At 36.9% G+C, this 72089-nt stretch overlaps 1 protein-coding gene across 3 annotated transcripts; it reads left to right on the top strand.

Moving 5' to 3' along the window:
• Positions 1–2249: 2249 nt before the first annotated feature.
• On the top strand, positions 2250–54005 carry LOC131155201 (cleavage and polyadenylation specificity factor subunit 3-I). 3 transcript variants are annotated; one of them, XM_058108158.1, is made up of 8 exons: positions 2264–2478; positions 2719–2785; positions 2972–3177; positions 3302–3399; positions 18158–18203; positions 18283–18432; positions 21761–23422; positions 53494–54005. In XM_058108158.1, the coding sequence occupies exons 3-7, from the start codon at positions 3022–3024 to the stop codon at positions 23399–23401; spliced, it is 2091 nt and encodes a 696-aa protein (XP_057964141.1). In that variant the 5' UTR covers positions 2264–2478; positions 2719–2785; positions 2972–3021; the 3' UTR covers positions 23402–23422; positions 53494–54005. The 3 variants fall into 3 exon arrangements, with proteins under 3 accessions (XP_057964142.1, XP_057964141.1, XP_057964140.1); XM_058108159.1 differs by lacking the exon at positions 53494–54005 and having other exon boundaries at positions 2250–2478; positions 21761–23610; XM_058108157.1 differs by lacking the exon at positions 53494–54005 and having other exon boundaries at positions 2985–3177; positions 21761–23610.
• Positions 54006–72089: the final 18084 nt, after the last annotated feature.

Genomic DNA, 72089 nt, shown 5'->3' on the forward strand with positions numbered 1-72089 from the left:
AGCCGATTGGGCTGTGGAGAGTTTTTTCTTGATTTATCTTTATTTTATAATAATATATTAAATAATACCTTGTTCGGGAAAATTATTCTCGAAATGATGCTCACGTAATCTCGCTACTTAGTCCAGCGAGATTTAAACAAATCTCGTTGGATCAAGTAGCGAGATTTGCTATGGGTCAAGATCAGGATTAGTATATTTTCCAGGAAAATCTAGCTGGACCATCCAGCCAGATTTGCATGGCACGTCCGTCCCCTACTAGTGTTTTCAGAATGTTGGTGTTCTGTACAGCTGTAACCAGTTTGCTTTTTTAAGTGTAATGAGAGAGAGAGAGAGAGTGGATTTGAGGTGCTCAGTGTAATAAAATGAAAAGCTAGATTTGTGATTACATATTACATATTGCAACAGATTATGGTTAGTCGTGTCATAATTCTTTAATTCCCACAACAAAGTCCAAACAATTATCCATTACTACTTCGTTAAGGAAAAAGAAGAAGAAACACGTAAAATGATTGAGAAGAAAGTCATCTTTAATTTTTTCTTTTCCCTTTTGTATTTTTTCCCGTCACATTCTATTTGAGAAACAAAATAGTTAAAAAAGAGGAATAAACCCATTTATACTCAAAAAACACTGCAAAAGCCTTCACGGAAGGAGCAAGATGAATGAAAATAAGGAAATAAATAAATGTGTCTCTCTCTCTCTTACACACACACACACACACACATAAAAAAGATACAAACCTGGGTGTCAAGATCTGAAGAAGAGCCATATGAGGAGGTGGGAGAAGTAGTGAGCAGAGTACTGAAGGAAACTAAACTAGGCAAATTTCTATTTCTGATGAACCCAACTCTCACATTCAGGGGCAGCAACCCTAGCAGCCATCCCTTTTCCTGCAATACTAACAAAGTCACCTTACTACCCCTAAAACAAAAGTTCACACTTGATCATCAAAATATACCAACTAAGTTTCACATTCAAAAAGAGAAAAGGGCACCTAAGATGATGCACCTAAGATAACACTATAAGTTCTCTGTTTTTATGTTTGAGAGAGAGAGAGAGAGAGAGAGAGAGAGAGAGGTACCTGGGGTTCATCCATGATCGAGTAGACTCTTGTGATTCCTCTTCACCGCTAGAACTATTTCGGAATCGCCATTTCGGATTTCGACTCTATACGCTACACCAGAGCTTCCTGTGCCGATCATGTTTGCCGATGTGAGATTTTAGACGACGTTGTTGACGGAGATCTCCATTTTTTGATAAAAATTCATTTCCCAAGTGTTCTCGAAATTGTTTTGCTTGTGATTATAGACGCGAAGCAACATGCAAATTAAGAGGAGCACTAGTACTGCGCTTGCGCAAAGGAGGAGAAAAATAATCGTTGCTAGTTTCGCCGCCGATTTGGGGTAGCCGACGGGAGGAAGAATGTCTTTTTCGGGAATGGAGAGGGCTGGGTTCCCGACGATGTCGTTGGTGGGAGGTTTCGGAAGAATGGGGTGTTGGGCAATTCATCAGAGAATTGCAGCCCTATTGTTCCCGAGGTCTAACAATGTTAGTTTATTGCAGGACACAATCTTCGTTGGGGTTTTGCTGAAAAGTTTATTCCCTCCAAGAATAAGTTTGGATAATTCAACCAAAAATCCAATATCAGCACCCTTCAACGGACCTAAAAGCCTATTTTTCGAAATGTCCAAAATCTAGACTCTAGCTGGCAGCATCTTTGGTAGAGGACCCGTGAACCCATTTGAGCAGAGAGCGAGAAACTCCAAGTTCTTACATCTGGATATTGACGGAGGAATTTCTCCAACGAAATGGTTGTTGTTCATATCAAGAAAATTCAAACTCTTCAAATTTCTAATTTTCGATGGAACATTCCTGACCAATCTGTTGTCGTTTAATTAGAGTCTGTACAAATTTGTGCAGTTCCCTATATCCGACGGTACAAAATTGGATAAATTGTTGGAAAGCAAGAGCAATTTGGTTAGATTTTGCAACCCAAAGTCTCCGAAATGGTTCCTGTCAAGAGATTGTCTAAAATAGACGTGCCATGCAAATCTCGCTGGATGGTCTAGCGAGATTTGCCTGAATCATAATCCTAATGCGTGACAAAGCTCATTACTTCGTTTAATGAGATTTATCCGGACGCGTGTAAATCTCGCTGGATTAAGTAGTGAGATTATGTAAGCATCATTTCGAGAATTATTTTTTTTGAATAGGGTATTATTTAATATATTATTATAAAATAAAGATAAACGGGAAAAAAGTCGGGCTGTGGGTTCGCATTCCCGTCCGGTTCTCCAAACATTTTTTGAAACCCTAAGCCCTTCCCTCCTCCTCGCTTCTTCTTCTCCGCTCAGCCAAGTAGCCGTAGGCGCCAAATTCACCATTGCAGCCGCTCCCGCTGCCTGGGCCTCCGACTAGCAGCCACCACGGCAGCGCCGGTGCTGCAGCTGCTGCTGCTGCTCTCTCTCTCTGATCTCCTGGTATGCTCTCTCTCTCTCGGCAGTGCAGGGCTGCCAAGGCATCCGTCGGGCGCCGTTGCCCCTTTCCCTTGTTCTAACCTTATTACACATGTTTTTCTTTATTATTTATCCTTGTTCTGCGGTTCAAACACGGCACTTCATTTTCTCCTAACTCTCTCTCTCTCTCTCTCTCTCTCTCTCTCTCTCTCTCTCTCACACACACACACACACACGCACACACACGCATATTAATTAAAACAGGTTAGTTCGCAGCCGTACTTCCAACATCGAATTCTCATCAATCAAAACAGGGCTGAATACTCTTAAGGTAGCAATTTTATTTATTTATTTTTTTGGAACTCTAGTTCTCGATTATCCCTCCATTTTCCTTCGTTGAGTTTCTCGGCAACAAAACAGACTGAATTTTTCCAAGTGCGAATTTAAGCTTTATGTTTCTTAAGATTAACTTTCAGTTCTAATCTAATTATTAACTTGAGAATTTGGACTTTCTAAGCGTTGCATTGTAGTCGAAGTACTTCTTGTGCTGCATTGTTGAGTGAAAGGATGACATCAATGGGACAGCCGCCACTATCTTCTTTGAAGAGACGGGATTCATCTGCAATAAGGGAAGGTGATCAGCTAATTATTACTCCTTTAGGGGCTGGCAATGAAGTTGGTCGTTCCTGTGTTTATATGTCTTACAAAGGGAAAACTGTATTGGTATGTTTCAAGATAAACTCCACTCTTTATTTATTTATTTTTAGCCAATTCTTGTTTTTTTTGACCCGGGTTATGGAGGTTTTGTCTTGACATTTATGTTTTCCCCACCTTTAATGGGCTATAGTTTGATTGTGGAATTCATCCCGCTTACTCTGGCATGGCTGCTTTACCATACTTTGATGAGATTGATCCTTCAACCATTGACGTGCTTCTAGTTACGCAGTATGTTCTTCTTTTTTCTTTGCTTGTGTTGTACATTTATTTTCATATCATTTTATTTTTAAATTATTGGATTGCGTTGCTTATAATATATCAGCCTTAGATTTTTAGTTTTAGAAACAACATCATGAGTTTTTATTGAGGTGTGATTGCTATTTGATATTAGGTTCCTATGGCGTTGGATAGCATGAAATTCAAGCCTTGAAATTGGAATTGTAGATTTGGAGAAAATACAACACAAATTTCATTGCCTTCTATTGAATTCCTCACAATTCCAAACCCAATGCATGCATCCCATGTTTCCAATCATAGTGTATACAAAATTGATTGCTAGCATTGCAATTTTTGATCAAGTGTGGCTAAGATTTCTCTAGTTGTCATATAGCTTAGTTTTGTAAGGAGAGAATAAGAAATGGCGTGCATTGGCTCTGCAGTGGTGGACATGAAATTGGACGATGCATAGTAATTCAGGTTTCCTGAAATTGTCTAAGAAGATTTGCATTGTAGTTGTCTATCAGAGTTGTGAATATACATTGTCCTCGTAGAGGATCAGTTGGATCTAATAATCATTGTTTGATTTTTATTTTTTAGATATGATCTGAATCGACTGATGTAAAAAAAGTGTCGGGATCTAATCTCAGTGATTTGTTGAGGGTAATGGAGAGTCTATATGCTAATTTGGCTTTCATGTGTGTCAATGCGACATTATTATTCTTTTCCTTGTTTTGGAGGGTGGGCATGCAGTTTGAAGAGGGAGAGAGGGAGGTACGGGTGGTGGTTGATATCAAAGTTCTTTGACCAACGAGCTTGTGCTTGTGTACAATAAGTTCTTTTAGGGGGTGGAGGAAGGTTGAATAGGGTGTTTTTATTGGTCATCAATCCATTTTAGAAAATGGACACAAGTTTTTGACAACACACTTGACTTTTTTTTTACTTATATATAATATATATTATAACGGAAGCTCATGCTGAGCAATTCATATGTCTACGTGGAATGTTTAATGTATATATTTTGTTCTCTGTCTAAAACGTACCTTTTTTCACCGCCTGCATTGGTTTATAGTCTCTTCCCAAGACACAGCCTTTTCATTTCCCAATCCTTTTGTTGACCGCTTGCATTGGAACCTTTATAGCTTCTTCCCAAGACTAAGTCTTCTCATTTCCCAACAAGTTGACGACTATTCCTTCTTTCATAGAGCTAATTCAATCGTTCCTTTTTAAATTACCTTCAAGGCAATTTTTAACAAGCAAAGTCTTTGATTTATGGTTCCTGATTTTGAAAATTGCGAGGAATGGAAAATGAATTTGTTGTTGTTGTTGTTGTTTTTGTTCTGCTAGCTCCCAAAGTGTTTAATTTAATTAGTCTTAAAGTTAGACTTGGCTATTGGAGATATGTCATGGGTGTTGGAGATGCAGCCTGGAGTGGACACAAGGATCTGAGCTTCAATCTCACCGTAGCACAGATGTTCTTTTCGACTACACAGTAGGTGATCTATGTCGGTGACAACACCTTATCCTCTCCTAAGTGTCAGATTTTCCTAAATTCTTTTTCCATAATCCCTTAACAATCATTCCTTCTGGAAGTTCTTCATCCCCCTCCTCTCTCTCTCTCTCTCTCCTTTTTTTTTTTTAATTCTTTATATGTTTTCTTATTTTTTTTTTAATTAACTTTCAATTTTCAATCCTTTTAATTTTTTTTTTGTTGTTTATATTTAAACCAAAATTTGGCGCATGTTCATCTGTACATGCATCCTCCACCATATCATTTATGCATTATCAAGTTAGGCAGTTTGAGCTAAAATAATAAAGGCAACCCAAAGGCAAATATAATGTATATATATTAAAAAATAAATAAATAGATTTGTCAAAAATATCAAAATAAAAATTTTATAAATTTAACTAATAATATACCATACCCAGCATCGTGCGGGTTAATGTCTAGTTAGTTTATAAGCTTGAGACAAATTGACCAAAAAATATGAAAAATTGTTTCCCTTGAGAAACATTGGCTTTGATGGACAATAAAAATAATTCCTTGTCTCATTGTTCCTTTGACTGTATCAGCTGGAATCAGAGTAGAAGATGATCCTCAAATCTGCTTCAAAATATTATGAAAAGGTTGAGAGAAATTGGGTTAAAATTGGAGCTGTTATTAGTATAATGATTTGGAAGTGTATATGGGACTCCACAAAGCATCTTTGAACCCTTGGACATATCAAAAGATGATTTTGAGAATGAAGCTTATGATTTAGAGGAACCAAAGCCTTTTGATGAATGTGCTTCACCATAGCTGGAGTGACCCACTTCTACTTGACCATGGAGATGGCTAATTTCCATATTTTTCTGGTCCAAGAGCGACTCAAAATAATGTGCTCAATTGTTTCAGCCTGCTGCAGGCATACCAAGCACCTATTAACAAGAGCTAAAGCCCTATTTCTGGAGGTTGTCCATGGTAAGGATTCTCCCAAGAGTTGCCTCCCATGTGAAAATGCAACCTTTGTGGGGGCTGCAGATTTCCAAATGAGTTTCCAAGGGAACTTGCTGTTGCACTCAGGTGGGGAGCTAAGGTGTTTATAATGTGATCTGACTGTAAAGTTTCCATTCTTGTTCAAAGCCCATTTGGGCTCATTGCAGGTGGCCTGGCATTGGATTTTGTAAATACTTATGTGGAAATCTGTTAAAATATTTAACTCTTAATCATTGGAATATATCAGAACAGCCCCTGGGGAAAACTCCAGGTGTTGGCTAATGAGAAATTGATTTTCTTTTTTGATAGAAAAAGAAGATATACACCAAGAAGAGGAAAGAATATACAAAGAAGAGAATATGATCCTGAAATGGAAAGTACAATAGGTGGAGGATAAGAAATTCTTCAAAAAAATAAAATCTATCAATAATTGGTAATTGATTGATCAATTACATATAAGTAATTGATTAAGCACTGCTTTATCTGTTGATTATGAGTTGTTGATAGTAACCAAACAATTGAAATCTTTCAATAATTGTTTACTTAATTAATTATCAAGAAAAAAAAAAAACAAGGAACACAACACCTCATTTTGCAAAAGACTATATGCACAGACATCAATGATTTATATTCACCTTGCAAACTACAAAGTATTGTTTTGTTAATTATTTAATTGTAAATATGGAGAAAATGACAAATAAACAGAGCGTCTTAGTGCACTGAAGACTATACCTAAACACATCAATAATTGATTGTCTCTAAACAAATTAGTGTTCAATGAATTACTTATTTGTAAATATTGAGAAAAAGACAAATAGTGCAGTGGCTCGCTGCTGTCTGCGCAGAAGACTATATCAAACGACATGAATAATTGGGAGTCATCAATTAAGGCAGTGTTTAATCAGTTATTTGTACTGAAAAAAGAAACACTATTAACATTGTTTGAGTGCGCAAAAAAACTATATCGAAAGACATCAATAGTTGATGATAGTCATCAAACTAAGTAGTGTTTAATGAATTATTTTAATTGTAAATATCAAGAAAAAAACAATTAACACAGCACCTCAGGGCACAAAAATTTGTAATTGATAGTCATCAAAACTCAAACAGAGTGTGTTTAATTAATTATTTAGTTGTAAAATGGGAAAAATACAATAAAACACCAGTTTGTCTGGTGGCTATTAATTATTGATGTTTTTGATGGAGTATTTTGTCCATTGAGGAGTTATGTATTGATTTTTTTTGTTGGTATTTTCAATTAAGTAATTGATTAAATACTATTTTGTTTGGTGACTATCAATTATTAATGCCTTCATATATATATATATTCTTGTGCATGAGAAGGTGCTGTTTCAATTGCCTTTTTCTTGGTATTTGCAATTAAGTAATTAATTAACCATTACTTTGTTTGGTCATGGTGACTATCAATTGATTAAGTCAAATATAGTCTTGTGTGCGCATTGAGGCTATGTGTTAATTGCTTTTTTCTTGGCATGTTTAATTAAGTAATTTATTAAATACTATAGTTGGTGACTATAAATATTGTTTTTGTGTGTGTGTGTACTAGCTTGCTTCTTTAGGTTTTTAAGGGGCTTTGAGTCTTTGATTTGTTTTATTTTTTTTAGCAACTATTACTCAAAAGCAAAAGGAGGTGATTTATTGATCATAGGGTTTTTAGGTCGTAATTGTATTATAAATATATGTTTTAGACTCATTGTATGCAGGTTGACTTCTATAGTTCTATTGTCAATAAAATTCTAGGCTTTGGCTTTACATTCCCTTACGAACATAGGAATTGCATGATTATAAGCCCAAGACGATATTCCTCCTTTGTTTTTTGTTGAAGAAACATTGGATTCAACTGACAATCAAAGAAAAATCCTGAGGTATTTTTTTTTGATCCGTAAACATAAATTATATTGATCAAAAGGATATGTACCGAAGTAACTCTGGGCATACCCCAAGCAAGGAGACCAAAGCTCCATTCAAACAAAGCAAGTAACAAAGTTATACAAAACCTGGGCATACCCAGGGGTTCAAAGATCAGTCCAAACAATTAGCATCAAACAAGGAAAACACCAAGTATCAAAAACAATCAAAGCTGGGCATACCCAGTGAAAACTCCAAACCGTCATCAGAAGAAATCAAAACTGTAGACGGAAACAGCAGCAAGTCAAGCCAGAAAATCAAGGAGGTCGAGACCCCTTTTTCCTTTTCTTACTCTTAGCAGGCTTAAAACCATCCCCCTGCACCTTGTCCTTCTCCCTCTCCTTGCCCGATTGGCCACCATCTTCTTGGTTCATGCCACTTTCTGTACCAGCAAGAGGAGCTTTTCCTTTATCTTTTGTCTTTGCAGCTTCATCCATACCATGCATGGATGAAGAAGGTTTGGCCTTGACAGTTTCCTTACTCCCTGTAGTGTTTGAACCACCACTAGAGCTTTTACTCTTTTTACTTTCTCCCACCACCTTCAAGGGGTTGTCAGTTTTCTTACTAGAATCCAATCCCTCATTTGTGACAGGCTGAGCACCATCCATTCCTTGCTTCTGATTGCCTTTCTTCAGTTCTTGGTCTTTCTTAATTTTACAGTTTCTCTGAACATGGCCAAGAGTTTTATGAAAACAAAAGAATTTAGGTACGTTCTCATAGGTAACCTCCTGAATGATTGACCGACAATTAGGAAGGCGAACCATCACACTATTCTTTAGTTCCTTTGCGACATCAATCTCAACCAAAGCTCTAGCGTAGGAAATTTGTTCTCTGTGGTAGTCAGTTTATCTGCATACACAGGTCTTCTCAAAGCAGAGCATGTCTTCCCTAGTGCATTCAAAGTCCAAAGCTCAAGAGGGAGATTTCTCATATGGATCCAAACTGGCAATATGCTCAGGTTCTCATTATTAAACTGAAACATGTCAGGCATCCTTTTAAGCAACAAGGGGTGGCCATAGGCAAGACCCCTTGCAGCACCTCGAACATGTCCTCTTCCTTATTAAACTTGAAGATAATCCATTCAGTCTCATGGTAGAAAATCTCAGCCTTAGCATACCAAGATTCATCAATCATATTAAGAGCAACTTTGCCTAGAAATTTACCTGCAAAATAGCCCGCCAAGCAATGTTTCCACTTCTCATCAGGATCAACAATGTCCTCCTCCACAACAATAGCAACTTCATCCTCAGAATCGAAGGTTGGAAGTGCACCACAACTCTGTTGGTGTCTATTTTTAGCAAACAGCTCAACCCACTTCACTTTCTTGTTCCCTTTCATGAAGAAACCATCTTCAAGATCCTTTGTGGCATTTTGTCGAACACTTGGATCACTAGCACCTGCTATGCCCTTTGCAGCATTTGTTTGAACACCTGGAGTGTCCTTTGCAGCATCCCCTGCTGTGCCTTTTGCAGATTGCACAACAGCAGTATCCTTTGCAACAAAAATTTCTTTTGAGACATTTGGTTGAACACCATCCCTACTGTTGTTGCCCTTTCCAACAGAAACAACACCATCCGAGCCAACTCCATCAGAATCATTTGCAGATTCAACAGTGTCCTTAGTGCCCAACGTTTCCAATGCGTCATCATCTCCGTCAGATTCACCATCACCGTTGTCTTCGCCTTCATCAGATTCCTCAGTCGACGTCTCATCATCCTCCTCCTGTTCTGAATCAACAGCAGTAGGTTCACATTTCTCTTCCTCCCTCCTCGAATCATTTAATGATTCAATTTGGGAATCATTATGCACTTTCGAAACTGGTTGGTGTTGGGTTTTCCGTGAGCTATCACCCACACCCGAAGCAAGGACTGTGAATCTGCCCTTGATTTCATCAGTGAACATGGAGGAAATTGTGGTTTATGGGCTAGGAAGAACGTTCAGCAGTTACGCACAGAGGTTGCAAGACTCACTGCTGGTGTTAATCGCTTCTCACCGCTGAAGGAGAAGGAGGATTGTGTGACATCCTCTGCAGATTTGGATCGAGATGGTAAAGATAACCCAGATTCTGATGCCATGAAAGCCCTAATTGAAAAAGGGGTTGATTGTGGTCAAGGTTCGAAGCAGCAGATTCCTTATTTGCTGTGTTCGAAGCCACAGATCTGTGATGAAAAGAATGGAATGGAGGTCCCTTCAACTGAAACGAAGGGTAATGTTTCGGAGCTGGTAGAAATTGCAGTTCAATATTTATGAACCCTATCTGGAACGAATGAGCTTGGAGTTGAAGGGAAGAGAGAGAAATAAGAGAGGAAGAGAAAGAACAAAAGGGAGGAAGAATAAGGAAGAAGGAAGAAGGGGAGGGAAATGACTGGGAGGGAAATATCAAATGTATTTATACTCTAGAGTTAACTAAATTGCTTAATTGCAAATATACCCTAATGTTACATAGAAAAATACACAATAACAAAGTCAAATGCATACATCCCAATCTGCAAAATCTATGCCTAAAACATTTTTGCTGAATAGTTGGCCTAAATGATGATGGTGATCCTTTGCTGTATGTCCCTTGCTGACAAGAGCTTGACTTTAAAGAGAGCGACTACAAGTATGACTAACAACTCAAGAGCTCTCTTATGAACATCATCATTGTTAAGCAATGTAGCATCCAATGCAAGGTGACCTCTCCGTTGAACCAAATGTTTTCAAAAACCACCCTAAGGTGAATAATTGGGATGGCTCTATATCGGTTGGCAAATGACTAGGTTGGGTAGATCATACTCAGTTGTAATGTAGCAACAACAACAACAACAAATCAAGGCTTAAGTCCCACTAGGTGAGGTCGGTTACATGAATCATTTTCCGCCAATTTATGCGATCATGGACAATTTCCTTTGACAAATTCAAGACTATTAAATCCTTACTATCTCATTCCAAGTTATTTTAGGTGTACCCCTACCCCTTCTATTACCTCTTGCAGTAACTCACTCTTCCTCATTGGTGCACTTTGTAGCCTATGTTGCAAGTGGCGAAACCATTTGAGTTGTCTCTCTCTTATTATCTACTACCAGTTATGCCTAACATTGCTAATATGTTCATTTCTTAATTTATCCTTTAACATTACACCGCTCATCCATCTAAGCATTCTCATCTTGACAACTTTTACTTTTTGGATATACTGTTTGTTACTCACCCAACATTCTAATCCATATAGCTTAGTTGGTCTTACAATTGTCCTATAAACTTCCCTTTTAATTTTAAGGATATTTTACGTTGACAAAACACACTTGAAGCACTTCTCCATTTTACCTAACCTGCTATAACTTTATGCATTACATCCTCCTCAATTTTTCTGTTAGCTTGCATAATAGATCCAAGGTATCGAAATCTACTAGTATTATTGATTTCTTTATCATCAAGTTTAACATTGTCTCCAATATTCCTCCTGCTATCACTAAAATTACATTTCATGTATTGTGTCTCATTTCGACTTATCCTAAAGCCTTCTAGATGCCAAAGCTTCTCCCCATATTTATAACTAGACTCTACTTCACCCCTAGTTTCATCAATCAAGACAATATCATCTACAAACAACATACGCCATGGAACCTCATCTTGGATACTCCTAGTCAGTTGATCCATCACTAGAGTAAAAAGATAAGGGTTCAAAGCATATCCTTGACGTACTCATATTGTGATTAGAAATTTGCTAATTGCTAGTCTCTACACCTATAGTCCTAACAGTAGTCATTACTCATACATATCCTTAATGACATCAATAGATGTACTACATTCATGCTTTTTTTCTAAAATCCACCATAGAACTTCTTAGGTATCATATCATATGCTTTCTCTAAGTCAATAAATACTATATGCAAATCCCTATTCTTTTCCTTAAACATTTCCATCAATAATCTTAAAAAATAAAAGCTTCTGTAGTAGATCTCCTAGGCATAAAACCAAATTGATTTTCTGAGACCTTAGTTTCTAGTCTTAATCTTTGTTCAACTATCTTTTCCCATAGTTTCATTGTATGACTCATAAGTTTAATTCCACATAGTTATCATAGTTTTGAATATCTTCTTTATTATTGTATATAGGTATTAAAGTGCTTTTCCTCCATTCATTTGACATTTTCTTAGTTTTTATAGTTGTGTTAAATAAATTAGTTAACCATATAATTCCGTTATCACCTAAGCATTTCCAAATTTCAATTGGGATGTTATCCAGTCCTATAGCTTTTCCATTTTTTATATTTTTTAATACAAACCTAACTTTGTTATGTCTAATCTTTCAAATAAATTTTATTTGTCAATTCTAAGTTTAAGCTTTCTACTTGGTTCTCATTAAAAAGCTTACTAAAGTAACTTTGCCATCTTTCTTTTATGTCCTCATCCTTAACCAAGACAATACTATTCTTGCTTTTTATACATTTTATTTTACGTAAGTCTTTACTCTTTCTTTCTCTTGCTCTAACAAGTTTAAATATATCTCTTGCTCCTTTTTTTGTGTCTAATCTAGCATACAAATTTTAAATGATCTATGTTTAGCTTCACTAGCAGCCTTTTTTGCATCTTTTCTCGCCTTCTTATACTTTTCAAAGTTATCCATGTTTCTACATTTTTGTCATGTTCTATACCAAATTTTTTTTGTTTTTACGACTTTTTGGACATCTTGATCCCAACTCCAATTTTCTTTGCTATTCGAAAATCTTCTTCTTGATTCATCTTAAATTTGTTTTGCTATCCTTTTAATAGAGCTAGCTATCCTATTCCAAATAGTGTTTGTGTCTACACCATCCTCCTCTATAGTCCAATCATCATCTTTGTTCATTTTATTTTTAAACTTTATTATATTTTCTCCCTTTAGGTTCTACCACCTAGTTCTCTTACACTAGTTTATTTTATCTTTTTTCTTCCATTTTTTCATACGTTTATCTAACACTAAAACTCTATGTTGTGTGGTTAAGCTTTCACTTGGGATAACTTTACAATTCTTACATGATAAATGATCTACCCTCCTAGTTAAGGAAAAATTTATTTGACTTCTATTTTGTCCACTTTTGAAGGTTATTAAGTGTTCTTCTCTCTTCTTAAAGCAAGTATTGATTGTAATAAGATCATGTAACATGGTGAAGTCTAAGATGATCTCCCTAGGCTCATTTTTGTCTCCATATCCATATCCTCCATGTATCCTCTCACAGCCTTTATTATCCCTTCCAACATGTTCATTCAGATGTACTCCTATGAATATTTTCTCAATTCTTGATATGCCTTGCATAATGCTATCCATACTCATTTGTAATGCAGTTACTACAACCCATTAATTTTGGACTAGATTTGAGTGGCCCATTAAAGTCCAAACATATGGTACATATATTATGATTTCTATTGATATTATTAAATTATCATTTTATTGCTATATTCTGAAATGACACATTTAGGTGGTGCAAGCACAAATGTATGCGCACACAGGCAAACATGCACACACATGCACATGCACTGGTGTGGCATGTTTGCATATGGGCATAGGTTCTTGTGCTCACATATGCTCACTTGGATGCACATATGCACACTCCCATTTAGCATATGCATGTGCAGTTGTACACACATCCACCTAGGTGCATATGCATGTGTGGGCATACATTTGCATCCACACTCACATACATACTCATGAGTACATTCTTTCACAAAACAATGCACATCAAGCGTGCGTGCACATACACGTATGCATGCATGTACATGCATCCACTTGCCCACCCACACTGGTGCAAGCAGGCATGCACAAACTTATGAACACGCATGCACACACATTAGCATATGCAATCCACACATGCACAAGCGCACAAATGCACGCACGCACGCATAAGTGCATGAATACACACATTATACATGCACATGTACACACATATGAACATATGCACACCGACCATTGTACGCCTAAATCTTCAAATGTTCCAAGTGTTAAATGGGTGTGCTGTGTAACCCATTGCTGCTCAGTTTCAGACTGGTATAAATGTGCTATAACTTTTTTAACTGTTCTTTTAAATTATGGGTTCAAACCCATTTATAATGGGTAGGTTTGGGTAATATTTTGCCACCCTTAGCTTTATGGAAACAGTAATGACTCAATACAGTTGTCGAGCATGCATCATAGTGCCCTCTGCAGTTCAGAGGTTAAGTCCACCAAGACAAATTTGCTAAAATTTCATGTGTGTGTAATACCTGCGATTGGCTAAAATTTGCTCAAATTTTTGAAGGCTCATTTTGCACATGGACTCTCTCTCTCTCTCTCTTTCTCTCTCTCTCTCTCTCTCTCTCTCTCTCTCCCCCTGAAATGAAACTCTATCAGTTGCAACAGTCTTTGCATGAGATGTGTAATACCTGTAATTGGCTTGATATATTCTTAATTCTAATAAAATTCATACAACTGGAGCGGCTAGGGGACATTCTTTAAATGTGTAAAAATAAACTAGAAGTTTGCATTTTGGTATATCCAACCTTTTAGGATAGAATTTCTAGCTAGTGAGATTGGGAGCATATAGATTGCTATCTTACCTGCTGAGATTATTGAGCTAAACATCCATTCTCAACCTTCCTAAATCCTAATGCATGCAGAAAATTCCTTGATTTTTTGAATGTGTTCTTGTCTTTATTTGGATTTTTATTAATTACAGATGCAACATGATGGAAAATATTGAGAGCAGTGCACATGAAATAAATGCAGAATAGCTAAAATAGAGAATTCTTTTGGAATGTTATGTTGTCGTGTAGTACCTTTTTGGTAAAAGAAAATCATGTGAGATTACTAGGTGGCCGTTTCAAAAATTATAAAAATGGAACAGAAATTAAAAGCTGAAAAACTATAAACCTCTTTGCTCATATTCCTACAACTGGAAACAAAAGCTGAAAACCCTTTTGGTTGCCTAATATCATTTTTCTGTATTTTCCTGGATCATACAACTTATCATAATCACAAAAGGGCCCGTTGAAACTTGGAAATGTTAGGGAAAGGGAAAAAATGTGAAGGAATCCACCTTTTTATAGTTACGAAGGTAAGCAAGGAAGATGCGTATGTATGTGCGCGCGCGCGCATATATATATATATATATATATATATATATATATATATATATATATAACAAATCAATGAACAAAAAATAATTTTAAACATTATTAACTTTTGTTTTTATTAATTTTCAATCATATTAGAACAAAAATTCATTTGAATAGTATTTGATGTTGAGGTAAAAATGCAAGGCAAAGTCAATTTCCTTCTTATTTTCCTTTCCTCAAAGAAATTTTTAACCCCAATTGAGCCTAAGTAATTTGGGGATTCAATAATATCGTTGAACAAAAATGAGCGTGCATGTTTTTTTCATTAAAAATGTGTATACATGCATAATACATATGCATACACACGCATATACAATATCAAAATTGTAATATATAACTTGAAATTCCAGTAAAAAAGTTATGGCATTCCAAAACAAGAAAAGACTTGTCAAGCCCTTGAATACTTACAAATTGGCTAAAAAAGGTTGATACTTGAGATTACTGGTGAGAAGAAGTGGTGATGGTTGAGATTATTAGTGTTTCTGTGTATGTGTGTGAGTGGACAATATCATTAATCCCTGTCAATCTTGTTGCCTATTTTTTGTAAACTCCTTTGTTCAGGGGTTGATGACATACTCGTCTGTGGTGGTGCATTTCAAGAGAATTTTGAATCTCAGAGGGAAAGGGAGCCATGAACATGAGTTGTTGGAGCAGTTACTGCTGAAGCAGAGTCCTAGGAAACTGTCTGTGATAAGGCAATTCATCCTCTGCTGATACTGTAAAATTTGTATTGTTTGCAGTGGTGCAGTCTGCTCTCTCTCTGATTGATGGTTGAGCATCGGGCTTCCTTGCTGGGGGATGCCATCGTCGGAGCCCCATTCAAGGTTCAGCAACAAAAGGCACCATCACTTGCCTCCTGAATGGAGGGAGCTGCAAAGAAGCAGTGGAAATTAAATTTGTATCGTCGAGCAGTCTATGACTGTCCCAAGAGAGGGAGAGAGAGAGAGCGAGAGACCTTTAAGAAGAAATATATGAAAAGTTGGGGCATCATGTTACCCTCACCACACTCCCCCAAAATTTTGACATAGGAAGAGGAACAACAACCCTGCAAAGCCAAGTGCAAGCCTGGTTGAAGTGGCAATCATAATCGCATTCTGGCCCTAGATTTTTTCTTGTTTTCACTTGAAAAACCAAAGCAGACGGTGTGAGCACAAAAACACCATGGGGGAAGAACCACTTTTTATGGTTTTCAAAAGTTGCAGCAACGAGCCACAGCTGTTTTTAAATTCTGACTGCATGCAATGAAACAGAACAGATTAGCTGGACTTTTTTTTTTTAAACTACAACCAAGAAACAGAAACGAGAAAATAACGCCCGCAACAATGCCAAGCACCCTCAGAAAATTGACCATGTTATGCTGGTCAGAATGTTGAGCAAGCAGGGAAAAGTATGTTCGATGAATTAATGTAGTTGAAATGAGGACGTTGAGAACTTGAGACGGAAGTGGGGTGATACAAGAAAAGACAAGTGATTGCATGACTGATTTAATTGAGGCGGAGGACACTAGGCATGGTTTTAAATAGCAGCCGCGACCATTACATAATGGCCTGTTATGTAGCACTGTTACGTAACAGTTTTTGGGTTCCTGTCCATTACGTCCTGCTAAATTTGTGGGAAGAAAATTTGCAGTTGTGGACTGCTACTCTAATGTAATGGTTGCTTTGACCGTTACATAATCGTACATGACTCTTATGGAAAAATACATTTTTTTATTTGTAATTTTTCTTTTATTTTTTTCCATTTCTTAAATCATTCTCAATAAGGGGAGTAGGGAAGATTATAATGACTAAAGAGGATGATGCTGCAATAATTATTTATTTTTATTAATTATCATGAGAGATGCTAATTAACAATTTGATATGAACTCTATTTTGTTTAAAAAATATTTATTTTAATAATATTGGTAATTTGATATTTATTTTTTCTATGTTTTCAACTTCAACCTTCTTTTATTTTAATTATATTCGTAATTTGATTTTTCTTTTTTCTATGTTTTTCAAGTTCAACCTTCTTTTCTTTCTAGTTTTGTTGGTTTAAGTTGTTAGCACTTTATTTATATAATGATAAATTTTATAAATTTGTATATTATATTTTAAAGCTTAGATTTTGGTTGTATAGTACAATTTGTTGGTTTAAATCTATTAGATTTTTATTAATTTAACAAATAAATTATATAACTTGTTTAATTTATTGTATTATTTGTATGCCTTATGTGCCTAACAGATTAATGGAGTGTATAATGTATTTTATTTTATTAGTTAATTTACTGCCTCATATGATTAATGAAAAACTAAATTTTTTTTTTTGGTCAATATCATTTTAAAAGAATATATAAATTTTTTTTGGCTGCCCGTTATGTAACATACGCAATTCCTACATCATGCTACACTGGTTACTGTTATGCTATGCTATTTACCTGCTACCACTATTTAAAACCAAGGCAGTAGGAGGAAAAAAATGACGGACGTAGTTTGAGGTGGTGGAAGAATTAATAAAATTTAGATTTAATAAAAAATTAATAAAAATACATAATTTTTATGTGAATAGCACTAAGAAAAAAAATGTAAAATTTATTTCCCTCAATAAATAACTTTAGTAAGTTTAGCTAAAGGATCTCAAACACACTAAAACTCTTTTTATGGAGGGTTGAGAGCTTAAAATATGCAAATAAACCAATATACATAAGATTGTGAGTGTTTGAAAAAACTTCAAGGCCATTACATATGCTTCCCGTTATGTAACATTTGCTACTCCCACTTTTGCTTGTTATTGTCATGCTACGCTATCTGCTACCTCTATTTTTTAACAACCATGGTTCTAGGATGAGAAAAATGAGGGACACAGGTTCAGGTTGTGGAAGAAAGACTTAATAAAATTTAGATGAGCATAATTGCCTTGAATTGAGTTGCGTGGAGGCTAGTCAATTTGAGATAGTTGGGTTAAAACAGTTAATGTTATGTTTATTAAAATTTGTCATAACTTTTAGCCAAAGGAAGCTAAGGGATATATACTCATATATATATATATATATATATATATGTATGTATGTGTGTGTGTATATATATATATATATATATATATGAATGTATGTATGTATATATATATATATATATATATGTATATTTTAAAATCAATGTCTGTATCTTATACATTTTCCATGCTGCATGTTTTTTTGTTGTGTGTGCCATGTCAGCTATTTTTCTTACTGTAATGTAGTCACTTCATTTACTACAATATAACACTTTCTATTTTGTAGCTTTCACTTGGATCATGCAGCATCCCTTCCATATTTCTTGGAGAAGGTTCGTTCTTTTCTTAATGAATGTTTATGTGGTTATTTCATGTTGTTTTCTTCCTCTAAATCATTTGGCTTGTTTACAGACCACATTTAGAGGCCGAGTTTTTATGACTCATGCAACGAAGGCAATCTACAAGTTGCTTTTGTCTGATTATATAAAAGTAAGCAAGGTTTCAGTTGAAGACATGTTGTACGACGAGCAAGACATTCTTCGGTCCATGGACAAAATTGAGGTGGGTGGGTCAACGTAGTGTGGATATGTATTTTCTAATTGATGCATGTTTTAGTCTCCTTATCTAAGCTTCCAAATTCATTTCCAGTTAGTGGATGGGCTTTAAATTATCAGTAATGCACCTTTTGAAATGGATTGTTGCAAGTAAACTTTACTGATGTAGTCAACATGAAGACTCAATTTATTTATTTATTTATTTATTTTTACCTATGATATTTTTATTGGGTTAATAGATATAATATTTTAGGGTATTCTATTTAGGAAATTTATATTTAAATTAGGTATCTAGATTCTTATTTCCAAACATTGTAATCCTATAAAAATTCGACTATTTACTAGTTTAATTTGGAGTTGAATTTAAATTATTTATGTTGAATCTTGCATAAGGTGGTATCATAATAAACTTTGATTCAACACAGGTCATTATTTTTTGATGAGGTTTTTGATTTTCACTCGAGTCACCACTTTGATAGGGTTGTTTCCAAGTTTCAACTTAAACTTATAGGGTTCATGATTTTAACTTAAGCCGCCTTGTGCCAACACCATCTTTGTTGTCATCTTTGCCACTGACCATGACTACCCTTTTCTAGTTGCCCCACTTGACCCTTTTCATTCACAATCATAGACATTAAGAAAAAAAATAATGTCGTTAGTTTAAAAAGAAGAAGAAGATGGACAAGTTATTGTCATTGGTTAAAGCTCATCATCAACAATTTTCGTGCTAAAATCTTCTTTGTTCGCTATTCATTATCCTTACAACTTTGAGGACCTCAATTTAGAACTCCATTGCTCCATTTTGTCAACTCTCACTATGGCCCATTTGTTCTATTAGCTTTCACTCACTAGAAGGCGGGCACAAATTCACTCCGCTGGTGACTGAACTTCATTGGAACATTATTGTCAATATTGAGCCTCATCGTTCACATTGTGTTGCTTTCAGACGTCAATGCCAACGAGACTCAATCTCTCCTCTTCAACCAAGCATTGAGCCCTGCTTCACTTTTTGTTCCCATATGACTAACAAAAGCACAAAAGAAGGAGATTTATTGCCCTAATCTAGGCTTGCTCCACTTGATTCGACTTGAATTGTTCTAGTCAAAGCAGACTAAACTAACCTTATTGAATTAGACTAATCAATTGCTGATAAAGTAGCTCACTTATACGAGTGGAGGGAAAGGCCAGGAGAATAATAGGTATGATATTATTTGTCTCGAGGGCCTTGCATGTACTTGGTGGCGTAGTCTTAATGTCAAAATTTGGAGGCAAGCTCCAATCATTAAGTGGAATCCTATGAGGCATATGATGAAGAAAAAATCATTCAAATCAATTAAGATTTATGATAAGAGATGTAATTTCATGTTGAAACTGATTTAGCATTAAAGAGATGTTGACACACACACACACTTGAATTTGGCAAGTTGGTTGCTTGTTCTTTTGATGAAGATGAACAATGTTTTGTTTTGTTTTTATTTTTTTGATGAGATGCTTGTACAAAGCCCCGATAAAGCAAGGTTCATAATCCTATACCCAACCACCCCGGTAAACCAAATAGCAAGTGCCCATAGGCAACCAACACTATAAATGGCAACAAATATTCCAAGCACTGCAGTGCTCACTAGGGGATTTTCTCCACAAAGGAGAATGGGGAGGTGAGCCACAGGGCCAAAGGCTTGGTTCAAGATGAACATTGTATTATTTGGTACGTTAAGTTACTTACCATGAATTACGCATTGAACTACAATCCCACAACTCAAACTTAGGGGCTGTTTGGTATCATTGTCAAAGGTTAAGAAAATGAAAGCTAGAAACCAAAACGAAAACCTGGAAACGAAAACTAAAAACCGAAAATTGGTAACCCTGTTTGGTTAACCAAAATTAAAATAAATTGAAAACTTGAATGAAAAAATGCTCATTTTTGCTCTTTGAATGAAATAAGGATTGAACAATTTGATTAAAATAATAAAAATACAAAAGAATACAAATTAAAAAAATTATTATAATGAAAATAGAAATTTTTGTAATTATTTTACTTAATTATTATATTTAAAACTTACATTTTAGTTCTAAGGGCCGTATACAAGCAAAGTTTGAAATTCTGAGTTGCCTAGCAAAATGCACCTGTGCCAGTAGATATTTTGAACAGGTTGTGGCGGACAATGTGAGACATGTGAATCAGGTTCTACTGCATGTAAATTTAGCCTAATGGGAGCACCATCTTCAATTAAATTATAAATTTCATGAATTTTTGTACTCCTATTTCTCAACCAGCCTGATCTTCCCTCAACCACCCCCCAAAACAAGAACACGTGAAAAATCTTGGGTTCCTAAGTTCCTTATAATTAAGATATCTAATAATATGAAAATTCTAGTGAGTGGTTCTCAAAAAATTAGCAACGGGAGCATTATGGTGACAACTGACAAGAGAGAGAATAAAAGCAAGGGAAGCAGTAGAAAACGAAACTTTACCTTTTCAAATCCTCTCAGATACAAATATTAGAACTATCACACACTTATGTTTGATCAAAGGAGAGAACAATCCAGATGTGTCACCTTTTTCTTCACTAGATGAGTATTCCCTGCTTTAATTAAGGTAGAAGTTTTTGAAGAGATATATATTTTAAGAATATCTATTAAGGGGAAATTTTAATGAAATAACTATATGGCTATCTATTTTCTCTAGCACAAAATTCTATTGCAATTAAGAAATGTACTAAGAAAAGGAGTGCAGCTAAAAATAGGATATTCAGATGAATTGGTAAAATTAAACGAGGTAAAACAGCGAAGGATTTCATTCTAAAAAAAGGAGGTGGTGCTCAGGGAAAATATTTTAAAATTGTTTGCGCACATGTAGAGTGCTAATGATCTGCTTCAAGTTGACAGGTATTCCCATCACCCAACCTCGGCAAAAAGGCTGGTGCAAAGATAGGTGGCTTTGTGGTTTGTTTGAGTTGAATATATCACACCCTTAATTTCACCTCATATATGGCTTTTTTAATACTCCATGTTAGTTTTATGCCCAGTCAATTGAGCTCAAAAATGTGCTCTTTTATTGATCAGTGTAAGGTCTATTGTTTTATTTTTAGGCTATTATTTTTATATGAGCATTGCAACAAATAATTTCTTTTATTCTGAAAAATTATTTTGTTCCACACCATGCTCTTTTTTGCTTCAATATCATGATTAAAATTATAGATTCTTAGTTGCTGCAATTGTGGGGCATGATCCTGATAGTTTGGCAGTCCGAAATTGCATTCATCGTGCAGCTTCATTGTCTAATTTTTGGAGTCTTGTTCAATTGTCTTCTAACCACATGCCAATCATCTCTGCAGGTTATTGACTTCCATCAGACTGTAGAGGTAAGTGGTATACGCTTTTGGTGCTACACTGCTGGTCATGTCCTTGGTGCTGCAATGTTCATGGTTGACATTGCTGGTGTGCGAGTTCTCTATACAGGAGACTATTCACGGGAAGAAGACCGTCATCTCCGTGCTGCTGAGATCCCTCAGTTTTCTCCTGACATTTGTATAATTGAATCCACTTATGGTGTGCAACTCCATCAGCCTCGGCATGTGCGAGAGAAGCGCTTCACAGATGTCATCCACTCTACCATTTCCCAAGGAGGTCGTGTCCTGATTCCAGCATTTGCCCTTGGCCGTGCCCAAGAACTACTACTTATCCTTGATGAGTACTGGTCAAACCATCCTGAGCTCCATAACATCCCTATATATTATGCTTCCCCACTTGCAAAAAGGTGCATGGCTGTTTACCAAACCTACATCAATTCCATGAATGACCGGATCCGCAGCCAGTTTGTGAACTCAAACCCATTTGACTTCAAGCACATATCGCCATTAAAGAGCATTGAAAATTTTGTTGATGTAGGTCCCTCTGTGGTAATGGCTAGCCCGAGTGGGCTTCAGAGCGGGCTTTCACGACAGCTCTTTGATATGTGGTGCTCTGAAAGGAAAAATGCTTGTGTTATACCTGGGTATGTTGTGGAAGGGACATTGGCAAAAACCATTATTAATGAACCCAAAGAAGTCACTCTCATGAACGGTCTCACTGCTCCTCTCAACATGCAGGTCCATTACATTTCCTTCTCGGCTCATGCAGATTTTGCGCAGACAAGTACTTTCTTGAAAGACTTAATGCCTCCCAACATAATTCTTGTTCATGGAGAAGCTAATGAGATGGGGAGGCTCAAGCAGAAGCTTATATCCCAGTTTGCAGACAGCAATACGAAAATTATTTCTCCAAAGAACTGTCAGTCTGTTGAAATGTATTTCAACTCTGAGAAAATGGCAAAAACTATTGGAAAGCTGGCTGAAAAGACCCCAGAAGTTGGTGAAACTGTTAACGGTTTACTTGTAAAGAAAGGGTTCACTTATCAGATAATGGCACCTGATGATCTCCATGTCTTCTCACAGCTGTCCACAGCAAATGTGACTCAGAGGATTACGATTCCTTACTCTGGTGCCTTTGGGGTGATAAAATACAGGCTCAAGCAAATATATGAAAGTGTCGAATCTGCTGTGGATGAAGAGTCTGGTGTCCCAACTTTGCGAGTGCATGACCGTTTAACTGTGAAGCAGGAGTCAGAGAAGCATATTTCTCTGCATTGGGTGTCGGATCCTGTTAGTGACATGGTTTCGGACTCCATTGTGGCTCTGGTTTTAAATATCAGCAGGGAGATGCCCAAGATTGTAGTTGAGTCGGAGGCCATTAAAACTGAAGAAGAAAATGAGAAAAAAACAGAGAAGGTTATTCATGCTCTTCTTGTCTCTTTATTTGGAGATGTGAAGTTTGGAGAGAATGGGAAACTGGTTATAAGTGTCGATGGGAATGTGGCCCATCTTGATAAACAGAGCGGAGATGTTGAGAGCGAAAATGATGGTCTTAAGGAGAGGGTGAAGATGGCATTCCGACGAATCCAAAGTGCTGTGAGGCCAATCCCACTCTCTGCATCTTAGCCCCTTCCATTAGCTTGTATGGTAACTTACCTCCCTTCCCATTCCCCCACCTTTTTTGTAGCTGCTCCTCTCCCCTCTGTTTGTAAGAATTATGCACTTGAGGATAACAGATGTATTCATGTTACTGTTACATGTTTTACTGGTTGATTACGTTTGTTATCTGATGCTTAATTAGTTATACCAGTGAAGTATCTTTGCTTATCTAACAATTATTAGTAACCATGTAAAACCTTTATTTATTTATTTTTTTCAAAAGTTCTAAATAACTAATATCTTGTTAACATTTGTTTGGAAATGATGTGATTGATGATGCACACCATTTATTCCAAAAATGTTTTAAGTGCAAAATTTGTGCAGATGTGATGGGGTTACAAACATTTGGATTTCCATAGACCTAAACATGTTTTTTTACGTATTTGCAGATGGATTATTGAAGTAACTTGTGTGACTTACAATTTATATACTTAATTTTTTTGTAATTAAATATCTTTTTAAAACTTAATCTGTACGGTGTCCTAAGAATTTGAACGGTCACTACCATTTGGTTTGCCACCTGTGCTACACTGATTATCTTCAAAAGAAAAATGCAACAGCTGTGCTGTAATGGCTATGTTCCTAACTCTTCTCCTTCCCCTTCGATTCATCATCTCTTATATTTGGTCGTGTTGATTTCATTTGAAGTCTCTTTCTCCCTCTACTGTAACAACCTCCAGCAGAGACAAATCCTAAATTACAGCAACAATCAGAAACCTGAGGGGGAGGTTCTCTGGCATCAGGGTTTTCAACTGCAGGAATGGCTAGATTGGTTGGGATCCATGGCCTGCCGAGAAAACATCTCTTGATGAAACAGGTTTCTCTCTCTGCAGAAAATTGTTATTACTGGATTGTCTATTGTTAATAATTTGCTAATACTCTATGTTAATTAATAATTTGTTAATTGAAGAAAAGAAAATCAACAAGTCCCAAATCTTTTATAAAATTTTATACACTCTGCTGCCCCTGCTTAAAGAGAGAAGCACCATGTGGTTATAATAACTGGATTCAACTTTATACTGATCTATCCAAAATTAGTGCAGAAGCCCTTGAATATTTTAGGTAACTTTGGCGTGGGTCTGTGATGTAGTAGAAGAAGCAAGACCTTGGGAAGATCCTTGTTGGAGAATAATTAAGAAGAATTGGGCCAAAGGATTATTGGGTTTAGTTAATAGTTTATTTTGTGTTTAGTTTAATTATTATAAAATTATGTGTATCTGGGGGCTTGTTTGTAATATTTCTGTATTCTGGGGGTATGTTTGTAACGTCGTAAAGTGTTAGGGGTATCTGTGTAGTTTTATGTGAAGAGGGCTTCTTATAAATAGTGTGTGAAAGCCATGTTGTAAGCAGTTGTTGATGAATTTGAATCGAGTTGAACATGGTTTTCCCCCATGTATCTCCTCTCTCCCCTCTTCCCTTCCCCTGTCCTCAATTTCTTCATCTCTCCCATGGCTGCAGATCCTTGATGCTGCTCCTGCATTATTTGGTATTGTGTGTTAAGAAGAATTGGGTCAAGGGATTGTTGGGTTTAATTAGTATTTTATTATGTGTTTTGTTTAATTAGTATAGTATTATGTGTATTTGGGAGCTTGTTAATATTTATGTATTCTAGGGTATATTTGTAATTTCATGTTGTTTTAGGGGTATATGTGCAATTTCAAGTGTTAGAGGCTTTAGTATAAATATTGTGTAAAAGGCATGTGTAGGTTGTTGGATTTGAATTTGAAGTGAATGTAAGTTTTTCCCCTTGTGTCTCCTCACTCCTCTCGCCCCTTTCCTTCTCTTCAATTTCTTCTATTTCCTACCCATGGCCACAGATCCTTGATGCTTCCCCTGCATGGCTGCATCATTTGGTATCAGAGCCCAAAATTGATCTCCACTCTTCCATTTCAATTCCTCCAGTTCCCCTTTCAGTCTTCTTCTTCCCCTCTTCATCTCTTCTTCTTTCTTTCTCTGTTCTGATATCCTGTTCTGTCCCTAATTTCCCTATGGCACAGCAGCACTCTGCCCTCTTTCTTCTTCTCTGTTTCTCTTCTCCTTCTTTTCCCTTCCCCTCTTATTTCTAATTCTTTTCCGTAACTGTCTCTCTTTGTTTTTTGATATGTTAGGATTCTCAAATCAATTGGGATTTCTAATTTATATGATTCCTGAATCAATCAGGATTCTAGTTAATGTGAGGATTATTTAATGTTTGTTTGTTAGGATTCCAAATCAATTGGGATTTTTAATTAATACGAGTCCTAAATCAATTGGGATTTTTAATTAATATGAGTCCTAAATCAATTAGGATTCTATTTAATGTTAGGATTATTTAATGTTTGTTAGGATTTCCAAATCAGTTAGGATTTGAGGGGATATTTAACAGTTCTAATGGGAGTTAGTTTCTATACCCTATATATATGTGTGTGTGTGTGTGTGACCCTTATGAGGCTTTTGGCATTCAAGCTAGCAATGAAGCGATAACATAATTCATAACCTTTGGCTAATTTGGAGGCAGATCCCCTTGAAGTGATCAAACCCTATTTTCCATTCTCTAAATTTCCCAATTTTCTTCATGATAAAATCCAGGGTCTTATCATTTGGTATTAGAGCAGGCATTGTTGTGGATGTCGTTAACCTGCCAAAAAAAGAAAGATCTTGAAATTCTTGATCTTACTCATATGCAATGGCCTCAGAAAATTCAGCAGAGTCCCAGATGGAAGCTAGGCCAAAGGCTGAACTAAGCAATATGTTTAAGTCTCAATTTGAAGAGATCTATGCATCGCTGTCTAAACTACTCAGTACATCTTCCAATAAAAGAGAGAGAAGATAGTGTCTCTACATCAGCTGATTGTAGGGAGCAATCGTACATGCGTGAAGGAGGTTACCAAGGAGAGCATGATCCCATCCTTCTCGTATGAAGGTGGAATTTCCTTGATGGGACAGTGATGACTCTTATCTATTGGGTTTCTAGAGCTGGAAAATACTTTCACTTTCACCATACTTCAGAAATATCTAAAGTTGTGATTGCTTCTATTAGTCTGGATGGCGATGCTATTTAAGGTATGCCCAGTTTGATGTTTGTTATGGAGTGCCTTCATGGGCAGAATTTGTTTCTGGATTACTTGTTTGATTTGGGCCCACTGGAACTTAAAGAGCAAATGACAAAATGACTATGCTGCTTTTGTGATGAAAAATGGCATAGAGGGCAGCATTGCAAAAAAGGACAACTCTTGATGATTGAACCAATGGAGGGGCTAGAAAAAGTTGAGGATGATCCCCCGTATTCAGATTAGGAAGGTATGATATTTGATGATAATGATGAATCTATCACTTGTTTAGTTCATGCTTTGGGTGGTTATGCTAATCCTCAAACCATGAAAATTAGTGGTCTCCTAAAACACCAACCAGTTACTATCTTAATTGATACGGGTAGCACTAGTAGTTTCATGGGCACTAAAAATGCTAAACAAGTAGCTTATGTTGTGGAGTAATGTGAGAAGTTTGTTGTGAGGGTTGCAAATGGAAAGACCTTAACATGTCAAAGCAAGCGTTCGAAGGTTAAACTTACTATGGAAAATCATGGGTTGAATGTTGACTCCTTTATGCTGCTGCTAGAAAACTATGAAGTGGTTTTGGGTATTGAATGGTTAAGGACTTTAGGTGATATATCGTGGAATTTCTCTAAACTGGTTATGAAGATCACCGTGAATGGCCAGAGAGCGACTCTCAAAGGCAGATGTTGTGGTAGCATCACTACAATTTCAAGACATCATATGGAAAAGCTCCTGAAAAAGGAGCGACGTGGCTGTCTGGTACAACTTTGAGCATCAATGGAGTCACAACATCAATCTAGGTAGGATGAAGGGCTAGAATGCCGCAGGGATGGCCACCTCAGCGAAGGAATGATCACCACATTCCTTTATTGCTAGATCATTTAGGACATTTGCGAACTGTACTTGCCACAGTTCGTGAGCATCATCTGTTTGTCAAGAAATCTAAATGTAGTTTTGCTCGACTGCATGTGGAATACCTTGGGCATATTGTTTCCCAAGAAAGTGTTTGTTGACCCTTCTAAAATTCAAGTTATGACAAACTGGCCTATTCCACAAACAATAAAAATACTGCAACGATTTTTAGGGTTGACTGCATAGTTGTTAGAATCATTTGATTCACGATTCGATTCATACGATTCGTATCAATTCCATACCAAATCGATTCAAATCTTACTAGTCAATCTAAAATCAATTGAATTGCCGCCGAATCTATCGATTCACCTTGTAAATATGGAGAATCGATCCAAATCTATCGATTCACATGATTCTAGACCTAATATCCTCACAAGCCCGATTGGTTTAAAACCCCACTTTTTTAATTGCTATTTTTTATACATGAGTAGCCTTCATTCCTTCTATGAGTCAGTTTTTTGTGCTCAAAAAGAGGAGAAAAGAGAACTTTAGGTCTTATGTTGCTTTCACAAAACCATTCTTCACTTTTGGAGTATAGTGCTCTACCATTGAGAAGGGTTCCATACATCGGTTTAGGTGTTACTCACAATTTGTAATGTGGTTAAGATTCAAAATTTTTTTTCCCTAGTATTTTGTTTAATTATTATCCTTTTTAAAGTTAATGATTTTTTCTTTTTAATCAAGAAAGCATATGCATGAAATGTCTTTTTTCAATTGTTGATAAACACCAAAAGTTCAGTTTTTTTATTACTTTTTCTCGATTCCTTCCTCTAAACAACATAATGTTCATTTTTTTAATTAATACTTCTTGATCCATTCTTGTACTTTTTTATTTGTTCAGGGAAAGCATACACATGAAATGTGGTTTTTTTATTGTCAAAATGTAAATGTATTATACCATTTTGTACTTCTTGTTTATATATCAATATATGCATGTCATTTAGAATTGATATTGGAAATTTGTACCAAATCTTAAGATTTGATTCAATTCTTGATTCACGATTCCCAAAATTGGAATTTTGATTCACGATTCGAATCTTGATTTGAAAACTATGGTTGACTAGTTACTACCGCAAGTTTGTCAAGGATTATGGAATGATTAGTGCTCCATTGATTGCTTTACTGAAAAAGGATGCATTAAAATGGAGTAAGGAAGCTGAACAAGCCTTTGTCAAGCTTAAGCATGCAATGACTACCACACCAATTCTTGCCTTGACAGATTACGATGAGGTGTTCATCATTGAGTCTGATGCATCAAGAGTTGACATCGGTGTAGTTTTAATGCAAGACAGATGCCCCATTGCTTTTACCAATAAAGATTTTTCTCCATCTCACATTGGCATGACTAGCAAAGAGATGCTAGCCATTGTGCATGCAACTACAAAATGGAGAGATTCTTGGAGTTTATTGCTGCTCAGACTTGAGGACAAGGTTGGTTTGAAGGAGGCGAGGATGGTAGGATTCCCAAATCAATTGGGATTTCTAATTAATATGATTCCCAAATCAATTAGGATTCTATTTAATGTTAGGATTTAATGTTTGTTAGTTAGGATTCCTAAATCAATTGGGGTTTCTAATTATTATGAGTCCTAAATCAATTAGGATTCTATTTAATGTTTGAATTAAATCAGTTAGGATTCCCAAATCAGTTAGGATTCGAGGGGATATTTTACAATTCAAATATACTTTATATATATATATGTGACCCTTATGGGGCTTTTGGCATTCAAGCTAGCAATGAAGCAATAACATAATTCATAGCCTTTGGGTAATTTGGAAATAGATCCCCTCGAAGTGATAAAACCCTATTTTCCATTCTCTAAATTTACCCAATTTCTCCATGGTAAAACCCCAGGGTCTTATCATGATATTGTCTCTTTATAACTTCCAATTACTGTCCATCATCAACAATCCTAGATTTTGGGGGAAAAAACTGAAAAACAGTTCTAAACTTTTTCAAAATTCCAGTTGTGTCCCTACTTTTCAAGCACTCATTATTGGAAGATTTTCATAGACACCACCCATACCCATACCATCTTAATTAGAACCCCGAAACCCTTTTCTCTAAAATTTTATTGTCGATCGACCACCAGACGGCCCTCGTGCTTTTGCTGAAACTTTTCTGGTACACCCCCTTGCGAAAATCCCAACTTCCTGTGTTTTCCTCATCAAACCACCTACACCATTGTAATCCCCATTTCTTGATCTTCCCGCACCCAAAATATCATCCCTAAAGAGTTGTGGCCGATGACATGCGCCTCACCTACCAGTGCACATCAAAAAAATTACCAGAGTACCCGGCAACTGCTGCCAATTTTGCTAGAAATTACTTTCAATCATGACATTTTGGGTTTCTTCTGTGATATTTTGATTTGTAGCGTGATATTTTGCATGTAGACTTTTGATATTTTGCAAGTGTGATACTTTGCTGCGAAAAGCAAGAAATTGTTGCTGCCAACATTTGCCGCAATTTGTGAGTTTTGTAAGCGAATTTTTTCATTTCTGCATGATATTCAAGATTAAAGGTCACTTGAAGATAGTTCTTGAAAATTGCGAGTCATCTTGTGGTTTTACTTGTATAGAATGAGAATTGTGGTCAAACTGTGTTAAGAACATTTGGTGATACATAGTAGTGGGTATATGTAATCCAACAATATGATGACTGTTTATTGGGAAAAAAGAAATGGCTCTTTTCACTCACTGGGCATAATATCAAGCCATTCCATACCTTTCTTAAGTTTGGGGAAAAGGTTTGCGAATTCATTATTGATGGAAGATGTTCTATGAATGTGATTTCTAAAAATGGAGTCACTTGAATGCAACTTCATTTGAAACCTCACCCAGAGCCTTATGAGATGTCTTGGGTTGATAACTCTACTATAAATGTTTGTGAAAGATGTTTAATTCCTATCTAGATGGGTGACTATTTTGATAATGTTCGGTTTGATGTCATACTCATGAATATTGGCCATGTTCTCCTTAGTTCTCCTTGGTTGGGTGATTTGGATGTGACAAAGGACGTGAACCATGTCTTTCACTATGATGGTAAGAAGATCATCTTGAAGCCCCCACTACCCAACCAAGACAAAGAATCTGTTAGAGTTACTCAACTTGAAGACGCTACAAAGAAGGAAATGCATGTGTTTGAAGACATCCAAAGTTTTTCAAACATTCCTATTGTAGAGTTTGTCCTTCTTGATGAGTTCATTGTCGCTAATTCTCAATTCAAGTCAATGGTGCTGTCAATGGAGCGTGGTTTCTTGTATCACTCAATATGCTGGCTTTCGAAGAATCCAAGTTTGCTTCTTACTTCTAATCCTCCAAAATTTCAAAATAGTTTTTTTTTTTTCAAAATAATTATGGGAGATTTGATGTAAGACAAGAAGCAAGACCTTGAGGAGATCCTTGTTGGATAATAATTAAAGAAGCATTGAGTCAAGGGATTGTTGTGTTTAGTTAGTAGTTATTATGTGTTTTGTTTAATTAGGATAGTATTATGTGTATTTGGGGGCTTGGTTGTGACGTTTGTGTAGTCTAGGGATATATTTGTAATTTCATGTTGTTTTTATGGGTATATGTGTAATTTCATGTGTTTGAGGCTTTCTTATAAATAGTGTGAAAGCCATGTTGTAAGCAGGTTGCTAAATTTGAATTTGATGTGAAAGTGAGTTTTCCCCTTATGTCTCCTCTCCCCTTTCTTCCCCTTCTCTTCAATTTCTTGTATTTCCTCCTATCATGGGCTGAATATTTCTTACCTTGTGAAGGGCCATGTGGCACTAGTTAAAGCACTTTTGTTTAACTAGTCAGTTAAAGGTTATTGCAATTACCACAAGAACACATTCATAGCAGTAGAATGGAAAGTAAGTGGAAGCAATAAACAATTCATGAAAACAAATGGCAAGCAAGCGGTAAACATTGAAGCAACCTAATCCATTAAAAAACACCTCTATAAGTAATGTGTATTTAGCAGGGGAGGCAAGTAGGCTAAACACATTTAACATATGCTATTGAGTTTTAGAAGGCCGGTGAACACTTACCCTCCCCTAAAGAGCTTTATATGTTATTTTAGCCTTGACATTAGGGAACATTAAATTGTCCGAGGAGTCATACACCCACTTTATGCTAAGGCTTATACATATTCAAAATATAAAACCTATGCTACTATTTACATGATGATAACCCATCCAATGATACAAGGCAAGCGATCATAAGCAAGCATAATGCCTTATACAAGCTTGACTCGTGATAGTCTTCCCCATTTATGTGGTCAACATTCTCATAGACTTTGACGGTAGGTATTTTTCAAATTGGTCCATGAACGGTTGCGTGTCTTTTGCTGAATTCCAACTGTTTTCTTCATCTCCAAGGTCTTTCCACTTCATTAGGAACTTGTGCTGCTTCTTCCTTAATTATGTGAACTCTCTCTCTGCAAGGATGACTTCAACTTCTCTTTTGTCAAGTTATGTCGTTTTCAATAGTGATCTGGTTGACTGACTTTTGCTGGATTTTTAGTGTTGATGTTGAATGGCTTAAGGTAGTTGACATGAAGCACAAGATGCACTTTATCCAAGCTATAGGGGATCAACCTTGTAAGAGGCCTTCTCGACTTAGCCAAGACGAAGACTACTCCTTATTTCCGAAGTAGTCTTCTATCTCTACCTCGTAGTGACCTGATCTGATGAAGCTTAATAAGCACCAAGTCACCCATGTTAAAGTGCAAGGGTTTTCTCCCTTGATCTGCCCACTTCTTCATTTGCTTGGAAGCTTTCTCTAGGTAGGCTTGGGTAGTCTGGACATTCTATCTCCATTCTTTGGTGAAGGTGTGTGCTCTTAGACTATTTCCTTTGTACGAATCGTTCACTGTGTGAGGTAATAGCGGTTGCTAGCTTGTAACAAACTTAAAAGGAATCTTGTGGGCTTTTGCATTCTTTTGGGCATTGAAATAGAATTGAGCCAAATCAAGTAACTATTTTTTCTATTCGTTCCCCTTTGGGATTAGTCATAGTCTTACAAACTCTACCCCTGATATGGACGAATTCCGTGCTTCATCCAAATGTGTAAAAGATTCTAGTTGCACTTAAAAGCCGAGTACTCTACCGTTGCGTTGGCAACCCCAAAAATAAATAAAATAAATAAGATAAGAAATATTGTGTATTGAAATCAAAATGAAAAAAAAATTGAATTGTATGACATAATCAAAACCTTGATTGCCGGTGATGAAATGGAAAATTACTCATCTAGTAGCCCTAGTCCTTTGAATCTCTTTTTCTAGCCATTTGTCTATAGGTGGTAACTCGAAGAGATGTCAAGCTATGACCTGAGTATTCTGAAAAGTTCTATCCACAAGTTGCCTGTAAATCTTGGGTCTTGGTTATTGATAATGCCTTGGAAAACACCTAGATACTTCATAAATTGTTTGAAAATTAATATTGTTGTCTCCCTCCCCAAATAGTACTTTGTTGAGGGTATGGAAGTATTGAACCTTGAAAATGTCTCTTTAATCACAAATATAAACCCCACATCTCTCACTTTAGGTAGGTTGGTGATGAAGTTAAGTGTGATACTCTCCCATGGCCTGGTTGGTAATGGAAAGGGTTCCAGTAGCGTTGTAATCTTCTTTCGCTCTACTTTGTCTTGTTGGTAGGTGAGACAAGTTCGGATATATTCTACCATTTTATCGTGCAGTTGTGGCTGGTAATACCTCTGCTTTAGCAATGCCAAAGTGCGATGCCATCCTAGATGACTTGCCCACTTGGTGTCATGGCACTCTCTCAACCTTGTCTTCCTCAGGTCTCCAACTCGAGGCACAAAGAGCTGATTACCATGTGTCATCTACAATCCAATTTTTAACTAGAATTGGCGCACTTTGCCCTCTTCTGCCAACTTCATGAGGTTTTGGGCAACTGGATCTTTGACAAAGTTTTCTTTAATCCACTCTTGCATTGTCATGTTAACCTTACTGTCAAGTGTGTTACCATCTATAAGGCTACAAGCTAGGCCTTCCTAGTTTGCGACTTGGTTCATCTGCCCTGCTTGGTGCTCAAATAAAGAATTTAAACTACTCCAGGAATTCTTGCCAATGGGCATGCTTGGGTGATAACTTTGCTTGTGTATAGAAGTGACTAACAGTCGAGTTATCTGTTCCACCACAAACTTCGTCTCAAGTAGGTAATGCCGTTACACTTGAATACAATATATAACTTCTAGCATCTCCTTCTCTTAAGCTATGTACCTCCGTTAAGTTTCACTAAGTGTATGACTCTTGTGTGCAATATGATGCCCATCTTGTAACGAGACTTCACAAAGGGCATAGTCTGATGCATCTGTTCGTACCTTGAAGGGTTTCATGATGTCCGCAAGAGCATTATATCGGATCTTACATCATGGCATCCTTCAAGTTGTTAAAGGCTCTCTTCCACTTCTTTGTCTGGTCTCACCAATGGCACTTCTTCAACAGTTCTGTCAAAGAAGCAGTTCTCCTTGAATAACCCTCTATGAACTTTTTGTATAGTCGGAAAGTCCAAGAAAGGAGCGTAACCTTTATTGTCATTGGGATCTTCCAACTTGAATAGATCTCTCTTTCTCCGTAGCCATCTGGATATAACCTTGCTTGATCACATGAGTAAGGAATTTGATGCTCTACTGAGTGAGAGAGCACTTTCCTCTCCTCACATACAAATTGTTCTCCTTCTGCATATCAAACACCTTCCTTAGATGCTCTTTATCTTCCTCTAGAGTGGAACTGTAGAGAACAATATCATCTACATCTGCCAGGACAAACTTGTTGAAATGCTCATGAAATACTTAGTTTATCAAAGTGTCAAATGTCACTGGCATATTTGTGAATCCAAATGGAATCAACAAGAATTAATATACCCCATACCGTGTCACATAGGTTGTCTTGGCTACATCCCCATCTTCTATTCTCATCTGATAGCAGCCTAACCTCAAGTCAAGTTTGGTGAAGTATATTGCATGACTTAGCTGATCAAACAAATCAACAATCAGTAGAATGAGGTATTTGTTGCGCACAATGCCACAATCACCTTATTGAGCGTGTGGTAGTCCATACACACTCGAACATGCTCCCATTATGATTCCTCTTAAACAACACTCATGCTCCAAACAGTGCTTTGGAAGGACGTATATAGCCCGCTTCCAATAACTCATCAAGCTGTTTCCTTAATTTTTCCAATTCTGGAGGGGCTGTCTGATATGACCATTTAGCAGGCGACGTTACCTTTGGTAAAAAATCGAACTCATGCTTCGCACCTCGTTATGGAGGCAAGTTGTGAAGTAGCTTGTTAGGCATCCCAACTTTGTACTCATTCAAAACAGCTTGGATGGTAGTAGGCACCTATTTTGGTTTGTGTTTTCCTCTACCACCAACGTGGTAAGATATGTTTGTTCACCCCTCTTCAATCCTTTCTTGAGTTGCATGACAGAAAGGAACTTTTAATCATTCCCTTTCTTTGCAATGACTTGCATCATGCAAGGTTGGTCTCTCATCAGACATAGGGAACTAGTAGTCTTCCTCAAGAATTCCAATCCAAGAATCACTTGGAAATCATCGAATGGTACAAATATGAAATTAATATGAAATTTGCATATTTTGTCACTGTCAAAGCTTCATAGTCGTTTACTTAGCTACTTCCATAGTAGGCTGAGTTGCAGATTTAGCCTATGTTCTGTGTCCTTAATTCTTCTCTATGGAAAAGTTGAGTCTTTGTGGTTGTCCTTAATCCTTCACTAAGGATAAGTCTGCGGTTCTCCCTGCGAAACAAAATTATTTGTAGTCTCGGTATCATAGTATGGGTGCTTTTCCCATTGACCCGTCGATCCACGAACATCAACTCTCTAGCTTGGGCAATTTTTGTCTCTTTTGGCTGCCTGTTTAATGCGTTCACTTACTGCATTGCCCCCCTCCACAATGGAAGCTCGTAAGGCATTGAGTAATGACTTTTAAGGGCACTTAGCAACTTTGTGAGGGCCTCAACATAAGAAGCGTGTCACCTTAGCCTTATTATTGGGTGTGTTGAATGATTGAGATGAAGAAACTTCTTTTGAAGTTGATGGCTTGGTGTTGGGTCCCTCACTTTTGGGTTTGCCCTTCTTGAAAGACTTTATTCTGTTTCCACCCCTGCCACTCCCTTTGGATATTGTAGAACTCTCTTTAATGTAGTCAGTCAAGCGTTTTGCAGTAGTTTGTGCGTTAGGCAAGTCTAGAACTCTTTGTCGATGAAGTTTTGTCCTTGCCCACAGTTTCAAGCCATTAAGAAAATAGAACAACTTGTCTTTCTTTGACATGTTTTGAATATTTGACATCAAAGTAGAAAACTATTTCACACTTCCTGATTGAACCATTTTTTTTTAAGGTCTCAGTTTACATCAAACATTGTACTCAAACATTCTCAAAAAAGAATTGGGCCTTTAGCGCTCTTTTCGAGTTTGTTCAACAATCAACCACAAAATGTCCATTCTTAATTTCATCGTACTTGGTACGCAATCACAACTTAGCATCACCAACCAAGCACATTGTTGTAGTGGTTACTTTCACTTGCTCTGAGTTGGTCCCCAGTGTGCGAAAGTATTGATCCATGTCAAATAAGTTCTCCAACTCCTTAGCATCAAGAGCAACTCCAAATGTTTTGGGTTTTGGAACCTTGGTTCCTTTATATCCCACTGCATTGGAGTTTCCTATAGCAAGAATCATCAAGTTCATGGCAATTAGATCCGCCATTTGAGCCTGTAAATTTTCTATCATATGCTGGAGGTCCTCTGACATCTCCATCATGGAACTTTGTTGATTTTTTTTTACCCCTCCAAAGCATCAACACATTCAACTCGTTTGACCATCTTCATGCCCACATTGTTGGCTGTATCGGTTAGTGCTTCAGTTCTCTCGTCTCTTATCGTTGCTTAACACAATCCAACTATGAAGGCAACTGAATTCACATAGCAAGTAACCAAGCTCTAATACCAATTGTCACATGCCAAATATTTTACACCATAATTTACCACTAGAACACATTAACTATAGTGGAATATGAAGTGGAAGCAACAAGCAATCCATGAAAACAAATGGCAAGCAAGCAGTAAACATTAAAGTAACGTAATTCATTAACAAACACCTCTGTAAGCAGCTGTGTTTAGTGAGAGAGGCAAGTAGGCTAAATATGTTTAACGAATGCTAATGAGTTTTACAAGATTGACGAACACTCAGCTTTATATGCTATTTTAGCTTTGACACTAGGAAACATCAAATTGTCTGAGGAGTCATACTCCACTTTATACTAAGGCTTACACATTCAAATCATAAAACCTATATTACTATTTGCATGATGGTAAACCATCGGTCCCATCCCATGCAAACTAGGTAAGTTGTCACAGGCAAGCACAATGCCCTTAACAAGCTTGGCTCGTGACACCTCCCCATGCATGTAGATCCTTGATGCTGCTCTTGTTGTCTGTACAGTAGAAAAATTATGCAACCATTCTTTGTTGCATTTTGAGTTTAGGGAATTTTTTGATAGCTTTTTCAGAAAAGGTTCCACGAATATTATTGCTAATCTTGACTAAGTTGTTTTGATTGTGTTATAATTATACAGTAATGAACATGCTTAGGAAATAATAACCTCCCTGTGTAGATGCATTAAGTCGACCTTGAATTTAGTGATTGAACTTATATTATTTTAGTTAAATCTTATTGTACCATCGAGAGAAAGACCCCACGAGACAATCCTTAATGGAAGCTACCCTTGTGTCCCATGAGACCCTTGGGTGCCTCAAAAGAAGGGAGAACCACCCAATCTCTACTCGTAAAGTCTCAAATACTTCTAAAGAGAACAGGGTCTACTTCCCTTTACATTCATTACAAACTAAACCAAGTCTAAACTTAGTTTCCTGCAAAAACAAGATGTTAGGATTAACCTTACTAACAAATTTCTTCACCACTCTCCTTTTGTCCCTTTCCCTAACCCCCTAATATTCCAAGAAAGAAGCACACTACCATGAACCCTTGAGGACCTACCTCCTTTGTCCTAGTTAATCAATGACACTAACCTATCCAACTCCCTGCTCAATTTCTCAGCCTGTTCCTATCCCTAGTCTTGTCAACCCTCAACCTAATTTTATATGCACTAAGGTTTACCTATGCTAGATCCAACTCGTCAAGGTGGTTCTTAGCAGCCTGGCTATTCCTTTCGTCATCTAAAAAGTCCATGGTTTTGGAAGACCGATAATCTGTTGACTCCCTATGGCACTACAGTGACTCAATAGTTGTATGAGGTGACATCAAAAGTGGGGTCATTGCCTAGATATTTGCCCCCAAAAATGGGATGGTTTACATCAGTTTATGGTTTTAACATGCCCCTCCTCGTGAAACTTTTTCCGATGAATTACTGTTGGAGCTTGTGCGGTCAGTGATAGTAGGGTAGGGATATTTCAATGTCATTTGCAGCTTTAGGGACAAACTAGGGGGTCGAGGATCTCTAGCAGTGGAAGGAGGTTCATTTCTTTATTTGGGATTGTGGTCTTAGGGACATTCTTTTAAGAAATGGCAGCTTTACCTGAATGCCATCTAGAGATAAACAGGTGTCCTCTTGTGCTGACGGATTCCTCCTCACCAATGTGTGGGAAGACACTTCCACACGCAATGCAGGAGGCCCTTGCAAGGCGTGCTTCAGACCATTATCTTCTGCTTTTAGGTTCTAACCCAATGCAGTGGGGTCCCACCCCTTTTCATTTTGAGAACATGTGTTTGACATTGCTGTAGGACAAAAGCTGGACCAGGGGAAAACTCTTGTTGGAGAATAATTCAGAAGAATTGAATCAAGGGATTGTTGGTTTTAAATCGCGGTAGCGGGTAGCGTAATGTAACGGTAACGGGTGTAATGGGAAGTGGGAGTAGTGGATGTTACATAACGGAAAGCGGGTGTAATGGCCGTGAATTTTTTTGAAGCACACACAACCTTATGCATATTAGCGTACTTGCATGTGTTATCTTTTAGCCCTTCTTAGAAAGAGTTTTAGTGTATTTTGGATCCTTTAGTTCGAGTAACTAAGTTATTTGGTAAGGGCAACAAGTTGTTTTAAACCACCATTGATAGAAAAATTATGTGCGTGTGCGTATTTATACTTCTCATTGTTCTTATTTGTGATAAATTCTTATGTGTGCTAAATTAATTAATCAAACAAAATTCATTATACACTCCATTAATCTATTAGACACATAAGACATATGAATAATACAAATATAAAATAGCTAGAAAAGAAAGAAGGTTGAAGTTGAAAAATATAGAACGTAAATATCACATTACTAGTATTATCAAAATAAAATATTTTTCTAACAAGTTAGTATTTTCAAAATGTTAATTAATGCATCTATTATGAGTATTTAAAGAAATAGTAAATTTTGTATCATTGCCATCCTCTTTATAATCTTTTTCCCTCGTCACTTGGTATATTGAGAATGATATATGAAAGAGAGTGAAAAAGTGAGAAGAAATTGTAAAAATAAAATAATTTTTTGGTGTAACAGTTCCGTAGTGGTTCCATAACGGCCGTAGCAGCCTTTATGTAATGGTCGTGGTCTGTAATGGCCGCTACGGCCGTGATTTGTCTTCCCACCGGTTTCACGGTGTGTAACCTTTATTGAAAACCATGCTCCTTTGTCATAGTTAATCAATGACACTAACCTATCCAACTCCCTGCTCAATTTCTCAGCCTTTCCCTATCCCTAGTCTTCTCAACGTAACTTTATATGCACCAAGGTTTACCTAAGCCAGATCCAACTCGTCAAGGTGGTTCTTAGCAGCCTGGCTATTCCTTTCGTCATCTAAAATGTCCATGGTTTTGGAAGACCGATAATCTGTTAGACTCCCTATGGCACTACAGTGACTCAATAATTGTATGAGATGACATCAAAAGTGGGGTCATTGCCTAGATATTTGCCCCCCAAAATGGGATGGTTTACATCAGTTTATGGTTTTAACATGCCCTCCTCGTGAAACTTTTTTCGATGAATTACTGTTGGAGCTTGTGCGATCGGTGATAGTAGGGTAGGGGTATTTCAATGTCATTTGCAGCTTTAGGGACAAACTAGGGGGTCGAGGATCTCTAGCAGTGGAAGGAGGTTCGTTTCTTTATTTGGGATTGTGGTCTTAGGGACATTCCTTTAAGAAATGGCAGCTTTGCCTGAATGCCATCTGGAGATAAACAGGTGTCCTCTTGTGCTGACGGATTCCTCTTCACCAATGTGTGGGAAGACACTTCCACACGCAATGCAGGAGGCCCTTGCAAGGCGTGCTTCAGACCATTATCTTCTGCTTTTAGGTTCTAACCCAATGCAGTGGGGTCCCATCCCTTTTCATTTTGAGAACATGCGTTTGACACTCTGCTGTAGGACAAAAGCTGTACCAGGGGAAAACTTTTGTTAGAGAATAATTCAGAAGAATTGAATCAAGGGATTGTTGGGTTTAGTTAAATAATTTATTGTTGTTTAGTTTAATTAGTATAGGATTATGTGTATTTGGGGGCTTGTCTGTAATGTTGATGTATTTGTGCTTTTAGTTTAATGTAGTTTTTAGGGATGTGTGTGCAATATCTTGTGTTATTGGCTTTCTTATAAATAGTGTGTGAAATCCATGTAGAATGTTGGTTGTTATGAATTTGAATTGAGATGTGATGTGAACCTGTGGGTGCCTCTCCTTTGCTCTCTTCCTTCTTCCTCTTCCCCTCCCTTCTCCTCCATCTCTCCCAACTATGTGTTGGCTGTAGTTCCATGATGCTTTCCTGCATCATTTGGTATAAGAGCCCAGAATTGGCCTGTCTTCCATTTCAGCACCCCATTTTCCCCTCTTGATCTTCTCTTCTTTCCATTTCTCTTTTTTCCTCTTATTAGTTCTGATTTCTGCAGAATTCTCAAGATTTTGATTTTCTTTCATGATATTTCTATCCGCAACATGATATTTTGATTGTGGGCATGATATTTTATGAGCATGATATTTTGATAAGAAAAGCTAGAAAGTGTCACTGCCAGCATCAAGAATCTGCATTTTGTGAATTTTTAAGTGTATTTGTTTCATTTCTGTACAATACTCAAGATCAAAGGTGAATTTAAGATAGTTCTTGAAAATTGGGAGTCATATTTTTGGTTCTACTTGATTAGATTGATAATTCTGGGCAAATTGTGTCAAGGACTTGTGGTGATATATAGTTATAGCATAGCAACATGGTGACAAGTTGTTGGAAAAGGAATGTCATTTTTCGTACTTCGGGCACAATTTCAAGCCTTTTCATTCCCTTCTTAACTGTGGAGAAAATGTTTGTACAATCATCGATGATGGAAGATTTCCTATTGAATGTGGTTTCCATAGATGAAGTCACTTGTATTCAACTTCATTTGGAACCTCACCCAGAGTTTTATGGGATATCTTGGATTGATAACTCTACTTGTTTGTGAAAGATGTTCAGTTCCTACCTATATGGGTGATTGTTTTGATAATATTTGGTATGATATCATATCATAAATATTAGTCATGTCCTCCTTGGTTTTCCTTGATTTTGGATGCTTTGAGTGTGACTCAAGGTTGTGAGAACACGTCTTTCATCATAATGATTAGAAGATATTGTGACTCAAAACGTTTTTGACATGATTGATCATGTCAAAGTTACTCAACTTGACAAGCAAGGGAATGCATGTGTTTGAAGACATCCAAAATCTTTCAAACATTCCTATTGCTGAGTGTGTCATTCCCAATGTACTCATTGATGCAATTTCTCATTCAAGTCTATAGGGCTGCCATCGGAATGTGGCTTCTTGCATCACTCAAAACATTGACTTTCGAAAAGTTCAAATTTGCTCTGTACTTATGATCCTCCAACATTTCATATTTTTCTAATTGGGAGAGATTTGATGTAGGACAAGAAGTTGGACTATGGGAACACCCTTGTTGGATAATATTTCATAAGAATTGGGCCAAGGGATTGTTGGGTTTAGTTAATAGTTTATTGTTGTTTAGTTTAAGTAGTATAGGATTATGTGTATTTGGGAATTCATTCATAATATTTGCGTGTTTTAGGGGCGTATTTGTTGTTTCATGCAGTTTTAGGAGTATATGTGTAATTTATTGTGCTATTGGCTTTCTTATAGATATTTGTGAAAGCCATGTAGAAGGTTGGTTGTTGATGAATTTGAATTGAAAGTGAATGTGTGATTTCCCCCTTGTATCTCCTCTTTTCCTTCTTCCCAATGATGCAGAACAACATCATGAAATTATAACTAACACCATAGTAGTTAGAGGCGCAAAGCGAGCCAAGGTGCAAAGGGTCTTTGAAGCTGAGGCGTGAGGCGCGAGGTGAAGGCGCGCGCCTCATGAAGGTGAGGCACACAATTATTAAAATGGTGTAAAATGTCTATTTGGGGTAATTGATATATGAACATATGAATATCTAGTAATATTAGAATTTAAAATGCCAAAACATTCAATTACAAAATTGAAAATTTAATAAAATTGCCAGTACGAAGCCCAAAAGCATCAACAATTCAACATAGTTCAACATCAAAAGAAAAGAGTACAAATAAAAAAAAAGTAGCTAAATTTCAATAAAAATAATAAATATTATGTATTAGTTATAATTGATAAACTCACATTAATTAAACTAAACATTACAAATTAAAAAAATAGTAGCTAAATTTCAGTAAAGAGAATAAATATTATGTATTAGTTATAATTTATACACTTGCATTAATTAAACTAAATATTTAATTAGTAATTACATATAAAGAAGAAGAAAGAGTAGCCAAATTTCAATAAAAAGAATAAATATTATGTATTAGTTATAATTTATAAACTTACATTAATTAAACTAAATATTACAAATTAATAAACAGTAGCTAAATTTCTGTAAAAAAAATAAATATTATGTATTAGTTATAATTTATAAGCTTAGATTAATTAAAGAAAATATTTAATTTATAAGCTTACATATAAAGAAGAAGAAAAAGAGAAGCAGCAGGCAGCAGTCAGCAGCACGCAGCACGCAACAAGCGGGCAGCAGGAAGAAGAAGAAAAAGAGAAGCAGCAGGCAGCAGGCAGCAGTCAGCAGCACGTAGCACGCAACAAGCAGGCAGCAGGAAGAAGAAGAAGAAGAAGAAGAAGAAGAAGAAGAACTCGCGAGGGCTCCGGCTGGTTCGAAATGAAGTCGCGAAGGGTCGTGCTTCTTCAAAATGTCGAAGACGAACTCACGTTCCTAGTTTGAAGCTCGAAGACGAAGTCGTGAAGGCTTCCGGCTGGTTTGAAGGCTTGCAGACGAGCTCACGTTGCTTGTTCGAAGGATCGCGAAGGCTCCTGCTGGTTCGAATGTGCAAAACGAATTCACGAAGGGCTTCGAAGGGCCGAGAGGGGCTAGGGCTATGTTCGTTCGAGTCGAATGAGGGCTACGGGTCTGGCTGTGGCTATTTCTCTCCTTTAAATGACTAAAAATTCACAAGGTGCGACTCATTGCGCCTGTCGCCCCAGTGTGCCTCGTCTTGCCTAGCCTTGCCTCTTGCAGGTCGCCTCGCCTCACCTGATTTGAGGCGCAAGCCTCTTCGCTTCACTGCGCCTTGCGCCTAGGGGTGCACTTTTAACTACTATGGCTTCACCGCACCTTGCGCCTAGGAGCGCACTTTTAACTACTATGACTAACACATGAGAGAGAGAGAGAGAGAGATTTCAACAATAACATCCTCCTACACGACTTTCACAAACTATTTATAACGAAGCCTCATAACACAAAATCACGCATATACGCCTAAATCTACATGAAATTACAAACACACCTCTAAAATGCACAAATATTATAAATGAGCCCCCCAAATACACTTCTACACATAATCCTATACTATTAGACTAACCAACAATAATATTGAACCCGAAAAATCCCTTGACCCATTCTTCTAAATTTTTCTCCAACAAAGTTTTTCCCATGGTCTGGCTTCTTGCCCTACATCACACACCCTGTCTTTTGTGAGTGTGTGAGGGACTGGTGGGAGAGAGTTACATTTAGGGGTGGTAGGAGTTCAAATTGAAGGAAAATTTGAAGTATTTTAAGTTGAGGTTGGATAAAGAGATTTTTAGGAATTTAAAATAGATTTAAAAAACATTTCTTTTGAAATTGTTGAATTGGATGGGTCTGTGTAGTGCAGATTGTTGGATAATGAGGCTAGTGCCAGAAGATCTACTCTTTTTAATGATTTGGAGGTATTGTTATTGAGGGAGGACATGAATTGGTGCTAGAAGTTGAGAGTAAAGTGGGTCTAGGAAGGAGATTTCTATTCCAACTTTTTTCATAGGGTGGCACGTGGGAGGAGGAGGAAATGTTTTATCAAGGAGCTTGAATTGGACTTGGGGAATCTAATGAGGGGGCATTTTTTAGATTGGGCCAAAATCTCAAACTTTTACAAGCTTTGGTATAGTTAGATTGGAACTGTCTGCCTTATATCCTCAGCAGGATTGGTTTTGGGGAAATTTGGTGTGATTGGATTGGTCATTGTATTTCTACTGCATCATTCTCTATGTTTATTAAAGGCTGCCTGATAGAGTTCTTCAGATCTTTGCATGGTTTGAGACAAGGAGGCCCCCTTTCCCCCCTCTTATTTATCTTCTTCATGGTGGTTTCGAGCAACACGATAACAAGGGCAAATGAATTTGGCCTTCTTAAGGGCTTAACATTGGAAGATTGATAATTTTGTAAGTCTCCCATCTCGTTTTTGCAAATGTTTCTGTTGTTTTTTGCTAGGAAGATCCTGAATAATTCTTAACCTTAGATGTATCCTTCTTGGGTTTGAAGCAATCACGGGTCTTGAGGTGAATTTGGGCAAGAGTGTTATCATCCCTATGGAGCCTTGTGATTGCAGCCTCCTCCTCGCAGACATTCTAGGCTGCAACCGCAGAAGCTTCCCTATTTCTTAACTAGACCTCCCTTTTGGAGCCAAGTTCAAAGATAAGGTTGTCTAGGATCCTATAATTGGCAGAGTTGAAAGGAAATGTACTGGTTGGAAAAGGATGTGATGTAAGACGGTTCTAAGTAGCCCTAGTCCTACGATTGACCCTCTTTGTAGCGCACACACAATATCACAATCTATGGGAAGAATTGAATTAACCAAGCATGAACATCACATATATATTCTAATGATCACAAGTTGTTGAGGTTTTGAAAACATATATGATTTGGTTTAAAAGCCCTTAGTTGATAATTTCATTCAAGTAATCAAGTTCACTTTAAAAGATGTTATATTAGAAGTCTTAGATCACAAGTTCTAGCGTACAAATCAATATCCCTAAGCATGGTACTAGCAAGCATGTTCATGTTGAAAATCTAGGAAGATTCAAAGAGAATGAGCATGGTTTTTCAATCAAGGGTTCGGGTAGAGTTTCAAGGCTTACAAGGCACCTTTAGGTGCTGTTTTAGATGGTCAGAAACAAGGAATTGAATCGAGCTTACCAAAAGATTCGGAATGACAAATACGAAGACACACAAGTACTCGATATCACCACGAAAAAAGTTGTTGATCCTTAGGAATCTTGAGAGAAGAATGAAGCTTGAGGAAGGTTGTGGCTGTGAGCTGTGAAAGTGGAGTGGGCGTGTAGTGTTGATGACGACGTTGATGTTGTCGTGGTCTCTCACCACCCAATCTCTGGTGAGATGGAACGTAGCCTCACACTACTCACTCACAAGGAGAGGAACAAGATTCACAAGTTTAAGCATAGAGTTCATTTTTAATTGATAATGCAAAGATGCCTTTTACAATACAAGTGATGGCATATTTATAGCCTTACATGAGCATGCACATGACTTGCATATGACTTCTTAAGATATTAAAGAAAATATAAAAGTAAAATAAAACAATTACAATATAGGTAATGAGGTTCCTAGGATATAGTTTGCCATAGGAAATAGGTGCCTAGGAACTGGAATAATTATGATAGTGGAGTCTAGGAACTTAAAATGAACTAAATGCTTCTTGAAAAAAGCAAGACTCTTTGATTTGCATGTTGTCATTCTCTTTCCAAGCTAGTTTCCAAGAGAAGCTTCAATTGTTGCAAATAAAGTTCACATCCAATGGTGGACTTTGGGTGGTCATCCACGTGTCACAAAATCCGCGAAAGATACTCGAGGTGCATGTTGATCCCCATCAAGATGTATCTTTCCAAGGGTGGTAAGACTTGCTTTTATCAATAGCGCCTTAGTCAATCTCCCAGTTTTTTTTGTCTCTACTTCCCTTCCCTAGGGCAGTGTCCAATAGATTGGAAGATCTTTGGGGGGAATATGGAGAGAAATTCAAATATCGTCTTGTAAGATAGGGGGTTGTTAAACAACCCATGCAAAATGGAGGGCTTGGCCTTAGATCCCTTCTTACTTTTAAAAAGGCACTTTTGTGGAAGTGGCTCTAGAGGTTCATGTTTGGGAAAAAATATTTCTGGCATGGAGTTGTTGCTTCTAAATATGGTCATCACCACAAGGGACCTCCAAAGAGTTGACCGACGGCTGTGATACAAGTGTTCGGAAATTCATTAGAAGAGGTGGGAGAACTTCTTTTATCACATTCATTTCAGTGTGATAAATGGGAAGGATGTGTTTTCATTTTTTGGCATGATTTATAGACTTATCTATGATAAAAATGCCTCCATTTGCCAAAACTGGGAGCGCTCAATCCATGATACTATTTGGAACGGAACCCCCTGATCAAGAATGTTTTTGATTGGGAGATTGATACTCTTATTGGTTTTTACAGAATTCTTTAATGTTCAATGGCATGCCTCCTCCAATATTCTCAAGTGGTCCTCGAGAAAGGAGGGAAGTTCTATAACTTCTATTTTAATCACCTAAGTTGCCTGATGGAGTGCATTGACTTTTTTCCTTGGAAGCCCACTTGGGAAACAGCAGCCCCTTTGAAGGTTTCTTTTTTCACTTAAGAGGTCGTTCTGGGGAAAATCCTCACCCTTGACAGCCTTCAAAGAAAGGGTTTCTCTATCATGAATAGGTGTTTTTTGTGCCTCAAAGAAGCGGAATCTATGAATCCGACCTATTGCATTGCTCCTGGACTAGTAATCTTTGGAGCTTGGCAATTTCCTTGGTCATTGCAGTTTCAGATGAGAGTGAGATTTGGGCTTGGAAAGGGATCCATGCCAACAAGCTCAAAAGGAGAGCCCTTTCCCTTATTCCCCTTGCTGTTTTTTGGGCAGTTTGGAAAGAAAGGAACAGAAGGGCTTTCGAACGGGATGGTCTCTTCTTTGTAGGTTGTCAAAGATAACTAGATTTGTGTGACCCCTAGTTGGCTTAGTGGGGTGCTTTAGAGTGACTTATTTGTTATTCTTGATTTCCTGGATGTGCTTCATTGACTTGTGTATTGTTTTAGTTCTTTGTTATTTTCATTGTACTTGAATGGCATCTTCTTGATGACCAGTTTCTCTAATAAAGTTTTGTTTGCTGTTAAAAAAATTTGTATACTGAGGAGCTCTCGAATTGGAGGGTTTTGATTGGTGCCCCATTGAGGCTAGTTCATCTTTGGCTTGACAGACCTTTCAGAGTCGAAGAAATTAAAATAAATAAATAAAGGTCTTTGGTATTAATAGGAAGAAGGCTCGTGGTCCTGATGGTGGGAGGTGTTGTAGGGGAGGACATCTAGAGCTTTTTTGAGGAGTTTCATTGTAATGGGATGGTGAGAAATAGTGGCATTATTTCTTATGCCAGCTCTTGGAAGTTCTTTTCTAAGGTTGCGTGGCTGTTCTTTCCTCTCATCCATTTCAGAGTGGGTAATAGAGGGTTGAATTTTGGGAGGATGTTTAGGAAGGTGCGAATTCTTGGAAGCTGACAGTGCCTCATTTATTTAAGTTTTCTACTATTCACAACACACCTATCAACACTTTCTTTTCTTTTGAGGTAAACTCTTTCTTGAGATTTCCTTTTTTTTTTTTTTTTTGGTTAGGAATCCCAATGAATGAGAGGTTGACTAGCTTACCACCTTGCTTTTTGTGTTGGGTCGTTTTGTTCCTTTCGATAGGGGGATGAGATTGTTTGGGAGGGTTATCCTTCAGGTCTCTTTTCTTTGAAATCTTTTTTCCCCTGCCTCTCATAGACCCGATTCGTAATTTCTTGCCTTGGAGCCACATGATATGGACTTTGACTTTGAAAATAATTAATATGCATGATTTGTTATAGAAAAAAAGATCGTACAAGTCTCCTTTGATATGTGTTTGATGTGCTACAAGTCCAATGAAGCAAATGCTCACCTTTTCCTCCATTGTTAGGTGGCAAACCACCTTTGGAGTGCTTTGTGCTCTTGTTTTGGTGAAGCTTTCGTGGCACTGCAGAATGTAGATCTCTTGCTCATGAGGCATTGGGGCTTTTGCTCAAGTAGGAAGGGTTGGGTTTTATGGTATAGTGCAGCCTTTGCTATCTTGTGGACCCTTTTTTTTTTTTTATAATTTTTTTATAATTTTTTTATTTTTATACAAGAAGAATTCATTAAGAGGAAAAGAATTATTGAGGAGAATAGGACATCTCTTGTGAAAATTTTGGAACAAGCCCAAAAGTTAATCATTTTGTGATTTCCATTATCAATGGTGTGGCTAAGGATGTTATCTTGGATTTCACTTGGAAGACTCTGGACTAGTTGTGAAAGAGATGTGGAAGATGAGGATGCCATGAGGAAGAGAACTTGGGGACGAGTTTGGGGATTTGTTGGTCTTGAGAGGAAGTCACTAAGGATGTTGTGCTTCCCTTTGATGTGCTTTACTTCAAATTTATACTGGGCAAACCAGTTCGCCCATCTAAGGAGTTGTCCTTGCGGAAGGATCTTTTGCTTGAATTGGATCATCTTTGGAAAGGAGAACATCCATTTCAATTAGAAAAGTATGTCCAATCAGATGGAATTCAAGCTTTTCAATCCCTCTTTTATCGCCAATATTTCTATGAAAGTGGAGTGATAGTGCGATTTTGATTCTTTGAATGCTTTACTTTTGTTTCCACAAATGTGTCTAGTCCCGTCTTCTGATTTCTCAATTGAAGTTGCTCCCCAATAGAAATCACTAGTATCGGTTTGCAAGATTCTTTTTTCTTTTGCCAGGAATCTAGAGTAGTGGCCATTTTGTGGCCATTTCTTTGAGTGATCTTACTGCCTTTGTGTGTTTAGCTTCCCAAGGGGGCACATCTTTGTTTTTTAAAAGCTGGTGGGGTGGTGCTGTGTAAGCTGCCACCTTTGGGACAAAGTCTTCCATATAATTGACAATACCAAGGAACTGCTGCAATTGCTTTGTCATCATCTGGCTATCTAGAAAGGTGTTGAGTTGTATGGCAATATGTGGTTGTAGCTCATATTTCCCTTGACTAATCTTCATCCCAAGAAAATCAACTGTCTTGAACACCAATAATCATTTTCCTTTCTGACAACATAATTCCATAGTGCTCTACAATGTCTGTGAACTGATTCAGAAGCTTAGCATGTGATGTTATATCCTTTGAAAATAGAAGGATATCATCAATATAGATCGGGACATGATGAAGTATGGGCTGGAAGATCTTGATCATTGCCTTTTGAAATATGGATGGGGCTTTGAGCCCAAATGACATAACAATCCACTGGTAGTGGAAATTGGGTATGTAGATGCCATCTTGGGTTTGTGATCTAGATGGACACCTAATTGCCAAAAAGCCCACTTTCAAGTCAAAGTTTGAAAAAATTTGGGCCTCCAATAATTGTGAAAATAGGCTAGTCTTATTTGGCAATGGGAACTTATCATCAGAAAGAAAATGGTTGAGGGGTTGGTAGTTGATGATGAGCCTAAGCTTTCCTCAAGGTTGTTCACCCTTTTTATTGACATAAAAGGTTTCACAAGCCCACTGCGACTTTGTTGGTTCAATGAACCCTTCTTCTTTAGTAAACTCATTCGGGGCCAAAGAATAGTGCTCTAGATTCATCCCCTTGTGATTGGCTTTAGTTGGGTTGATATTTTCATCCTTTTTGAAGTGAGACTGACAAAGAACTCTAAATTCTTTCATAAAGACTTTGAGCATTTCTTCAAGAACGAATGGACCACTGAAGGACCACTAAAAGGACTGAAAATGTTGTTTCCAAGTTCATTGGAAGATTAAGAATCTGGTGGATTAACCTTTGAGATTACAGGTAGTTGGAGATATCGTAGGTACCAGACCTTGATGTCTTCATCTCCACTATCATTGAAGAATTTTGTGGTGCCTACGAAGACCACGTTACTCAAGCCAGAGAAGAATACATGAAGATACTTCTTTGAGGGTGCACCATCAAAGATCATACTAAAAACAACAAAGAAAAAATGAACATCAAGCCAAAATATTCCTCCAATCTTTATAAATTGGGAAATCTAGCTCCCTTAAAAAAATTCATAATTGACACACCACAAAAGAGCCATATAATGAATCTTTTCCCAAATCTAGTAGCCAATTTAACTTTTCCCAGAAAAGATCTGTGCATTATGCTTGAATGGTAACCCCTACAAAACTGTGAAGATACCATATTTCCACAATGCTACCCTATCCTTCCTCCTTCCAAAACCTACAAAAGAAGTAGCTAACAGGTCCTCCACTGAAATAGGAAAAACCCAATTCTCACCCAAAACACCAAAAATTTTATTTTAAATCTTCCAAAAAAATTTGCAATGCCAAATAAAAGGAGAAGCTATCTTGGAGTTTTTATAACAGAGAACACAAACGTCTTGAGAAACATGCTTCAATGGCGTGCTTATCTAGAGCAAGTTATAGATATTGATTTTATTAAGCACAATGAACCAAATAAGTTCCTAATTTGGGGGGTGGTTTGGCCTTTCAAATAATAGAATAGAGAGGAGATAAAGAATTGGAATGGGTGAATAATTCAAAGAATCATTTATAGGAATAAGCCATTGAATGATCCAAAAGACCAAGAATGAACACCCCTCCTCGAAGAAAGAGTAGAATTATTCAATAAGGAAAACTTGGATGACAACTCCACCAATTCAATGTCATTAGAGATTCCTGAAATGGAGATTTCAAGAAACCAAAGGACTACTCAAGTCACCTACAAAGAAAGAAATGACACTGCTATTCTATTGTGAGCTCAATCGGAAGAGACAAGGGAAAGATGTGGATAGTACATCATTCCCTGACCATAACCCCTCCTCACCCCCAATTTAATGTGAGTAGTGAATAAGGGATAAATCTGAGAATTAGACCTCCACGGACTCTTTAAAGAACTTCTTAAAAACAAGCATTGGTATCCCAATCATTCTCACTTGACCCAAACTTGCTTCTTGTAACCCTATGCCAAAGAGAAGAATCTTCTAGAGGAAAGCACCATAATCGTTTAGCTAAAATAGCAGTGCTTTTAGACACCAACTAGCCAAGACTCAATTCCCCTTCCTTTCTTAGACCTTCGGACCCCCCACACTAGACCATGAGAAAAATCTCATAATTCTCTCAAGGAATCAAGCTTGATAGCAATCCCCACTGAAATCCTAAAAACATACTAGTAACACAACGGAATACTGGATAGACAAGCTTGAATAAAAGTGATTCTTCCCTCAAGAGAGAAAAGAGCCCCCTTCCAACCATCTAATCGCTTCGCCACCCTTTCTACTACTGGATTCCAAAAATCCATAGATCTAGTATTACCTCCCAAAGGAACCCCTAAGTACGGTCAAAGGCCAACCTAGTAAACCACACCCCACCCCAAAAGCCCACTCACTAGCATGCTCAGTGGGCACATTAATAGTTGCTAAACCACTCTACTCCATATTAAATTTAAGCCCAGTCATCCTCTCAAAAACTTGGAGAATACCCATGATCTCCTAAAAGAAGGGCTATGATCATCTCATAAGAAAATGGTGTTATCAGCAACTGAAGCTGAGAAACTGCCACTTCCTCTCTCCCCACTTCTAAACCTCTCAGCCTTTGGATTGATAGAAATTTGGGAACCTTCGAGGATCGCTAAAGTCCTCTTAGTTGTTATGGGATCGAGTTGTGTTCTTGCGTCTTTTTGGCCCATCTATTCGGATTCTTTGGGGTTTGTCATTGATCAACCTTCAAAGGGATTGGAAGGGAGCTCTGTTGTAACTTTTTTGGTTGTTTCTCTTTGCTTTTCAAAGGACATTTGTCCTCCTATTATTTTACCTTGTTTGTTATTTAATAATTTTTTTCTTATCCAAAAAAGAAACTTATTGTTCCATAGATTCATGTGTTCACTTCAAGCATCTTCTGCTATACTTCTCATTCCTATTGGGAAGTTACCTAGATTTTCTTTTTTATACATTGGAAAATTAGATGAATTACTATGATAAATGCATTGAGTTTTGATCGGCTTTTTGCCATCTGCTACTCATTTTTGTTTGAAGTGAAAATGGAATTAATTAAAGTGTTTCTATTATGCTGGTTCTAAATACTATTGTGTGTTTATTTATTTATTTATTTATTTTCAGGTCCTAGGAACACCCTCAAAAAGATTTTGGGTGAGATTTGTTATTTGTGATCCACAACTGAAATGAGTGTTCTCTTTGTAGTAGTCAACATAATTCTAACACCCATGCTCCCCCCTTCAACCTTAAAACAATTTGAAGCGCTTGGAAATCAAAATTAATAAATAGAAAATGGATTTTATCTATCTGACCATTAACCAACATGGTTCCTGTACAAGATCTGGATTTCATGTATACGAGCTTAAAATAAAAAAAGCTTATTAATTCATGCATACAAACTAAAACCTGGGTGCAGCTACTCCCAGTCATAGGTTTGATTACATGGATCTGATTCAAAGCTTGTGCAAAACTATTGTTAAAAGCTCAAAAAGTGTAGCATACAGATGACATGCAATGTGATTATTTCTATTTTATCGTTATTTCTTTGTTTTCGTTTTTCTTAAATTCTTTGAAATTGTTGGTGTTAGCTGACTTTTTATCCCCAAAGAAATTGGTTGCACAAGCTTTTGGTTCCAAATTCATATTTCTAAATGCTCACCTTCTTGTTGTGGATGCGAAACTTTTTAATACTAGCATTTCTTTTTTGTTCCTATTTCTGGTATTGGGTTGGGCTATAATGAAATAAATTTTTATTATTGCTATAATAAATAACTTTCACGAGTGGAAGTATTTTTTTTAGCAAGTTGCTTTAGCTGTAAAATATTAACCCATTTAAATTCATGCCTTAAGAGGACACCAAAAGATGATGCTTGTTCAAGCAATTTTACTGGTTGGTGTTTTTCCTTGATGGACTTTTATGTGCTTCTTTTATGGAGATTTAGTCCCTAAAGTAAAGTTGCCAAATGAATGTTCAAGCTAGGAAAATTTCCCAATACTAAGAGTTTAGATTTTGTGAGGATCTCTCTTCGCTTGTATGGATAATTTCTCCTACAGGTTGTGTTATCATTGTCTTTGAATTAAAGTTTAATTAATAATAATTAGGTGAAGCATTTTTAGGTAGTTTTGCCAATGAAATTGAGATAGCTTCTTTATTTGTTATGTAAATTGATGTTTAGTTGGATTCTATGAGTGTGAGTTTAATGCATCTTCTACTGTGCTGCTATTGTTGCTGTAGGACACTCTAATATGTGTTATTCTTGCCATAGTTGAAGATTGATAGGTACTACCTTTGTTTTGCTTTGTGATTTCTAAATTAATTGTTGTACATGGAATCTTAACTCTTGAGGTGTGTAGAAATATGACACAAGGAATTGCTCTAATTTCATAATTTTCAACACCATGGAAGCATTTTACAACCAATTTGATAATTTTTTTTTTTCGTAAAGAATGTTTTAACTTATTATTTTTCTCTTGCTTTCTGATGGTAAAAGGGGTTATTTGAATATTCAATGGCATGCAGTGTCTTTTGCACTAAAAGGATCTATTTAACATAATATGGTTCTGTCAAATTGAACAGTTTGAAGATGCTAAACAACCATGTTTAGACTACTAAATTGAGATATGAGTGTTGAGTTTAGGCTAAACGATACACTGACTGCCCTTTCTGGGTAAAACACAGTTCCTGTGTTTTCTTTATTGCTTGCCTTGTTCCATATTAGTTTTGCTATTAGAATTTCATATTGTCATGGATTATGCATATTAGGAAAAAAATGGCTCAATTATAAGAGCTCGAAGGCCAAGGGATTCATCAAGGATGCTGCTGGTCATGGACCTATATAGATGGAGCTTTCATTTGCGTTAAGTCGCAGGCCTATTCTCAATTTAAATGCAACCAAGGAGTAATCTATGAGGGGAACATGCCACACATCACCTGCTCAATATAACCACAAGATTGACAAACCAGAGTAATGTGAATAATGATCACAAGACTCAAATATTAACTGGGCGAGTTCTAACTTGCGGCCACATTTCTTCGGATCATTTCTAAATCTTGTGCAACAGTATTGCAGATTTATTTTGCACACCATTGCATTTGGTGCCAAATGAAGTTTTAGATTTATACTTTGTTGCATTCTTTGCCACTTAATGATCTTTGTGGTACAGATAGCACATCATTTGCTCAGTGTTACTGATTATTAACTCCCCTCTTGTTGATTTGTATTGTACAATTCATCGAAGATGATTATTTTATACATATAGAAAAAAAATTAAATCTGGTTAGCTTTTTTGTTTGTTAATATATTTGGTATAGAATACGTTGGAAGGGAGGTCGGTTAATGGTATAATACGGTGAACACACAATCTCAATACTATTAGAACAAGGAATATGAAAAATTTTCATTGTGCAAATATTGCAATGACATGGATATGGACTTCAAAATGCAATCATGGTCTTAATTTCCACAAAATTGTCAAAATTTTTGCTTTCCATCACCCAGGAAATTGAAATGGCAGTCCATCTCCATCTTACATAGTTTTAATTGAATTTTCAATAAATGATCCTAGACTTCTCCATTCATTTTATAAAATTTAGTATGTGTTACTATTAAATTGTTTTAATTCAATTTCTTTTTACTTGTGTTGCATGGATGTAAAATTTTCCTTGTAATCATGTATTCGTGTAATACTTCTCTTAAGCTCTGTTGTAGGTAGAAATCAATTTCAACTATTTTTTCAATGTAGATCAAATTCTAAGTGGCATGATCTTCCTCATTATTTTATCCAGTTCTAGACATTGGCTTTGAGATACATCACCCTTTAATTACGTATATGAATCTTATAGATCTCTACAATTCTAAAACGTATATAATTTGTTCTCTTACTAATGGGCATGCGTATTTGTATGATATATATATATATATATAGAGAGAGAGAGAGAGAGAGAGAGAGAGAGAGAGAGAGAGAGAGAGAGAGAGAGAGAGAGAGAGAGGTTGCCTTCTTGAAATTTGGTTTTTCCTGCAAAGAGAGGGCTATAAGAGAATCTGAAAGCGTGTAATAAGCATGCATAATCAATTAGGTGTATAAATTTGGGAAGGTTTAACATCTGGTATGACCTTGAACAAAATGAAGCCTCTGTGCTGATTTCATGGGTTGCTGGTCATTTACTTGACTAACAAAACAACTACCACTGCTGCTTTATATAAATCTCATGCCAATACGCATGAATCTGATGCTTTGCTTCCTAAAGCCTCATTGAGATGATAAATGGGGTTTCTATTTTCCTAGTATTGTCTTTTTTAGTCCTTACTTTTCGGTTCTAATGGAAGCCCTAAGCTCAAAAGCAAAGAAAAATAACCAATCATTTTGAATCTTATATCTCTTTTTCCCCCATTTATGTATTTATTATTATTCTAATGGGTTCTTATTGTAATATTTTCAATCGGTTGTTATTACCTTTTAATTTCAGTTACCGGTAAGAACTATTTTTTTTTTTTTTTGTTTTTTTTTATTTTTGTAAAAGAGGGCGGCACCTTCTAAACTTTATTAGAAAACCCCTCACTTATGGCGAAGGAAAACCGTGGTTACAATTTTGACACTTTGAGACAACAAAAGCAAATTCCAAGACCCTAAAACTAACTTAACCAACATAAACCAAACCAAAAAATCAAACATCATCAACCAAAAAATCTAAGAAACTAAACCACTAAAAGTGTAATAACACAACATCATGAGCGCAAAGAAGAAAAATATAACAAGTCCAATAGAATCATTTTCCTAACTTGCTGAGGAAGATCATCTTGGCAACTATATGATCGAGAAATACTAGATTCACCTTGTTTGGCAAAGAAATCTGAACTTTTATTCGCTTCCCTGTAAACATGTTTCACTTTGAACTGTATGCCTCTTAATGCTAGCATAAGTTCTTCCCACAAATCCCTTAAGTTCCAAACCAAGCACTTTCCAGAATTTATCCACTGAACCAACAAAGCAGAGTCACATGCAATCTCCACTTGATCAAATCCGAGATCTTTGCACAGATTAATCCCTAAAATAATCACCTTCAATTCAACCATGTTATTTGTTCCATAAACTAATAATGAGGAAAAAACTGCTTTAAATAAACCTTTTTCATCTCTTATCACGCTTCCACCATCACAATTCCCTGGGTTACCTCTACAGCTCCCATCCACATTCAATTTAACCCAACCAATCCCAGGTTTACACCATCTGACTACACGAGGAAGACAAACCCCCACATTTATTACTTGAATATCCAAAGCACGAAGGACTGCAATATCCGTGCAAGAAGCAGGTGCACATTTATTTAACTTGTCTGAAATGGATTTTAGTCAATATTTAATATCCAGCCACACAGTTCTCACCGAATCATGAATTGATTCCATCCTATCTCTACATCGACGAGTCCAGAGTCTCTAGATGGTGAGACTAGGTATAAGACCTACCAAAATGCCTAACTGTGAGGCCCGTTTTGTACAACTAAATCAGACATTAACTCTGCCTTTCCAAGTACTCGTTGCCATACAACTAACACCCAATACCACTGCTGCTTTTTTCCATACCTCCTGAGCAAAAGATCCGGTGCAAAACACATGGTTCTCCTCTCTTGTTATTTCTTTTCTTATTACTATTATTTTTTTTTAAAAGTTAGCAATGGAGATTTTGTGTTTATGATTTGTAGGCTTAATATATGCATTTTTATGTTTTCTATTTGCAAATCTTGCAGTATACAAATTTTTTCAAAAAGTACTATTGCACTTTTTTTTTAATCTAACTCAGATTCACACCCAAAATTGTATGCTTTAGATTTTTTTTTAAATGCATTGTGTTGTTTGTGTGGTTCTACTAGTTGTAGGGTGTGATTTAAAAAATTATCTACGTGAATAAATTTGCATAAAAAAAAAAGCCTCAAACATGTACTTCATTTGTGTGACACAAATTATCTTTGTACACACAGTCGGTCCCAAGCTCGAATAAGGAAGTAGGGTTGTGTTAGGTAGTTGATGACTGGTGTAAAACTTTGTCAGATTTTATTCTTTCCAAATTCACCCAGGTCAAGGGAATAGATTGTGTCAGTATAAAAGGGAGGTGGCTAAGAAGTTAGTACAAGAGACTTAGTTTAGATTAACAACTTAGAATATAGGGACTCTTATGGGTAAAAGTATGGAAATAGTGGAAATAATTTTTAGAAGGAAAATTAACTTAATATGCCTTTAAGAGATGAAATGAGTAGAAGAGAAAGAGAAATTAAAGAATTAAGATTTAAACTTTGGTACATTGAAAAAGTGAAATATAAAAAACGTGGAAATTATTGTAGATAAAGGCATAAAAGATAATGCAATAGATGTTAAAAGAATAGGGGATATGATCGTTAAAATCAAGGTAATTCTAGGTTTGAAAATAGTGAACATCAATAGTACGTATGCTTCCCAAATAGGCTTAGTAGAAAATCTTAAAATACAATCTTTGAGAAGATATAGATAGTATTTTATAAGGGATATCAACGTTTGAAATGACATCCATAGGAGCTCATTTAAATGGACACATTGGAAAGGATAATATAAGTTATGGGATGATACATGGAGGCCATGGATGGAGATAAAAATGAGGCCGGTGATACAATTATATTTTTCCATGTCTTATGATTAAGTTATATTCAATACCTGCTTTATAAAAAGGGAAGCTTTCTTAATTAACTTTCAAGAATGGGCATAATAAAAGCCAAATATGTTTCTTCTTAACTGGGAACGGGGATTGTCTATCTTGTAAAGATTGTGAAGTTACTGTTCTTATATGTGACTTATATACTGAGTGGAATGCGTGTACAAAGAGAAAACATGGTGAAAAATCAAGATGCTGATGGTAGTAGGGGAAAATCGTTGACAGTTTCACTGTAGCCGTCAATGAATTGGCTTGGGAATCTAGCGTAGATTTTTCAAATTTTGAATAGGGATGTTAAGTTGGTTGGGGTTTGTAGGGAAAACCTCCAGGAACTTTATATATACGTTGATTATGATGTTTTTGTAATAGAGTTCATGTCTTTGACACAAGATAGTAAGAAAGATTGTCGATTGCTCCCGTGGATATAGATATTGTCGAACCATATAATTCCTTTGCGTCTTTTGTTATTGCTTTCATATAATCTACGTGCTGCATTTGTTTGATCCAATATTCCATTGTGCAATTAAATTTCCACAACAGTTTTCCCAGGTGAAAGTTTTGCTACACAACATAGAGTTCTAGTATTTGACATACATATTAAAAAATAAAAGAAAAAGAGTAACATAAATCAACACAAAAGGATTATATGGTGGAACATGAATGGAGATAATATAGTAAAATTTAAAGATAAAATGATTAAAGAGTGTGATTAGGCTATAAGGGATAAGGTTGGTGCAAATATTGTTTGGAATAAAATGACTACTTCTATTATAAGGATAGTAAAAGAGATTTTAGGTGAGTCCAAAAGAAGATACTTGGGTAGTAAAGAAAGTTGGTGGTGAGATCAAGAAGTCTAAGAAGTCATTATGACAAAGAATTTGGTATAAAATATAACAAAATTTCAAAATTATAGAAAATCTTGGAAAATATAAAGAGAAAAAAAAAAAAAAAAGCAAAACAAAATGCAAAGTATTAGTTGAAGTAAAATGTATAAAGGATAAGAATGATAATGTCTTAATTAGAAAAGAAGACATAAAAGAGAGGTGACGAAGATACTTTGATAAGTTGTTTAATGAAAATCAAAATGAAATATTGAGCTTGGAAGTGACAAATGAGGAGAAGACTAAAAATAAAAGATTTTTTTTTTTCACAAAAATAGAACTCTTGGAGTCAAGATGACATTGGGAAATCTATAGGACCAGCTAAAATACCAATTGAAGTTTGGAAATGTTTAGGGGATAAAGGAAATATTTAGTTAATTAGTCTATTCAACACTATTATAAAAACCAAGAAAATTCCGTAAGAATGGAGGAAAAGTATGTTAGTACCTTTATACAAAAACAAAGGCAATATTTAAAATTGTAATAACTATAATCGAATTAAGATTATTAAATATATGATGAAATTATAAGAAAGAAAAATTAAACATTGAATAAGACTAGAAATGAGAATTTTAGAAAAATAATTTGGTTTTATGCTTGACAGATCAACAAGAGAAGCTATTTGTCTTTTAAAAAGTTTAATGAAAAAGTTGAAGGGAAAGAAAAGGGACTTGCATATGGTTTTTATGACCTAGAGAAAATTTATGATAGAGTAGCTAGGTAAGTTCTTTTATGGGTTTTAGAAAAAAAGAGGGTTTGCAATACATATACTGAGGTCATTAAGGATATGTATGATAAAGTAGTAACTATTGTTCGGATTGTAGAAGGGGAATGTATATTTTCCAATTACAATAGGTGTGCATCAAGGATCTACTTTGAACCCTTATCTTTTAATTTAGTGATTGATGAACTTACTCGGAATATTCAAATGAGATCTCTTGGCATATGTTATTTGCAAATGATATCATATTGATTGATGATAGTATGAGTGAAGTGGAATCTAAGCTAGACCTCTAGAGAGTCACAATAAATTTTAAAGGATTTAGGATAAGTAGGAATAAGACAAAATAAATTAGATGTAATTTTAGTAATGTAATGAGTAGTAGTGGAGAGAAGATTAGACTTGATAATCAAGATATTAATAGCACTAATAAATTTAAATGTCTTGGGTCTATTATCCAAGTGGAAGGTGAAATTAAAGAAGACGTGGTACATAACATTAAAATAGGTTGGGGAAAATTGAGGAGTGCGTCAAGTGTATTATCTGATTGTAGAATACCCTTAAAATTAAAAGGAAAGTTTTATGAGAAGGTTATAAGGCCGACTATGCTTTATGGTTTAGAATGTTAGGTAACTAAAAACCGACATATGTAAAAAGTAAAAAGTTTTTGAAATGCAAATGTTAAGGTGGATGAGTGGTATAACATTAAAAGATATAGTAAACAAATGAGCATATACACAATAATTTAGACATAACACCGATTGAATACAAGATAAAGGAGGAGTGACTTAGATAGATGGTTTGGGCATTTGAAATGCGAGCCTAGTAGGAATACCTGTGAGGAGAAGTTAGTTATTATGTTTGACATGAAAAGTGTAGGGATAGGCCTAAAATAACTTGAAATGAGTTAGTGAGGAAGGATTTTGTCACGCCCTGAACTCGAAAATGGGCCCCAAGGTGTGATTTAGTAACCTAACATGTCCTTGTATCATACAACCATTCGTGATACTACACAATATAAGGGTTCGACCCCATAGGGTTCACGTATACCCTATACACCATCACATACATTACATACGTAACGGAATTATACAACCTCTTACATTCATTTCATACCATCATACCATACCAGAGTCTATAAAAAATATAGTCTAATTCCCAAAATACATAACATACCCCGGGTGTCTACATAACCCAAAATGACAACCCGGCCAAAGATTAGTACCTACCCAAGTACTTCTACAAAGCTAACCAACAACCACGCTCCTGAAACACTAGGACGCTAGTGTCGGCTACTCGAAAGACCTAAAAAATATTTGTATGATAGGGGTGAGACACCTTTCAGTAAGGGAGAAACAAGTTATATCAGTGTGTGGATACATGAGTGTTATTTCAACAGTAAAACATAACATTTTATAATTTCAATATTTTCACAATACAGTTCTAGTATACATACGATACAAAGCAATATGATCTAGTGTCGTCACACTCTTCGACCTAAGCCAGCCTGTCTGGTGGTATTTCACACCCTTCGGCAAAAGCCAGTGCCTCTGGTAAACTAGCATAGCATAAGCCCCCGCAGCGTTGAACCAGTGTAGATATGGTGTTCTCACACCCTTCGGTATAAACTGGCATGTCTAGTGGTATTGCACACTATTTAGCAAAAGCCGGACATCTGAGTCCACGGTATTATTCTGAATAGGTTCAATATCTTAGCCTGCGACGTTTTAATTCAACCCGCTTTGATATATCCTCTACGATATTATCCCAACTCAGCATTTTCACAAAACTTGGAACATTTTGGAACTCACGTTCCTTTATCTCATTTCAATAACTCATAGCCTACGGTAGTTAATCGACACGCTTTTCCACAAAACACATCATTCAATTCATCATCTCATTCCACACTTATTTGGATAAACAAATAATCTCATAATAGATAATTTGAAAATACAGTTTAACATAATCAAAGGTACAATCATCTCTATATTACAATTTATACAAATATACGATTTTCCAATAGGAATGGAGATGATACACGAAACCCCCAATTTTCCCAAAAACTGTAACCCGAAAATCCCGTAATTTCACCCGATAGATTTTCCCAAATAAATAGCCAAAACATTCATATAATTGTAAAACATAGTTTTACTGATTCAGGTTACGAAAATAACTGATATAAACAGAAACCCCTTACCTTTCCCCAAAAACCAACACACGAACTAAACAACTCCAAAATAGCGAACCGAGTTCCTAAAACCTAAGAATCAAAGAACCCAACTTCAATATAATCCTATCTACTACATATATACCAAACCAAAAATGAAATCGAACCCTTACCTTGATTTCAGGACAAAACTCGAGAATCCTCAAAACGAAGATCTGATACGCTATAACTGTAGAGATTCCTCCCTTGATCCACGTAGTAACGTCGGATCGTCGATTCGGGTAACAGATAGCCCGAATCTTAGAGAGAGAGAGAGAGAGAGAGAGAGAGAGAGAGAGAGAGAGAGAGAGAGAGAGAGAGAGAGAGAGTTTTGGTTTCTTAGCAATGAAGCAATGAGAAATGATCTTTATAGACCCCTTGACTCGGTCAACCTTGTCGACGAGATGACGTCCTCATCGACGAGCATAAGAAGGGAGTTCGTCGACGACAGAGTTGCCTCGTCGACGAGCCTTAGATTTCAGAATTCCCAAAATCTCTCGGCATTCACTCATTGACGAACCTCTAAATTTCATCGCCGAACTGTAGAAGGGACTTCGTCAATGAGAAAAGGAGCCTCGTCGACGAGCCCTGTTGATTTCCCCTTTTTAAATTCCTTCCCCTTCTCTTATTTATTTAAATTCAAAATTCATGGGTTGGATTCTTACAGATTTAATAGCCCTCAATCTAATAAAAGAAAATGCTCTTGATCAAGTGAATTGGCAGAAAACGATTAATGTAGCTAACCCCACCTAATGGGACTAAAGGCTTGTTGTTGTGTTGTATTTGGTAGTAGTTGTTATTATTATTTACTTTCTTCTTCTTTTTTCTTATTTATTTGTTTTATATTTATATTGTAGCTACCTTAGCACCTTATGACATTTCCTTTTTTATTGACACTTATTATTGGTTTATTACTCAAGAAGCAACTCTCATCTTCATTTATTGCATTGTGATTTTGTCATTCTATATGTATAGAGCTGGCCATTCTTGCCTTGAATTTTCAGGGGAAGTACATGTTTTGAACGAAAAAATTCGATTGTCAAACATTTGATTATTTATTTGTTTTAATTATGAATAAACTGTTAAATTTTACACTTCACTATGGTTTGGTTTAGTTACATTCCTTATTTTAACAGAGTTGTTCTTTATAAGCATCTCCACATTTTATTTTTTATCTTTCCCTATTTCTAGACATTAAAAATTATCTTTGAGCCTCAACTTTATTAGATCTTAGGTCTTGAAAGTTTGCATATGAGGTGCACCTTCTTTCGGTTGTTTTCTATATGCTAATTTAATTGGTTATTTATTTTTGGTTTATCCAAAATTTCTTTTTGTAGGCATATGGGACAACGAATCAACACAACTAACGCTAACCCATGTTTGGAGAAACCTTAGACTTGAAGTTGTATTAGATTTAGATAAGATGTAATATAAAATTGTATTGAAATTTGTCAAATCCATCTAATGATCACATTGTAGACTAATGGGTGGTCTACCACCAAGAAATTAGTCATTAGGATAACTTACCGTGGTTGAGTCCCCATCATCATAGTAGAGTGATGGTCCCTAATGGCTAGACCACGTGTCTTCCAAATCCTACCAAAGGGGTTGTAATTGACTTTAAGTGATCCAAGCCTATCTTCATTTTCTACAACACCAACATGAAGATTATGTCTGCTAGGCTTTAGTTGTCTCTCAATGTCGTGCAAAATAATGTGCAGCGGAAAAACAAACCATTCTGGATCAAGTAATGTAGCAACCAACAATGAATAATACGGAAACACAATCACACGAAGATAATAAAAGAAAGCAAATAAAGAGAGATACGAGAATTAACGTGGTTAAGCAATCCACGAGAGCAAGCAGCTGAATTTCACTATTAATCATCAAACCAGGGTTACAATATTATTTATATGTTAACGCTACATGTACAAAGGACTTAGAAAGTTCCTAAAACACCCTTGTAGCAATCCCCAAAGGTTTTGCCTCCAAATCCCCACCCTATTGATCTTCCCAATTCAAAATTTGAAATTAGTGCCGAACAAGACCATCGAAGGTTACAGAAAACTGTTGATGATTTATTCGTGAGGCTAAACCGTCGATGTAACCATCAATTTTTTCCTCCTACAGTTTGGCTTCTTGTTTTTCTTCACCATGCTTTCCCTGTGCATGTGTTCAACTCAATATGAGTCACATACTCCAACAATATCCACCTCGACAAATATTAACCAATCTTGTAAGCCACAACACTTCCTTGGCAGCCTCAGCCACTACCATGTACTCCGATTCAGTAGTAGATAGTGCAACAAATGACTGCACCACGGACCTCCAACATATAGGTCCTCCCATAAGGGTGAATACGTACCCTATGGTAGACCTCCTATCATCCAAGTCCCCTGCATATTCTACATCCACATAACATACCACTGAAGGACCATCCTATTGTTTGCTAAACATAATGACATAATCTGCAATACCCCTTAAGTATTTGAAAATCCACTTGACCGCATCCCAATGTTATTGATCCAGATTCGAAAAGAACTTTCTCACCACATTGATAGCTTGTGTCAGGTCCGATCTTGTACAAACTATAGCATACATCAAGCACCCCACTGCACTAGCATATAGGACATTTGACATGTTGCGAACGTCATCGTCTATCTTTGGGTACTGGGCGGTAGACAACCTAAAATAATTCACCAACGGTGTACTCACCAATTCTGCATTGTCCATGTTGAACCTCTCAAACACCTTCTCAACATAGTTCTGCGGAGATAACCACAATCTCCTAGTAGCTCTATCCCTGCGAATCTCCATCCCGAGAATTTTATTGGCCGCACCCAAATCTTTCATGTCATACTCTTTATTCAACAAGGTTTTCAGATTGTTGACCTCATTCAAACTCCTTGCAAAAATCAACATGTTATCCACATAAAGAAACAAAAAAATCAGTGAACCATCATCCATACTCTTCATATACATGCAAAAATTATACTCACACCTCCTGTAGCCAATTCAGATCATATAGGAATCAAATCATTTGTACCACTGCCTCAAAGACTACTTCAGCTCGTATAATGATTTCTTCAATTTACAGACCAAGTGCTCTTGTCTAGGCTGACTAAACCCTTCTGGGTGTATCATGTAAATCAGCTCCTCAAAATCGTTATGGAAAAATGCTATTTTTACGTCCATCTGCTCTAAATGCATGTCAAAATGTGCCATCAATCCCAACACTACCCTAATGGAAGTGTGTCTGACCGCAGGGAAGAAGATTTCATCATAATCAACTCCTTTCCTCTATGAGTAACCCTTTGCTACAAACTGAGTCTTGAACTTTTCTCCTTCTTTTTATGATACCGCTTCTTTCTTCCTATACACCCAACCTATCGCTCTCTTCCCCTTTGAAAGCTCCACAAACTCCCACATCTGGTTCTTATGCAAAGAATCCATCTCTTCCACCATAGCACCCATTCATATACTTTTCTGTTGGCTATGCACCACCTCTTGAAAAGTAGTAGGATCACCGTTACTAGTAATGAGTGCATAAGAAACTAGATCATCAAATTCGTACTTGGGTGGTGGCCTGACAGTGCGTCTGGGCTTGTCTATAGCTATATTGCATTGCTGCTGGTCTTCTAAGCTAGAACTCCCTATGTTCTACACATTGCCATCTCCACTTTGAGCCTCAAACTTCACCTGCACCACATACTCATTGCTGTTGCAGTTTTTTGGCACCTATTTCTTTTCTTCTTCCTAAGTACGCTGCAATATGACTTTATCATTGAAAACCATATCTATACTGATCACCACCTTGTTTGCCTTCAGATCCCACAACTTGAACCCTTTCACCCCAGAAAGATGCATTGTTTAAACTTTGCCTCAAGCTTCGATCTCTCCTCACTTGAAATGTGCATATAGGTTATACATCCAAATACTCTCAAACTAGACTAGTCAATTGCACTGCATGTCCAAACCTCCTCTGCTACTTTCTCATCTAGTACTGCCTTTGGTGATATGTTAATCAGGAAACACACCATATTTACTGCTTCTGCCCAAAAGTTCTTCGTGAGCTCTACATTCAACCTAAGGCATCGTGCTTTTTCATTTATAGTTTAGTTCATCCTTTCCACCACACCATTCTGTTGTGGTGTCTTGCATAATGTGAAATGTCTCCTAATGCCATGCTGTTTGCACAACTCCTTGAACCTCGAATCAGTGTACCCAGTGCCATTATCTAACATGAGACATTTGATCTTTCTCCCGATCTAGTTTTCAACTTCAACTTTCTACAATTGGAACTTATCAAACGTATATGACTTGTGCCACATTAAGTACACCTAGACCTTTTATGAGTAATCATCATCCCACGCTCACCCTTATGACTTAACCGCATATGCCATAAGACAGTACTATTCGACTTAGACTTTGAAGCTATAGCTCCACCTACAACTGTGGTACCTAATAGTGTATAAATATTCCCTAGTAATTTTTGCCCCTTCATCACAGTCAGAACACCCTTACTCACCTTCATTATCCCACTTACATACTTGTAACTAAAACCTTTACAGTTTAAAGTTTCTAATTAAATCAAATTCTTCCTTAACTCCAGTATATGCCTAACATCACATAAAATTCTCACAACACCATCAAACATCTTGATTCTGATATTCCCTATTCCTATAATTTTGTATGAAGCATCATTTCCCATCAGAACATAACCAAAATTTACCAACTTGTAAATGGTGAACCATTCTTTGTTTGGTATCATGTGATAGAAGCATGCTAAATCTAAGATTTTTAGAATCAGTGAGACGATCTGAACCGGATCAAACCGAAAGCATATCACATCACCGCTCTTTTAGTTTCCTTCTTCCACTACATTTGTCGATTTTGATGAACCTTCTTTATTTTCTACATTCCCTTTCTTCCTCTATGGACAATCCGGTTTTATGTGCCCCTTTTTCTTGCACTTAAAACACCATACATCCTTCCTCTTTCTGGAATTGGACCGAGCCTTATTGTTACTTGGTCTGCTCAGGAACTTGCTTTTCCCACGATCCTGGTTACCCTTCACCACAAGCCTGATTACACGTCAAAACTACGTAATTGGGCATCTTAACTCGGGTTTTACAGTTTATATTTTTAATTAAATGTTTAAAATTATACAATATTTTAATAAAGTGCCAAAATCATCATTCTTGAACTTTATTGCACTATTTATGAAGTTTTGGTAATTTTTTGTCGTAGGAAAATTCCCGGGAACCAAAACCGACACCTGTTCGTATTTCCTACATAACTTTTCCGTCCGAGCTCCGATCAAGACAATTCAAATTTTTGAAGAAAGAGGAAAGGATTATCTACAACTTTCATGTTTTAAGTTTTGTGAGATACGGGCTCCAGAAGAGTCAGATTTGTGATGAACAGAGAACAAATAAAATGAGAAAATAAAAAAATATATTTGAATGAATATTTGATGTGACCTGGCCATGCATGGCCGGGTCGGGTCAGTGCTATCCAGGTCTAGGGCACCCAATGCCTCCTATTTAAGCTCCCCTGCTTCTTCCCCCTGCGCCAGCATCCCCGTGAAGGCTCTCCTCTCTTCTCTTCTTCATCTTCTTCTTCTTTCGCTGCTCTTTTATTTCTTCTGGCCCTTCTCTCTTCCTAGTTTTTCTTGCTTTCTATTCTTCTCTTTTCTCTGTTCCTTCCCTCTCTTCTCCCTTCTCAATATCTATTCTCTCGCCTCCTTTTTCTACCTCTCCTTGCTCTTCTCTTTCAGCCTCTGTTCTGCTAGCCCTCTACTTCCTCTTTCAATCTTGCAACTCGGCCAGCCCAGGAAGTCCCACACTAACAGCCTCCCTCGGGTTCCTCTGCTGCAACCTGTGACATACCATCAGAATCAGCAGCCTCTTGGATGTTCCAAAGAACTGCCACAGCAGAACAGAGCACAACCACAGCAGCCGGAACTTCTTTGCTCCACAGTCAACTCCAGCAGCAGTCATCCGAACCACCAGCCTCCTTGTTCCAGCTACAACACCAGCAACACAGCAGGCAGCAGAGACGTCCACAGCACCCGAGCACTTCCTCTCTGACCAGTCCCTTTAGCAGTGTATCTCCAACCCGAGATAGACCAGTTCTCCTCACAGCACAGCAGTAGTTTCCATACGCCAGCCACCAGCTGCTCCTTGACAATCTTTGCTGCATAGCCAAACTCTCGGGCACCATCCACAACAGGCCCCTGCTCTCTCTCTCTCTCTCTCTCTCTCTCTCTCTCTCTCTCTCTCTCTCTCTCTCTTCTCTCTTTTTTTCTTTTCTTTCGTTTAATTCCAATTGCAACTGAATGTTTTGTTTTTTGTTTTATTTAGTTATTTATTAAATTCTTGAAGAGTTTATTTGAATATTTGTTCAAGTGGTTTTAATTTTTTTTGAAGTTTAATTCTCTTTTTATTTACTTATCTTGTTTTTAATTCAAGTTATTATTATATTTAAAGTAGTGGCTTTTGATGGATCTTTCAATTTAAATTCCGTTTTATTTCTTGAAAAATAATACTAAAGAAAAAGAAAAAATTATAAAATATAAAAAAAAAGAAAAGAAAAAAAGTGTTCTTGTTTTGAAGTTTTTCCAAAAATCTAGTCTTTTTGTTGAAGCTCGATTTAGTTAGGTTCCTTCTTGTTAAAGTTCGCGTTTTCATATTGTTTCAATATTGTTTAAGCGTTTAAAGTACTAAATTTTGGTTTAAGTTCTTGAACTGTTAAAGCTCCGATTTTTAGTGTGTGCTTGAAATTGATTGAGTTTCCATTGCATGTTTTAATTCCTTATTTGTAGTTGCCATCTTTAATAATGCATGTTTAGGTATTTCCTTAAGTAGATTAGGATTTCCATACTTGTTTTTTTTTAATTTAGTGAATGTTAGTTTTAGGGTTTTTAAATTACGTGCCATTTAATTCATCAAAAGTAAAATTGAACAACTCTGAAAAACTCCGAATCTGAACCGAGTTTAGTGCAATTTAATTTTGATTGAAAGAACATTAAATCTGAGATTAAACGCATTCCCTGAGGAGACGGTCTAACCCTTGGGCTTAATATTACACGACAGAACTCCTATACTTGGGATAGCTTTCGAGCTGCTCATTTTTTTCGAGTGAGTCAAGTTTTTGGTGCCGTTGCCGGGGATTTGCCAATTTTAATTTCGAATTTTGCGTTTTCCCAATTATTTTTTGATTTTCTTTTATTAAATAGAAAAAGAATGAAAAAAATTGAAAATTGAAATATTGAAAAAAAAATTTTTGTCTGTTCCCGTGATAGTGGATTTCTGCTGGCGATTGTGTTTGATGCCTTGGGTTTGAGATAGTTCGAATCGATTGTGTAAACTTTGACCTAGCACCAGTAGGGATACACATAGCATTGAGTCTGACTGTTTACCTGTTAGTCCTGCGGGTGATTCTAAATTTGAGCTGAATAATCTATTTGGCCATTATTTTGAAGAAGTTATGGCTGCACATGCACCACGTACACTTGAAGATTTTCTACAGCCTGCACGCACATCTACACCTTCGTGCATTGTGTTGCCACAAGATGCACTGAATTTCACTCTTAAGCATGACATGTTATCTGTGATTCCCTAATTTCACGGGATGGACTCTGAGAGTCCGTACCAACACTTGACAGACTTTGAGATGGTTTGCACCACTTTCATTAATAAGGCTGGTACTGATGAATACATTAAATTGCGTTTGTTTCCCTTTTCTCTGAAAGACAGGGCAAAAATCTGGTTTAATTCTTTGCGCCCTAACTCTATTACTAGTTGGGCTGAAATGCAGCGTGAGTTCTTACATAAGTTCTTTTCTCTTCAGAGAACTCAGTACTTGCAGGACCAGATCAGTCAGTTCATGCAAAAAGATGGCGAGACATTCCAAGCATGTTGGGAGAGATTCAAGGACCTGATGAACATATGCCCACACCATGGTTTCGAATCATGGAGGTTAGTGAACTATTTTTTTACTGCTTTAACCCTTGTGTGCAAACAATTTGTCTAGTCTATGTGCAATAGGATGTTCTTCCGTAAAGAACCAGACGAGGGCTTATCATTTTTAGACTATCTCGTTGAGAGTGCCCAACAGTGGAATGCACGACCTGAATGGGTGCCGATAGCTGCCTAACCTATCCGAGCAATCAGTGGCGGGGGTAGATATGAGGTTAAAGAGGATACTAGCTTACAGGCCCTTGTAGCTGCGTTATCTAAAAAATTGGAAGTCATGGAATCTGAAAAGTCGAAAGCTGAGATTTGCACGATTTGTGAGACTTCAGACCACAGACCTCAGGATTGTCAATTCTTACCTATGTTGTAAGAGAGTAGATCTGATAAGGTGTCGTTGGCAAATTGGGTTAACAAGACGCAGAATCAGCCGCTCTTAAACACTTACAACCTGGGGTGGCGGAATCATCCAAACCTCCAATGGAGAAATGATCAGCCTGGTCCATCATCTTCACGATATCAACAGGCACCTCAATCATATGCACCGACTCCGCAACCGACATACAATCCAGTCGTAGCTCCTCAACCGCAGTATCAACCACAATAGTTTTCTCGGAGCTACGCACCACCAGGATTCCAACCAGCGTTAGTCCCCATTCCAGTAAAGAAAGCTTCTGATGATAGTGTAGCGCAAGTGGCAACCATGCTCCAGCAATTCATGCAAATGCAAGTTACGACCAATGGAGAACTGAAAGATGCCGTAAGCAAGATGAGAACACAGCTTAATACCCTAGAAAAAGGAAAATTTCCTACGTAGCCTCAGCCTAATCCCCAGGTATATAGACAGCCACAACAGTCAGTGCACAATGTTTTAGGGGATACGTTTGAGTCAGCAAAAGCAGTTATTACTTTGTGAAGTGGAAAGGAAGTTCCCCGTCCTGAAATGGCCACTGATCAACAAACAACCACGCCGACACCTGAGGTGACAAATGAGACAGATAAAGGAAAAGAAAAATCAGATGAGGCCAGATCAAGTTTAACAAAGTCAGATAATAAAGAGGATGAGCCAGTTAAGGAATACCAACCTGTGGTTCCATACCCTCAGCGTTTGACATCTGGACAAAAGAACAAGTATCATACGGAGATTCAAGAGATATTCAAGCAGGTAAAAATCAATATTCCAATCTTAGATGCCATATAGCAGATCCTTGCATATGCAAAATTTCTAAAAGACCTATGCACCGTAAAAAAGAAACTGAACGTAAAGAAAAAGGCTTTCTTAACTAAGCAGGTCAGTGCGTTGATTCTTAGTCAGACTCCACAGAAACTTAGAGATCCTGGCTCCCCCACGATACCTATTATGATTGGTGAATCTCGTATCGGGAGAGCTCTACTTGACCTAGGGAGTAGTGTGAATCTGCTTCCGTCTTCATTATATGACCAGGTGGGTTTAGGTGAATTGAAGAGAACTACTATGATGCTACAGTTGGTAGACAGATCTGTAAAGGCTTCACGAGGTATTGTTGAGGATGTTTTGGTTCAGGTTGACAAATTTTACTATCCTATGGATTTCGTTGTTTTGGATATGCAGCAGCCTGTTTCCACCATATATCAGGCTTCTGTCATTTTGGGGCGACCATTCCTTGCTACTTCAAACACCCTGATTAACTGTTGGAGCGGAGTCCTAAAGCTCACATTTGGGAACATGACACTGGAAATGAATGTTTTTAATGCTCATAGGATGTCAAGTGGGTGTGATGACGCAGATACTCATGCAATTGATGTGATAGATGACTTAGACACTTCAGAGCTACTGTCGGTACTCGACGTCGATGCCGCACTTGAAAATGACTCTTTTGCATAGTTTGAAGGGATTGATGAATTATTGCTAGAATCAGAGGAGCAGATCCCAGATAGTGGTCCTCATATGTTTGATGCGAGTTATACAAGTAGTTGGCGTAAGCCTACATTTGAGGCCATTGACCTACCAGAAATTCTGAAGTCATCCCCAGAAGAAATTCCAACACTTGAGTTGAAACCACTGCCTGCCGAGCTGAAATATGCTTTCTTGGGTCCAGTAGATGGCACATTCCCTGTGGTAATTTCTTCACACCTTACTCTTGAATAGGAAACTAAATTATTGCAGGTACTTCGAGAGTATCGAGGAGCAGTTGGATGGACTATCGTTGACATCAAGGGTATCGACCCTTCCATTTGCACTCGTAACATCTTCCTCGAAGGAGATGCCAAACCAATTCGAGATGCACAAAGGAGGCTGAATCCAGCCATGAAAGAGGTGGTAAAAAATGAAGTAATGAAATTATTAGCTGCTGACATCATCTATCCAATCTCCGATAGCAAATGGGTAAGCCCAACACAGGTAGTTCCAAAAAAATCTGGTTTGACTGTCATTGAAAATGCTAATGGAGAATTGATCCCATCTAGGAAAGTAACGGGTTGGAGAATGTGCATTGATTATCGTAAATTGAATTCGGCTAGCCGAAAAGATCATTTCCCGTTACCTTTCCTAGATAAGATATTAGAGAAAGTAGCTGGTAATTCTTTTTATTGTTTCTTGGATGGATTTTGTGGTTACTATCAAATTGCCGTAGCACCTAAGGAGCAAGAGAAGACTACCTTCACTTGTCCCTTTGGCACCTTTGCTTTCCACATAATGCCATTCGGTCTATGCAATGCCCCGGCTACTTTCCAACGCTGTATGATGAATATTTTCTCTGATATGTTAGATGATATGTGCGAAATTTTTATGGATGATTTTTCTGTGTTCGGTAAGTCTTTTGATCACTGTTTGACACATTTAATTGCGATTTTGAAAAGATGTGAGGAAGATAATTTACTTCTAAATTGGGGAAAATGTCAATTTATGGTATGTAG

The sequence above is a fragment of the Malania oleifera genome, chromosome 5 (assembly GCF_029873635.1).
Source record: "Malania oleifera isolate guangnan ecotype guangnan chromosome 5, ASM2987363v1, whole genome shotgun sequence".
NCBI lineage: Eukaryota > Viridiplantae > Streptophyta > Magnoliopsida > Santalales > Ximeniaceae > Malania > Malania oleifera.

Bases quoted from the DNA above. Each gene is read 5' to 3' on its own strand.
- LOC131155201 (XM_058108159.1), top strand. From the start codon at position 3,022: ATGACATCAATGGGACAGCCGCCACTATCTTCTTTGAAGAGACGGGAT. The intron at 18,204-18,282 runs GTTCGTTCTTTT...GCTTGTTTACAG, and splicing joins TTCCATATTTCTTGGAGAAG to ACCACATTTAGAGGCCGAGT. The intron at 18,433-21,760 runs GTGGGTGGGTCA...TCATCTCTGCAG, and splicing joins GGTCCATGGACAAAATTGAG to GTTATTGACTTCCATCAGAC.